The sequence below is a fragment of the Pseudopipra pipra genome, chromosome 22, assembly GCF_036250125.1.
Source record: "Pseudopipra pipra isolate bDixPip1 chromosome 22, bDixPip1.hap1, whole genome shotgun sequence".
Lineage (NCBI taxonomy): Eukaryota > Metazoa > Chordata > Aves > Passeriformes > Pipridae > Pseudopipra > Pseudopipra pipra.
The window spans coordinates 7,490,782-7,560,325 of NC_087570.1; the positions used below are offsets into that span (position 1 = coordinate 7,490,782).

At 56.2% G+C, this 69,544-nt stretch overlaps 2 protein-coding genes across 3 annotated transcripts; both read left to right on the top strand.

Annotated features, from left to right (window-relative positions):
• Positions 1-3,146: 3,146 nt before the first annotated feature.
• Positions 3,147-44,137, top strand: IGSF21 (immunoglobin superfamily member 21). 2 transcript variants are annotated; one of them, XM_064678873.1, is made up of 10 exons: positions 3,147-3,391; positions 25,419-25,531; positions 33,853-33,974; positions 38,198-38,316; positions 39,104-39,219; positions 39,462-39,909; positions 42,703-42,788; positions 43,161-43,353; positions 43,444-43,482; positions 43,883-44,137. In XM_064678873.1, the coding sequence occupies exons 1-10, from the start codon at positions 3,328-3,330 to the stop codon at positions 43,954-43,956; spliced, it is 1,374 nt and encodes a 457-aa protein (XP_064534943.1). In that variant the 5' UTR covers positions 3,147-3,327; the 3' UTR covers positions 43,957-44,137. The 2 variants fall into 2 exon arrangements, with proteins under 2 accessions (XP_064534943.1, XP_064534942.1); XM_064678872.1 differs by lacking the exon at positions 43,161-43,353 and having other exon boundaries at positions 3,230-3,391.
• Positions 44,138-48,370: 4,233 nt separating this feature from the next.
• KLHDC7A (kelch domain containing 7A) lies at positions 48,371-52,263 on the top strand. Its single transcript, XM_064678874.1, has one exon. It carries the CDS (start codon positions 48,829-48,831, stop codon positions 51,592-51,594), a length of 2,766 nt encoding a protein of 921 aa, XP_064534944.1. The 5' UTR covers positions 48,371-48,828; the 3' UTR covers positions 51,595-52,263.
• Positions 52,264-69,544: the final 17,281 nt, after the last annotated feature.

The following is a 69,544-nucleotide window of genomic DNA, read 5'->3' on the forward strand; positions in this document are numbered from 1 at the left end:
GTGTGTTTGACCGGGGCAGGAGCATCGTTCCCTGCTGGCTCGGCTCATTCCCTCCCTTTCCAGGGGCCGGGAGCCCCGGGGCTGTCAGCGAGGAGCGTTACCAGCCGCTGGATTCACAGGGAATTAAAACGCAGGCGAAGCCCAAGCGAGCCCGACACCCCGCGCCAACAGCCCGGCGTTTATCCACCAATTTCCATCACTTACTGTCTCCTCCAATGTCCTGGGATGCCGCTGACGGCCCGCGAGCCTCCCCCCGCCTTTCCCCGCGCTCCCAGCCGGGATCTGGAGGCTGCCAGAGCCGCTTTGCCGCGGCACAACGAGCCCTGCTCCCAATTATTCCCGGTTTTCCGTTCGCGCCTCTCCCGCCGGGTCTCGGCTTTGTGCTGCGAGGGAAGGCTGTGCAGCCAAAAAGCTGCGCTGGAGCTGCAAAGGGCTCAAATTCGGGTTGGAGGGGTTTTTTTTTTTGTCCTTATTTATTTTGATTTTTTCAAGGAGACAGCGGGGACATTGAATCTCCTCCGCGGGGTAACAATTCCCCCTTCCCGAGCTGAAATCCTCTCCTCTTCAGGCATTTCACCCCGGGAAAGGGTGGGAAAAACAGCTCCGGAGGGCAATCTCCCAGTGCAGCTGGCCGGGGATGCTGAGTGATGGAGCTGATGGGGCTCTGGGGCTCGGCGAGGAGAGGCAGAAAATTCCCCCTCGCGGAGGCATCCGGGAGCAGCGGCTGTTCCCGGAGCTGACAGCACCATTTGGGCCCGTTAAGCTGCCACGGCGGCTTTAAAACAACAGCGGCGTGTTTAGCCTGGCTGAACTCGGGTTTACCTCCAGGTCACCTACTTAGGAGGAGGCTTTTTTTTTAGGATTTCCTGGGATACGGCCCTTCCAGGACTGGCTCTTGCTCCTCCTGTCGGTTCCCCAGGAGGGGAAAGCAAAGGTGTTTTTTCTCGGGGGGTCTCTCAAATCCACGAGCAAATAAAGGGAGATTTGATTTCCAGACGTCTCCATGCAACAACAACCCGGGGTTTTCCCAGTGGATTCAAGGCAGAGGGAGAAGGGAGAGAAAACCCAGCTCACCCCAAGGAATTCCAGCAGCTCCTGGATTGGACTGGATGTGTCTTTGCACTGATTGAAGCAGAGCCTGGTTGCTTTCAGGATTATTTAAGAAACAAACCTTAATCCCCCCGTTTTTATCAGGCTGCTGTCGCTGGTTGGGCCAAAATCTCAGCACAGGGGCTGCTCCCCATCCCCTCCCCAGGGAAAACTCTTCTCCTGATACTTTTTTTCCCAAAGATAAGCCCCAAAAGAGGATGCTGGGTTGGGTTTTTTTGGGGGGGTTGTGCCTGGTGGTAGCTTTGTGCAGCTGGAAATCAAGGGTTAAGCTGGGCTTTGGGGCCGTAAGGAAAGGCTTTGGGGAGGCAGGGACACCACACGGCACTGGGGGAAAATGGAGAGCAAAAAAAGTGGATTTTGGTCAAGAAAGAGACACAGTTCTTCAGCACTTCTGCTCTTGGCAAGCCTCAGGCCATCCCACTCCCTCCTGGGCTCTTCCTAAACAATCCTGGCACCTTCCCTGTGCCCAGGAATTGTTTAGTTCTTGGGAGCTGGAGGAGAACGAGGCTGTTTGCCAGGCAGGGCCGGGGAGGGCTTTGCATCCCTGCCAGGGTGAGATTTTGGGGGACACAGGATGGCCCCAGGGCTGGATCCTCCTGCTAGGGGCTCAGGGAGGAGGGGCGGGAGGAGGGAATTGCTGCCCCAGGGCTCCCTGGGGATCCTGTGGATCCCTGCTCCTGCCTCCTGCCCCCAGATCCCTGCCTGCATCCTGGCCCCTGCCTGCACCTCCACCCCTGCCTGCATCCCACATCCCTGACTGTATCCCTCCCTATCCCAGATCCCACATCCCTGCCTTCATCCCAACCCCTCCTGCATCCCATATTCCTGACTGTATCCCTCCTTCTCCTAAACCTCATTTTCCTGCCTGAATCCCAGCCCCCTGCCTGCACCGCTCATCCCTGCCTGCACCTACATCCTGCCTTCATCCCAACCCCTCCTGCATCTCATATTCCTGACTGTATCCCTCCCTCTCCTAAACTCCACATTCCTGCCTGAATCCCGGCCCCCTGCCTGGACCCTGCATCCCTACTTACATCCATCTGCCCTGCCTGCACCCCTCATCCCTGCCTGCATCCCACATCCCTGCCTGCATCCCACATCCCTGCCTGCATCCCTCATCCTTCCCATGCTCCCACCCACCCCCTTCCCCTGCCAGGCTGGCACATCCCCTCCTGCCCCTCCCTCCCTGTTCACCCCCTCCCTCAAACTCCCTTCCCGTCCCACCCCTCCCAAACCACCTCTCACCCCTTCCCTCACCCCCTCCCTCAACCTCCCACCTCCCCCTGCCCCCTACACCACCCCCACAGGGTCCCCCCTCCTCCCATTTCCCCTCACCCTCCAACATACCCCAACACCCCCCAATGCACCCCCTCACCCCCAATGCACCCCCTCACCCCCCAATACACCCCAACATCCCCAATACACCCCCTCACCCCCAATACCCCTCGGAGCCCAGAGCTGCCCTTTGGCCCCCGGGGTGCAGGTGGGCCCCCCATTATTTCAGCAGCTGTGAGGGGGGTTCCCTGTCCCCGCGGGGGAGAGGGGTGACCCCCCATCCATCCCTCAGCCCGTCCTGCACCCCCTGCCCGGGCCGTGCCCCTCTTTGGCCACCTCACCCCCCATACACCACCTTGACCCCCCCGACACCACCCTGTCCCCCTTCCCTGGGCCGGGCACACCCCCCATCCCCCTCATCCAGCCCCCTACATCCTCCTCATTCATCCCCCCTCATCCATCCCCCCTCATCCAGCCCCCTCATCCAGCCCCCTACATCCTCCTCATCCGTCCCCCACATCCATCCCCCACATCCATCCCCCCTCATCCCCTCTCATCCATCCCCCTCATCCCTCCCCCCAAATCCATCCCCCACATCCGTCCCCCACATCCCCCTCATCCATTCCCTACATCCCCTCACGTCCCCCGTCTGCAATCCCCCTCCCTCATCCCCCTCCCCCGCTCGCTGTCCCTCCCCCCGCAGCCCCTCCCGGGGGCGGGCCCGGGGCGGGCTCAGCGCGGGGGGGTTCGGGGGCGGCCCCGGCCCCGCTCGGCTCCCGCTGCTCTCAATCGGCTTTAGGGCGGCAGCGGCGGCGGCGCCGGCCCGGGGGGGACGCGCGGAGCCGGCCCGAGCCCCCCGCCCGCCGCGATGCCCCCCTGCCCCCCGGGCACGGGGCTGGGGCACAGCTGAGCCCCCCATGGGCTGCCCCCCCCGCGGGCACCATGCGGACCGCGAGCCCCCTGCCCCTCTCGCTGCTGCTCTGGCACCTCCTGGACCTGGCGCTGGGTGAGTGTCACCTCCCCCCGCGGGGATAACGGGGTGCCCACCCGCGTCCCGGGAGTGGAACGGGGGGGCCGGGAGCTGCACCCCCCGCCCCGGGGCTCGGGGGGGGAGACGGGGGTGGAGGAAAGAAACCCCCTTGGACCCCGGCACCCCTTGAGAGGAGCCTGGTTCGGGAGGGGGTGATGGGGCGCTAATGGGGCGCGCGGTCTGGAGCCGTTATTGGGGCACCCCCTGACAGGGCGCTGGTGGGGAGCCGTTAATGGGGCCCCATTGTCGGAGTACTGGGTTTAAACCCGTTAATAGGGCACCGATGTGGGACCCGTTAATGGGACACCCCCGACCCGGGGATTGGGTTTAACCCCACTGATGAGGCACCGGGGGGGGGGGGGTGTCATTATTGGGGGACCCCCTGAGCGGGTCCAGGTTTTAAACCATGAACAGGGCACTGCTGTGGGAGCGTTAACGGGGGGCCATTGAGGGGAGCCGTTCATAGGGCACCTGCCTTGGACCCGGTAATGGGGTGCGGGGGGACGGGGGGACACGATGGGGGGATGCTCATCCCCCACCCCCATCCGGCAGCAAGGGGGGCACCCACGGCCCCCTTCCCTGCTGCTCCACCCGGGGGCTCCGCTCTGCCGGTCCCAGCCCCGTGCTCCCCATCCGGGGGGGTCTGTGCTCTGGGGACCCCCAGGAGCTGCAGCTTTTTGGAGGCTCGCAGCACCCAGAGCCAGCCCAGCCCTCGAGCACGCGGGGGGTACCCGGCAGGGAGAAGCAGCCCCCCAAATTCCTGCCGGCCGGGGGGGTTTGCGGCTGGCTGAGCTCCCAGATGAACATCTTGACTCCCCACCTCGCTCCACGGAGGTTTTAATAAGACACCCCCACACCCCAACCCCAAAAACGGGGCTCCCGGGAGGGGAAAATGAACAGGGAAGGAAACTTTCCCCTCCTCACCTCCCGGAGGCTGAGGGGGAGTCGTGCCATTTAATTCCTTGTGTATTTGAAGGCGATTTCCCCGCTGTTTCCCCCTCTGCCCCCCCAGATCCCCCGCCGTGGGGTCTCAGGTGGCTGCTCCTCACCGAGCCCAGCGAGCCCCGGCTGCTCCCGGGGAGCCGAGAGGCTTCGCCGAGCGCCGGGAGATGGAGGGACGAGCGGAGCCTCCTCCAGAGCTCCTGTTTTTTTCCCTTTCTAATGTACTTTTTCCTCTCCGGAAAGCGCCGTCAGCTGCTGCAGGGCGCGGGGAGGGGGAGCGGCGGCTCTGCGGGGCCGAGCGGGCACAGCTCCACACAAAGGAGCTGATTCTTCCCCGGCATCGCGAGCGGCTCCAAAATCATCCCTCGGGGCTCCTGGGGCTGAGGTTACCCAGAGCCCGGCTTGGATTTGGCTGGCCCGGGGTCGGGAAGGCGCCGCGCCTTCCCCGCATCCCTTTTTGCCCCCCTCCCCCGTGGGTTTCTGTGCTGCCAAAGCTGCGGCTGCCGCTCAAATCCCCCTCCCTGCTTTTCTGCGAGCATCCCGCCGGCATCGCCGAACGCACCGGCGGCAACAAAACCCCCTCGGCGCGGGGGGAACTTGTGCCAAATCCAGCCCTATCCCCCTCCTGTCTCTCCACCTCCACCGCGCTTTTAAGGTCACGGATAGATAATTTCCAAGGAACGACGCATCCCCCCGGCTTTTCCTCAGCACAAGCTGCCTGTCACTGGCTCGTGGATCATTTTTCCTCCCTCCCTCCTGTTTTTGTCACTGCAAATTGGGCGACTGCTCTCCTGCTGTCGGTTTGGGAGAGCGGCCGTGGGTCAGTCTGTGTGTGTGATGGGGATTTTTGCATGGAAAAAGAGATAAAAGTTGTTTTGTGGTGGGTCTGGAGGAGTCTGGGGATCCGGGGGGTCTGTGGGTTCCAAAGTGATGTGGGAGGAGGTGTCAGGAAGCGCTTGGGTTTGGACACCCACGAGCCGGGTTTGGGCTCTTAAAACCACACTGGAACTTTGCTGCTTCCCTGGATCCCGAGGATCGGCTCCGTTAAGTGTCTCCCACCTCCTTCCCCAGCGGAAAATGTCGCTGCCCACGGCAGGGCTTGGAATGAGATGATCTTTAAGGTCCCTTCCACCCAAACCGTTCTGGGATTCTGTGATTCTATCCCTCAGCAGAGAGATGCTTTTCCCAAAAAACCCCGGTTTGAGCTCTGTTTTTCCATGGAACACCTAAAAATCCAGGCTTTGGGGGTGGGTTCCCCCATCCCGAGCCCTCCCCACGCTCTGGGCAGCAGGAGCTGCGGAGGCTGCTCCCGAAATTCGGTGTGCAGATGGCTTTGCCGTGGCTGACGGAATCCTTGGCTGGGGTTGCCGGCGCTGTGGTGGTGGGGGAGGACGTGCCCGCAGAGGTCCTTCCCCTCCCCATCCCGGCGCTTTCCTAATCAGGGATCCAACAGGATCCAGACGCGTCACCTGGGAAGGTTCAGGGGGGCAGATGCCCAACACGCCAGTCCCACTGTTCATCCCTACAAGTGCATTTGCACGTCTCCAAAGCCCTTTTTTGGGGGAATTTTGCCCAGTTTTGTCATCATCTGATTTCTGACCCGGCGCTGGTGGGCAGCTGCCCTCCCCATGCTGCATCCAGGAGGATCACCAGGATCCCAGTGCCGGCGGGAAGGAGAGCACCAGGGATCCACTGGAAGCACTTCCCATCCAGCAGAGCATCTCTGCCTCCGTGCAGGCCTTTTGGGGTTTCCAGCCGTGGTTTCCATCCATCACCTTGTAATGAAAAGCCCTTTTATTAACCCAAGCGCAGCAGCGGCTGGATCCTTCCCGACGTGTTATCCGTCCCTCTGGGGAGCATCACTCCTTGTAATCCAGCTTTCCTCCTTTATAACAAGCTCAGTCTCTCCCCTTGGCCAAAAGAAAAGCTTCTGAGGACAAGGCTAAGTGGGTTAAGGAGCCGTCAGGATGAACAAACGAGGACGTGCGGAGGAGGAGGCGAGCGGCTGGACCGAGGGAGGACGATGGAGCCGCAGCCCCGGGGTCCCTGCCGGGTTTGGAAAAGCCCCATCTGGATTCCTGGCATGGCTGGAATCAGGGCTGGCTCATTAGGCAGCGCTCAGCTCGTCCCCTGAAATACGGCCCCCATCAACTGCTCCCCCATCAGCAGCTCGTCGGGGGTTGTTTTACGAGCTGTAAAACCTGAGCTGTGTTTGCAAACACGGGAGGGAGGGAGGACCGGCGAGGTTCGAGCTCAGCGAGGTGTTTCTCTGCTCTTTATCCGAGTGAGTGGTTTTAGCTTTTGTTCCCCATCCCCCAGCACCTCCTTCCATGGGGAAAAAAGGGGAAAATTCCAGTGTAGCTCCTTGTCTGGAGCTGTTTCTGGAGTTTCTGGGCTTTGAAGGGACCTGCCCTCAGAGATATCCCTGAGCTGCTTCTCCAAGCTAAAAAAAAAAAAAAAAACAGCCTGGAAAAAGCACTTTACACTTATGATTTTTATCAGCAAACTGAATTTCTCTCCCCTCTCCATTCCCAGGAACCCCCTAAGGCTTTTCCTCACAAGGATTTTCCCAGTTTACAGTAACCCCTGGGATGGCTCCTCTTTGCAACCTGGAAAAGCTCATTTTTCACCTTTTCTTTGAGGCAAATGTGGCTTTTACCAGGGAGACGGAACCACCTGCTTGTGTCTCTTCTTTAAAGCCAAGAGGGGTTTGGTGGGAGTCGTTTTGTGGGGGATGAGGGCAAAGGAGGAGCAGCCTCTGTGCCACGTGGGACCTTTAATTCACCTTTAATTCACCTGCACAACACTGATCCAGAAATCCATCCCAAACTCCCACCATCCTTCCCCACTGATGCTGTTCCCCATCAAATCTCGCTTTCAGCTTAAGGTCACCTTTCTTTTTGAGCCTTTCCCACCATTTCCATGGAAGGTGTGTTTCCATGAGGCCCCTGTGCTGCTCTCCGGGTAAATCCGGGCCAGGCAGCCCCTTCCAGAGCTGCTCCTTGCTGTGCTAATTGCCCTGCCCCAATTAGCCCAATTTTCCTCTTCCCACCAGCTGCATTTTGGAGCCGTTCAGAGCTGCCAGTTTGAATCCAGAGCTCTGTGAAAAGCTTTAACACCAGCAAGGATCTTCCCCCTCCTTGTACCTTTCCAGGCTAATAAGCATCTTTGGGATATGGAGATATTCTGGATTTCATTCCTTCCTGGAAAACCTCGTGTGTTAAACTGTGGCTGGGTCTTCAGTGTTTCCAAAGCTCCCCCAGGTTTGGGGATATTTACCCCCCAAGTTCCCAAACCAGGGCCAGGGATGCTGTAGGGTTTGGATTGGGGATGTTGGTCCCTGTGGTGTGGGATAAGGGGTCGTGGTTCAGATCCTGGATGTGCTCCTGGGAGCCCTGCTCTGTGTGCTCTGTGCTGGATCATGGAATGGTTTGGGTTGGAAGGGACCTCAAAGCCCATCCCATTCCACCTCCTGCCATAGGCAGGGACACCTCCCACTATCCCAGATTGCTCCGAGCCCCATCCAACCTGGCCTTGGACACTTCCAGGGATGGGGCAGCCACAGCTTTTCTGAGCACCCTGTGCCAGGGCCTGCCCACCCTCCAGGGAAGGATTTCTCCCCAATAACCAACCTAAATTTCCCCTCTGTCAGTTTGAAGCCATTCCCCCTTGTCCTGGCACTCCAGGCCCTTGTAAAAAGTCTCTCTCCACCTTTCTTGTCACCTCCCTTCAGGTCCTGGGAGGCCACAGTCAGGTCTCCCTGGAGCCTTCTCTTCTCCAGGCTGAACAATCCCAGCTCTCCCAGCCTTTCCCCGTCTCAGAGCTGCTCCATCCCTCTGATCCTCTTGGTGCCTCCTCTGGACTGGCTCCAGCAGCTCCACGTCCTCCCTGTGCTGTTCCCAGGGCTGGAGCAGCTCTGCAGGGGGGTCCCACCCGAGGGGGCAGAGGGGCAGAATCCCCCCCTGCCCTCTGCCCACACTGGGGATCAGCCCTGGGCACAGAAGGGGCTCCTGGGCTGCCCGAGCACAGGGACAGGGAATGTCCCTGTCCAGCCTCTCCCTCTCCAGCACCCCCAGGTCCTTCTCCCGGGGCTGCTCCTGGTGTTCATCCCCTGGATGGATCCCGGGGATCCCTGACCCAGGAGCGGCACCTTGAGCTTGGTCTTGTTAAACCTCCTGAGGTTCCCAGGGGCTGTTCCTCGAGCCTCTCCAGGTCCAGGCTTCCCTGATGCCTCCGAGCAATTCCAGGCAGGGTCTGCCCTGGCACTGCACCCAGGCTCGGGCACCAGGGCAGGGAATGCTGCTGCCTCCAGGACACGACATTAAACAGGTTCCCACCAGCCCCCCCTTCCTGTGGGGATGTTCCAGGGCTTCACGTGCCCCACAGGGCTGGTTTTTTCTGGCTGTCGTTGCAGAAATGGTCTTTTCTCTCAGAAAATCCTCAGCTGGGAATGTCTGACCGGCTCTCCCCATGTGCTTTGGGATCTGCCGATGGAAAGCTCTCTATGCTCTCGGGATAAGAGCATGTTTTATTGAATCCAGACATGCTAATGGCTTGGGAATTAGGCTGAGATGGAGCCAAGGATCTTGCAAAGGCTCCCACAGCACTTGCAGACGTGAGGATGGAGCTGAAACGTCCCTCTGGATGGCCAGGACCCGCCTGGGACCAGGAACAGGGGGATGAAACATCACCCCCTTGAGACCCACCGGGGACGGGATTTCCTCCAGGCTTTGGGTTCTTCCCCATCTTTTAAGAGCAAACCTTGATTTCAGCAAAGAGGGAAAGCACGGGAAGGAGCCCCCAAATCCTCGGGTTTGGGAGGCAGGAGGTGCCGTGTTGCCTCGCAAACTTCCCGGCTGGTAAATCCAGAGCCGGGAGGATGCAGCTGATGTGGCTGGTTTTGTTCCCGTGCCAAGCTGCTCTCTTTGCCCTTTTGTTTGCTTTCTGCGAGGCACTCGCAGTTCTGATGGGCCTGTTTTTAACTAATGACTGGCGCTCACATTATCTCTCCCGGCATTATCTCCTTCCCACTTTTCCCCTCTTTTTCCTAAAATAAACCGTCAATCACGGGCTTGTTTTCAACGCTTTGGGGACTGGATTCACCGTGAATGCCAAGGGCGGGCGGATTCCAAAGCGCGGGGATAATAACCCACCGCTGTGCTTCCCTCGGAGCAGTCATTAGTGCTTCGAAGGACGGTCTGGGGGTCTGCAAAGCGTTTGGAGCAGGGAAGGTGCTTGTGCTGCTCGTTTGCCCTCTCAGCTGGCTGAGAAACAGGATTCACCTCCCAGGAGGTTTGGGAAACCTCCGGAAAACCCACATGTCCCAGTGGAGGGAGATGGAACTGAGTCTGTGAGGTGGAAATGTGGCACCACCGACACCCCCCCCCCCCCCGGCCTCCAGGCCACACGTGTGGTCTCTCCTGGTTCTCCATCCACAAAAACCTCCTTGGCTGGAAGCTGGGAGGTCTTGGAGGTGCTGCAGGAGCAGGGAAGGCAGAGATTTTGTTTAGCTCTAAATGATTTTCCTTTTATATAATTCCTTCAACAATACACTTGGGAAGGGAAGGGGATTAAAGGCCCCGCTCCACCTCCCTGTGCCTGGAGATAAACCCTGGGGCCGTATCCTATCGGAGCAGGACAGGAAAATGGGAGCTGGAGAAGCCTCCCTTGGGATGCATCTCATGTATTTAGACCCCTTTGTTTCTTTTCCAAGGGGTCTGCGAGGGCAGGGATGGGCTGGAGCCACGTGGAGGGGGTTTGGTTCTCCCCAAGGGGGTGATTTGGGGTGATGGGGGTGTTTGGATCTGCTCCTGGGTGGACTCCCATCCATGGAAATACTTTTTTTGGGATGGGTTTCACGGATAACCCTGGATTTCCTGGTAGGAATGTTGCCTTCCATGGTGCTGTGTTGGGGTGGGCACCCAGCTGGTCCCCAGGGTGGGGTTTGTTCTTGGTGCTGGGAAGGTGAAAAGAGGGAGCTGATGAGAAGGACAGTTTGAGCTGGTGACTGTCACTGTCACGGGTGCCAAGAGGTGGCTTTGGGAGCCACTGGATCCTCACGGGGGGCTGAGCTGGACCAGGACAGCAGGAGGGGGAGGAAAAGGCTCCAGCTCAACAGATCCCACCAAACCCATCAGGATCCCCCAGTCCTGAGGTGGGGGGAGGGGGGTGAGCTGAGATCCCTGTGCCTGGGGGGTGTCTGGGAGAGATGATCACCTTCTTCATCCCAGCTTGGCTGGTGGCTGCATCTGCCACCAAAAACCCATCATGTTTGCTTGGAAATGCTCTGGAAGTGGATTTTGATGGCCAAGGGATTTAGATTTCCAGCCCAGCTTTGCACCTCTGGAGAGCGTGTTCCAAAGCCTGGCCTGAAGGCGTGCTTAGGAAGATTTCCAGCTTGAATTCCCCTAATCCCTCCATCCAGCACCTTGCTTCTGATTTTCAAGCCCAGAAAACCCCATTCACTGCAGTGAGAAGAGGGGAACCACAGGCACGGGCTTTGCCATCCCATCCCATCCCATCCCATCCCATCCCATCCCATCCCATCCCATCCCATCCCATCCCATCCCATCCCATTCCCTGTTTGCAGCATCCCAAGAGCCCGTGGTTGAACTTGGCTGATTTTCTTGCTCTTCTCCTGAAAATAAAACCCAGCAAGTTGGGTTGCATGTGGTGACTCAGGGCAGGGTGGGAGGATTTGGGCAACTTCACCTTGCCCAGCATCCCAAAATATGTACAAGGAGCTGCTGGGGAGCAGGATTGTCCATGCAGGATTTTCCACGTGGGATAACGGATGACCTGCTGATGGATAAGCACCGTGCAACGGGGAGATGCTGCTCCAGGAAGGATTCAAAAGGTGTGGCACCACCAGAAACAAGACTGGTCTGGCTTCCAGACGGACCATTGTGCCTGGAAAGACCCTCCAGCGCTTCATCTCCGCTCGCTCGGAGCTTCTTCCCCTCGGAAGTTGCTAATGAGACGTTTTCCATGAGCGCTGGCTCTGGTGGCTCGTTTGGGGCTGTGTTTGTGTCCTGTCGCATTATTCTTTGTTCCCCGAGGAAGCCCTTTGTGAGCAGTCGAGGGAGTCTCATGGAATGGTCGGGATTCCTCCCGGCGGAGGGAATTCAGGAATTCACGCCTGTAATTACGGCGGCGGCGGGAGCCGAGCGCGGCTCGAGGAAGCGCGGGTGGACCCGCTTCCCGAATTAAACCCTTCTGTTCCTGGAAACGCGGCTTCTTTTATTTTTGTAGAGCAAGAAAATATCTCTGGGCGGCTTCGCGGGGGGAAACGATTGGGAGAGGGCCGGATTTGGGCCCTGGGATGTTCGGGACGCTCCGGTTTGTTTGCACGGCCCACCCTCCTCTGTTTCCTGAGCTGCTCCGAGCTTCCCGCCGGGAGACAACAACCCGAGCCTTTCAAACGGAAAGGGCTTATTTAAACAATGTTATCTCTGGCGGAGGGAGAGAGCGCGTATTGAAGGGTTATATTTAGTGCCGGGTGCAGGACAAAGCAGATGCTGAGAGATTCTTTAACGCTGGGAATGTTAATCACTGCAGCCACATCGCCTCGGAGATGTGTGAGTGTATATATTATATATCTATATATATCTCTGTATATCTATCTGTATTTATATAGACTCAACGTGCACGTGCTCGGACAGCCGCGTGCTCGCCGAGGATGAGGATGGGAGCTGACCGGCCCTCCCTCATTTGCTTTTTGACCTTTTTGCCCCCTGGAAAGCCCATCCTGACGGGACAAAGCCCCGCGGTTCTCCAGGGTGAGACACAGAGGGAGGGATGTGCCGCGCTGAGCCCCCCCCGCCGCCCGTCAGCCCCCCGAAACGGGGTGGGGGTGGGAAGGGAGAGCACTGCCGGCCTCGCAAATGAGCTGTTTAACAACCTCGGCAGTGCTCTCCCCCCCGGCGAGCGGCGAGGAAAACCTACCGCATTTGCCAGCCTCTCTTCCCCGCCCTCGTGGGAGCACTGAATTAAAGGAAATATTTTATGATCCTATGCTTCGTTATGTTTTATTAAAAGCAGAGCATCGGCCTCCCCTGCCACACTCGGCAGATCAGAGGCTCTGCTGGTTTCTTTCCCCTCCCTTCCGAGCTCTGCTCTTGTTCCCGCAGCATCCGACTCCTCGGCTCGGCTGGAGGGTCAGTCCAGGGGCTCCTGGTGCAGGAGGAAAACAGGCAGTGGGGTGAAAAATGTGGGTATTTGGTTTATCTCAGGCTGTTCTGTATCCAGAGCAGCCTGGGGATGGGAAGTCATGCGGCAGGAATAGCTGATGGAGGCAGGAATAGGGATGGATGCGGGAAAGGGAAGTCCTGGAAGGTGATGCCCCATGGAGATGTTGGAGTCGTGGAGGGAGCCTTGGAAAGGTGCTCAGAAAAGTCTCCCCACTGTTTTCCAGCTTTGCTTCATCTCTGGGCAATCCAGCCCGGGGCGGGAGAACCTCTGGGATGTCGTTTTGAGGGAAAAGACCCCCCCAACCCCCAACATCCCAATTTATCCCATTGGCAGGGAAAGCAACTGGCAGGGCTGGGCCTGGGCTCCTCCAGCCTTGGAGAGCAGCAAAAAGCCACCCAGGGATAACTGGGCAGGGCTGGGAGCAGCTGGGAAAGGTGTTAATTAGCAGCTATTCCTCAACGTGGGGATTAAGGGAACAGCCACGTGCATCCTCCCCACGGGAGCGGAGCGGGATCGGGAAATCAGGGCTACGGATCGGGGCTGGGAAAGGGAGATATGTTCCAATCTTATTAGTGGAGCAGCACTGCTGGGAGAGCAGAGGGATTATCAATCACAGAGTGTGAACTGGGGGGAAGAGGGGAGATTCCAATTAGCAATCCTGCTCTGTCCAGGGAGGAGGGAAGGTGGAGGCTGAGTCAGGAGCAGCTCCTGAGGGATGGGGTGCAGAGGCTGGGCCAGGAGATGGGAGAGTTTGGGATGCAGGAGATAGGAGAGTTTGGGATGCAGCCATTCCCCCCCCTCGGCCAGACCAGTGCCTAGGAGAGGCTGGGCGAGTGCTGGAGCCCAGAGCTGGGATTCCCAGTGGGATGTGTCTGTTGGAATGGAGGCTGTGCAGGTGTCTGTCCCATCAACCCACCTGTCTGTCTGTCCCTCCATCCCTTCTTTCATTCCTCCATCCTTTCCTCCACTCGGGCCTCAGTTTCTCCTCCATCCCTTTCTCCCTCCTCCCATCCCTCCCTTCCTCCCCCCCTCCCTCCCCCATCCTTCTGTTGCTCTCTCCTTCATCCCTCCCTCTATCCCTTCCTCCATCCCTCCCTTCATTCATCTTTCCATCTCTTCCTTCATCCCTTCCTTCCTTCCTCCCTCCATCCCTCCATTCATCCTTCCTTCCTTCAACCCTCCATCCCATCCTTCCTCCTCCCATCCCATCCTTCATCCCTCCATCCCTCCCTCCACCCATCCTTCTGTTGCTCCTTCCCTTCCTTCATCCCTCCCTCCCTTCCTCACCCTTTCCTTCCTCTGTCCCTCCCTCCCTCCCCTACCCCCACATAAAGCCAGTAGGAGACTCCAGCTGCCCCTGGAATGCCCCTCCTGGGAGCACAGAGGATTCTGCAGGGACGGAGGAAAGGAGCAGGGGGGCTTTGCCTGCTGTGATGGGACTGCTCTGACTTTCCCAGGCTCTCCCGAGGCCATTTTTGGGGTAAAAAGCTGCACATCCCACTCGAAACTGTGAAAACAAAGTGGATTTTGTAGCCCTTGGGAGTTCTGTCCAGCACCAGGTTTTATTTCCCCCCTTCCTCTGCCCGAGGTTGTGCCTTTGGAGAAGCAGCTCAGAAGGAAAATGGGAAAAAATCCCCCAAATATTACTGATAATGATTCCTCCGCAGTTCCCGGGGTGGGAATCGATGGGGTGGGCAGGGATCCCTCTCAGCTGGAAGGGGGGATCGATGGCTGCCTCGTTTGTCACCAATCAAAAATATGGGCTAATTGGATTTCCTGCAAATAGAGAAAGAAATCAGCAAATCCATCAGCTGGGTCACGGGCACAGCTTCTCCGGGGTCACCCGGGCACGGCCAAGCCTTGGGGTGTCCCACAGGACTCCACCCCCTGGGAAACCCAACGGTGGCATCGAAACCCAAATCCTCCCAAATTCCCTGAAATTCATTGTTTTTCCCCCTGCTGCCCCTTCCAGCCCGGTGTGTCTCCCAAGGAATGTGGAAGAAGAGGGGGTCTGGGGAGGACTGTGGGGGTCCAGGTGGGAACATTCATCCCTGGGGTCGGTTTTGGAGGAGCAGCTCCTCCAACAACCCCTGGCTGTAGATGGGCTCTGAAAGGTTTTGCCCCTTGCAAGTGGGGAAACAGGCACAGAGCTCCAAAGGACATGGAACCATGGAATGGTTGGGGCTGGAAGGAACCTCAAAGCCCATCCCATCCCACCCCCTGCCGTGGGCAGGGACACCTCCCAGGGACACCAGCCCAGGTTGCTCCAAGCCCCGTCCAGCCTGGCCTTGGACACTTCCCGCGGGGGCTGGGGAGCAGTTCCCTGCTGCCTTCAGCTCTGCTAATTCCTCCTGGCTGGGATCAGGCTCCAGCCCAGATTAACTCCATGAGCTCTGGCTTCAAATAATTGGCTGCTGGTGTCATAATCCTCATCCCGACAAAAGGGAAAACAGCAGCAGAACCATTGGCTGCTTCCAGCAGGTCCCTCCTAAATTCACCCAAGAAGTGGTTTAAGCTCTGCCAGGTGTTTGGAATCTTTTTTTCCCGAGTTTCCACACCCATATCCAATCCATCAGCGTTGCTTTAGGGCTCTAACAAGCCATGCCGGGGACAATAATTTGCTTTTTTACTCCCAAATGGCACATCCGGGCTGGTTTTTGCTCAACTTTGCTTTTGGCTCTGCCTGGAGACAAGATCTCTAATCCCAGGTGAGGTTTTCCATAATCCCCTGTGCTCAGGGGCAGCATCCAGATGTTGCATCTCCCTGATGTCAACACAGGGCGGATTCGTGCCAGGAGGATCCATCTCCTCCGTGTCAGGGTGGGAAGCTGAGCCTGCTGATGGAAAGGGGGGTCTGGGAATTTGCTGGTGTGGGGAAGAAACCCATTTCCAATCCTTTTCAGCCCAGGATTATGATCCAGCCTCTCTTTCTCCTGCCACACTAAATCTGGATTAACCCCGCATGTGCCTGGAGGGGCTCAGCAGATCCCCCCTGTTCCCCATCCCTCCTGGGATGCTGCTGGATTAAAACAGGGAAAAAGCAGAGGAGGGGGAATTGTAGCTTTCCCCCAGCCTGGAGAGGCTGCTGAGCTTGTAGGACACCTGGATATCCCAGCTCAGAGCACTATCCCATGTTGTGTCCAGGTGTGGAGGAGGCACCAGGCTCTGCCAGATGGATTTTGGGGAATGCTGCACTATCCCATGTTGTGTCCAGGTGTGGAGGAGGCACCAGGCTCTGCCAGATGGATTTTGGGGAATGCTGCCCCGCTCCGGAGGCCAGAATTGGATTGGGCGGCTGGGGATCACTCCTGCTCTGCAAGAGTGGGATTGTAAGAAAATTCCTGCTGTGGTGAGCTTGGGATCTGTTGGAGAAAGACGAGAACCCATGGAAATAGCTATGTGCCATGGCTGTGCTTGGAGAGTGACCCACGGTAGGAGACGGGTAAAGCAACAATGGGATAAAAGAAGAGGAAATTGGGATTTTTGGAACAGTTCTCAAGATTAATTGGGATATGCAAGGAGGTAGAAAAAGGAGAAGGGAATTCTCACTGGGGAATTCTCAGCAGGGTGGCACATGGGAGGGATTCAATGCTCCGCAGTTGAGGCTGGGGAGTGGCAGCATTTTTGGGTGGAAAACTGTAAGGAAAATCCAACTGATGTGGAGAAACCCCCAGGAGAGTGAGAAATCCTACAGGAACCGGGTCTGCTTAGCTGGAAAGTTTGGGATGAGAGGAGAGGGATGTCCTGGTAGAGCTGGTGCACGGGGGGAGTGGGGGGTGGCACCTCCCACCTTTTGTGCCTCACTTGGCCAAACCCCCTTGGCTTTAGGTCATGGAATGGGAACAAAATTGGGGCACAACTGGTTGGGAGGGCTCTGCCCTAAACGGCTGCTGGGGGAGGTTCCCATTGGCAGCCTGTGCTGCAGGCAATCAGCCCTCATTTGCATATATGCAGAGATGCAAATGAAGAGCACAGTCTCCATTTAGAAACCCCGCTGACCCCGACTCATCCCGGGCTCTGCTTTGGCTCCAGCAGCTGCTCTGCCAGCTGGGAAGAGGTGCCAGCAAAGCCATTGCTCCAAACCACTGATGCCACAGGGTTTTTGAGGGAATTTGGCTCTGCTGGACTCTCTTTCCCACCTCTCCGGGAAGGAGACGACGTTGAGGGCTCTGAAAACACCGAAAACGATCGAACTCCAACAAAAATGTTGGCGAATTCCTTAAATAACCTGGAAATGGGGTTAAACAAACAAGACAAACGAGCAAGGCAGTGATGACAAACATCCTCCTCTTCCCCAAACCCAGGCTCGGTGACCCATCACTGGTGGCAGCCACCAATTCTGGCAGCTGTGAAGCCCCGTCAGGTGCGTCGGCGGCGCGTTGAACATTATGTTTTAATGGCAACATCAGTAGGGTGAAGATGGGGGAATAAAATATTACCTCCCCCCCGCCAGCATCGTTAGAAGATGGAGTTGCACATCCTAATGCTGAGTTGAGGGGGGAGAGAAATTATAAATAAAACTTTACTGCGCTCCAGTAAATGCTGCTAAACATCCTCCCCGCCCGCAGGACGGCGGGAGATAAATGTTCCAGCTCTAATTTATGGCTGTGGCTTCCCAGCCTGTGCAGGGGGGGTCTGGTGGCAGCTAATAAAATTCAATATATCACCAAGACTTATCAATGCAGCGAGCACAGCCCCGCTGATAATCGGGGTGGGGTGGGAGATCCATCTTCCTCCCGCTCCCGGCTCTTCCAGGGGCCTCATTTAAGGAGTTGGAGGGCTGGGTGGGTGGTTCCCAAATGACCCTTGGTCCTGGTTGGGTCTCTGGTCCTTCTTCATGTGTTTTCCCTGAGATAAATCCCATTCTAGGGGTCAGTCTTCAGCCTTGGGGGGGGTTGAAATATTACCCAACTGCTCTTTTCCCAGGTTGATGTAATGAGTTTTGGGACTGGGTGGGTGGTTCACACCTGGCTTCTGTCCCTGGTTGGCTCTCTGGTCCTTCTTCCTGTGTTTGCACTGAGATAAATCCCATTTTAGGGGTCAGTCTGCAGCACTGAGGGGTTGAAATATTACCCAAATGGAAGCTACTTCCCATCCATCCCAGCAAGGCACCTCCGAAATCCTGCTGCTCCCAGTTCTCCCGTGGCTGTTGCTTCCCTCCAGACCTCCTTTCTCTTGCATGCCCCCCCAAACCATCCCTTCCCCCATGTCTCTCGTTTTGCAGTCACCGGGTTTGGGTTCCCAGCAGCTCTCAGGGGGGGCAGGATGTGACCCTGGGCTTCCCCATGTCAGGATTTACACCTCCAACGTGGCGTCGCCGAGTTACTCTCAGGGAAATCCAAAAATAGGGAAAACTCCCTGATTTTTGGGTTGAGGGACTCGTTGAGCCTCCAAATGATAACTCCAAGGTCACCCCAGGTGTTTGCCACAGGACATTGGCTTCCTCCAGCCCAATGCTCGGGCTGTTTCACCTCAGAACATCCATCTTTTTATGGGAACGAGCAGTTTCCCGGGATCTGGGGCTGGAGCTGTAGTACAAGCACTGACTCGACGCTGGGAGCGAAAGAGGCCGAGGCAGGAACGGGCTCCTCATCTCGTGCTCCGGTGAGCTGGAACAGGGAGAGCGATGAAGACGCTCCAAAGGGTTTGTTTCGGTCCCTGCCCGAGCCACGGGGCTGCTGCGGGTGGATCCTTCCCACGTGGAACTGTTTGTCGGGAGACACGCTCTGAAGGCGGCGGTGAGCTCGGGAAAAGTGGTGTTTGCACAGGATTTATGGGCCGGCGCTCAGTGATGGAGAGAGCTGGTGCTCGGGGAGTTGGGAGCAGGAAACCGGAGAGGGGAAGGTAGAAATGTGGGAAGGAACAGATGGAGCAGAGGCAGGAGACGGGTGTTGGAGAGAGGGGAGGACACTGCAGCATCCTGAGGCTCCCACTGGTCTCTGTGGGGAGCAGGGACAGCACCCAGGGAATGGCTGGAGCTGTGTCAGGGCAGGGTCAGGTTGGATCTCAGCCAAAGGTTCTTCCCCCAGAGGCTGGTTGGGCACTGAACAGGCTCCCCAGGGCAGTGGGCACAGCCCCAAGGCTGCCAGAGCTCCAGGAGGGTTGGATGATCCTCTGGGGCACAGGGGGTGACTCTGGGGATGGTCCCATGCAGGGCTGAGGGTTGGACTGGATGATCCTTGTGGGGCCCTTCCAGCTCAGCACATTCTGGGATTCTGTGACCCAAATCCTGATATTTACACACCCAAAGTGGCCCAAACTGTCCCTTTCTGTGTCTGAGGGCATTTATCATGCCAAGGCTGTGCTGATGTGGATGAAAACCCCACTGAGCCACAGCATTTGAACGTGTTTCAGCCCAGCATGACCCATTTTGAGCTCTCTCTTTTGTTTCTCTGCTGCCTTCGGTGTCGCTGCCCCGTTCCCTGGCTGAGCTCTCGGTGCTGGGAAGAGCCAACCTCAGCCCTGAGGGACAAAAAAATGACTGTGGTGCTCATAATGAGGAGAAAACTCCTCTGAAAATTGATTTTTCCTTAAGATCTATGGACACGACCCTTTGGGAAGCCCTTCTGTGGTTGCTCGGCGTTGAAGACGCTCTCCATGCACACAAGTGACCTTGGGCTCGACACCAAATGGGGCGTCAGTTCTTTTCCTTTTTGAATGGGATATTTGTCCTGGGAGGAATCCAGGATTTCAGGGAAGAAGGAAAGTGTGGACCGTGTTCAGAAGTCCCATCTCAGGCGGGTTTTGGCAGCAGCTCTGGGAGCTGGGTTTGGTTTTCTGGGTTACACATTATAGAGGTCACAGAGTCATGGGATGGTTGGGAAGGGATGTCAAAGACCATCTCCTTCCACCTCCTGCCAGGGGCAGGGACACCTCCCACTAGAGCAGGCTCAGAACCACATCCAGCCTGGCCTGGGACACTTCCAGGGATGGGGCAGCCTTGGCTTCCCTGGGAAAAAAACCCCACCTTTGGATGGTGATAAAATGTGATGTGCCAGTCCTGACCCATTTGGAGGTGACGTGTGAACTGACCCCCCCCCCGGGGGCCTGGCTGTCCCCAGCACCCTAATGGAGTGCTCTGCTCACTTAATCTTCATTTAAAAGGGGTGAAAGGCCAACCCGGCCCCGCTCAATCGATGCATTGATCCAGATTATTGATTTACATTCCAAAGAGCTAACGAGACACGAGATCCATCCACAGGATCTGGCAGGTTCAGGGCTCCCGTTGCATCCGATTAGGTGGAGAAAAACAGGCCTGAGCATGTTCTGCCCCCTCCCTGTACATCCCACACGTCCTCCCCCCGGCTCTGCCATCCAGCAGGATTTAGGGGCTGCTTCAGTCCAGCAGCTCCCCCATAAAGGATGATTAGAGATCCAGCTGCAAATTGTTTCCTCCCACTTATGCAAATGAATGAGGTAAGAGGCATCTAATTAAATGTTTGTACTTTAATACGCCACGGTGTGAAGGAAGATGAATTTTAATTACGGGCTCTTAATTGTTTGGTCGGCCTGTTAATATCCTATTTACACAGCATTAATACAATTTGCTCTCTGCCAGCAGGGCTCTTCCTCGCGGTGGGGGATGACCAATTTCATGGGTTTATTGTATGAAATAAACCCATTTTGCCAAAGCCAACGCGATTTTTGGGAGGGCAGTGGTGAGTTTGGGGATGTTTAGCCCTGCTGATGCTCAGCTTTCGGGGTTTTTTGGAGGAAAAACTCAATATTCAAGGAAAACTCAAGCAGTTCATGGATTTATAAACTCCCATAGGATCCTCCAACCCTTCATTTTTTCCCCTCCCAAAAGGACCATCTCCTTTGGAAGTGCGATGCCGAGCCCACGTGTCACATCCTATTCCACTTCGGTTGTTAGACCTGTGTTAAAACACCTATTCCTCTGTTTAAATAAAAAATAAACTCCCCTGTACAGCAGCTTTCGAGGAGAAGCTCAAGATTCAGCAAAATTTGGCCACTCTGGACGGGGCCAGATGTGACTCCTTCGCCGGTTCTCGTCTCTCGGAGCCCTCCCGGGTTAACGAGGAGAGGCAGCAACGTATTATAATTGTAAATGGTCCTGGAATGTCATAAATAAAGCATCAGCCGAGCTGGGGAGGGAGAGGGAAGGTATTTGCTGCGCTCCCAGGAACGGGAACAACTGCTGGTGTTTAATCTTTAATGAACAAGATGTTGCAAAGTGCCGCCAGTCAGAGCGTGTTTGGGTAACGCTGCTCAGCCCGCGGGGGGGTGACAGCCCCGACCCTGCCGTGCCACCGCTCGCCCCTCGTGCCAACCGTCATTCCTCGGTCGGGAATGCGGAGCAGGATCGCTCCCAGCCTTTCGCGGGTGTTCCCCGCCCTTTCTATCCCATCTGGCGCTTCTGCAAGTGGCGAAACGTCTCCTCCTCTCCTCAAATCCTGGGAAAGGATGAAGATCAGTCCTGTGTCTATTGAGAGATCCTAGTCCCTGCTTTCCCATTCCCTCCTTGTATCCGCCTCCCGCGCTGGCCCCGGTCGGTGTGAATTATGGATAAGCCCCGCTAATCACCGGCTGATTAAAATGATGAGCTGTTAATATTCCCTCGCCTGTCGCCTCCGCCGAGGGGGCGCGGCGGTACCTGAAGGCTGGCGGGGACGGGTGGGGCTGGATGGGGCAGCTCCGTCCCCTCCTCCGGCTCCATCCCGAGGCACCGCCCCATGGAAATGCTCCAAAGGCCATCCCGGAATACAGCAATGGGGACAGGGGGAACCTTGGGGTCGTGTCCCAGAGGGGTGAAGTCCATCAGCAGCCGGGGCTGCCCCAGCCCTGGAAGTGTCCAAGGCCAGGTTGGACGGGGCTTGGAGCAGCCCGGGCCAGTGGAAGGTGTCCCTGCCCATGGAAGGAGGTGGCACTGAATAGGCTTTAAGGTGCCTTCCAACCCAAACCATCCCATGATTCTATGATCAGTTTGAAGTCAGCTTTTTGGGAAGCGCTGGGAAATGAGAAATAGCTTTTGGGGAAGGACTGGGAGGTGAGAAATAGGTTTTTTGGGAAGCGCTGGGAGGGTAGAAATCAGGGAACGGAAGCACCAATCGATAATAACAAACAAATCTTCAATTTTGATGAATGTTAGAGGATTTCAAGGGCGTGGGAAGATGGAGAGGAGTTGTTTTGTGGTGCTGGGATGCACTGAAAGGTTCCATCATCCTGAGGCGTCCTGGGGCGCCCAGGGGGTGCTGTGTGGGCTGGGCTCGGGGGGCTCCCAGCACCCCCCACCCCCTCCTCAGCAGGACAGGGACCTCAGCCAGGGGGGTTCAGCCACGGGTGCTCCATCCCTCGAGATTCCCATGGGGTGCCTGGCTGCTGCTGTGTGCCAAAATCTCTGATGGGAGGCTGACACTGGGCAGAAGTGGGGCTGGAAGCATCCGGCCTCATCCTCCCCTTCCCGGCCGGAGTGAAACCTGCCTCTTCCCTCGGAGCTATTTTGTAATTGAAAGCACTGAGCATGTTACAATGTGCTCCTTTTATTAATGTGTCACTCCTGATTTAAAAGGACATTTCATTTATCTCTCCCTTCCCCCTCTCCCCCCCTCCCTTTTTTTTTTTATCCCCCTTAAACTGGATGTCGCAAGAATTCCCACAGCTCCCGAGCAAAAATACTCTTTTCTCCCCAGGGATGCGATCTAATCAGAGGGATGAATTTCCATAGGTCTGAATCTAATCAGAGGGTGGCCCGGCACAGCTTTCACTATAAAATATGTCTTATTTAAAAGAGCAAAGGGGAAGGAGAGGAGCCTCGGGGTTCAGAGCTGCCTTTGGGATGCTGATAACGCAAAGGATGACGGAGAATTTGGGACGGGCTCCTCCTTTGGAGCAAATCTGGTGCTCAGCCCTTTTTAAATAGTTCTTAAAATTCAGCAAGACCTGTCACTGCTGGTTTCTTCTCCCCAGTAAATCCAAAGAAAGGGCCCAAAGTGTGGATTTTGAGGAGCGGTGACACTTGGCAGTTGTGTGCTGTCGGGAAGCAAAGGGAAGGGGAGGATGAGGGATGAGATTTGTGCATCAGCCACAGCAAAACAGCAGGTTCTGGACGGCTCCATCTGGATTCCTGCTTTATTTTCCAGTGCCTGACTTTGTTTTCCCTGCTTTTCGCCCTCCCCTCCACACATCCTTAGCATTTTGGGGGCTGGTTCCTGTGGGGATCATGCATCTGTTTCTCTCTGCTCTCCCTCCCGCTCTTGCCTCCTTCGTTTCCGTGTCTTCTGAGGTTATTTTGCTCTGAATTTGAGCAGTGATACTCTTTGAGCATTTGGATTTTCACCTTCCCTCCCCCTCCAGGCACAGCTGGGGCTCCACCATCAGCCCTCCGTGGGATCCCCATCCCCTGGCACCGGCACAATAAATCACAGAGTTCCAGAGCTTTGTCCTTTCCACTCAGGATCTCCTCAGGAGAAGTGCAGGAGCATCCTGTGGTTACACCCTCATATTTTTAAGGACCAAATGTCCAAATTTAAGGACCAGCCAGGCCTGGATTACCAGGAGTAGAGGCAGAAGCTGCTGCCATTGGCATCTCAAAGTGGTTTTGCAACACCTGGAGGGAGCAGGGCCGGCGGGAAGCCCATTTTGGGTATTTTTAGCCATTCAGAAGTTGCAGGTTGGAAATGTGTTTCCAGGGGGATTTCCTTGGATAAATGCTTGGGCTGATGCATTTGGGTGAGTGGCTGGGGCCACCCCAAGCTTGATTAGTTTTGACTTAAAAAAGCCACCAACCCTCAGAAGACATTCTAAGCACCCCTCAAACCCTTGGCTGGGCTGGGACTGGGGATGCTTCCCCTTCCCATTGCAGGGCACGGGAATGCAAGGCAGCACCATGGGAAGAGGGCTGGAAAACCATCTGGAGATGCTGCACTTATAAGCCAAGAACTCCTGTGTTTCAATATCTCCTGGGCACGAGGGAAAACTCGATCTTAGCTCCGGCTTTGTCACCGTCGGTTCTGCCGCGGGCTTTGTGTAATCGTGCTGATCCGCGCCGGGGGCAGAAGGGGATGGAATCCCGCCCGAGGCTCCAGCGCTGCCTCATGGAGAGCCTGAGCTCTTCCACATGCGGGGAGGCTCCGTCCCCGGCACGAATCCACCCCCCATTTCCTTCGGGCAGATGCCACCGAGCTGCCAAACGTTCGCTCATCCCCCTCCCTTCCCTTCGTGCCTGTTGCTCCTCTCGCTCCTGGAAATGTCAAAAGTGAAGCAAGGGGAAGCGGGGCAGTCGCTGCGAGACCTCGACTGACCTTCCTCACATCCTTCCTCCTCCTCCTCCTCCTGCTGCCTCTCCCATCACTGCCTCTTTCTATCTGCAAAGCCCCGAATTCGAGGGGACCTTGTGCTGTGTTGGCAATCGCAAGGAATTAATCCCTGCTTTAGCAAGCTAAAATAAACCCTGTCCAGGCGAAGGGAGAGGCTGGAAAGATGCTGGCCCTGGATGAACAGGGATGCTGGCGAGGATTTGGGTCACTCTCAGCAAGGAGGTTGGGATTCCAGGCTGAAACATTAAACTCCATCTTCCTGTGCATCGATTCAGGGCTGCAAAGAGCCCTTGATTTACCCCTCATGGCTGCACCTGCTGTGCAATGCTCCAAAACCCCTCCAAAAACATACAGAAATCCACTTTTTATCTAAATTTCCTCTCTTCCAGTTGACTGCAGCAGCAAGGCTGCTGCTATAACCCCCCAAAAAGCAGCACAAAAAGGGTTTCTTCACCCTGAGAGCCCCGTGCTCAGTATGCCAGGCCACGCTGCCGTGCTGGTGCAGCAGGCACGTGGGAGTGGAGCGTGTTCTCCCGCAGGTCGTGGCTGGGATTTATAGCAAAAACAGCGACAAGTTGTTTTACAAGTGATGCTGAGCCCGGAAACACCGGCTGGAGGACACAGACAATCACCTTCACCTCCTCCAGGGCATCTCCTTCCAAGGAGTCTCTGGTTCTGCAGCCCTGCTTCTAAAACTGCTCCTGTTTTCCAGACTTTCTGTCAGGTTTTTTCACCCAGTGCAAGCAATAACTAAAACCCCTGGATTCTGGCAGGGGGTGAGGGGTTCTTTTGGGGTGTCCTGGTTGCTGATGGGGTTAAACGGGTGTGATCAGGGTGAGGATGCTGAAGAAAGGCTCTGCTCTGCCGGGCTCTCAATCTGTCATCTCCCAACAGCCGGAGGAAAGAGAGGAAAATAAAATAGGAGTGCAATTGCCTGCCCTCCTGACCCTGGCTGCTCTGTGCTCCTGCAATAGTTTTGCAACAAATCGAGGGGAAAGAGGGAGAAAAGTGCCAGACGGAGCCGCCCGTGCTCTCATTTTCCAAGGACGGATCCGGCATCCAGGCGGGGGGGACGCGGGGAAGGAGCAGGCTCCTGGCCAAGGCCGGGCTGTAAAAACACAGGTTGGGCTTTGTGCATGCTCTGATTAATCTGTTGGATCCATTCCCATAAGGAATGAGTAATTTAGAGATTTTAAAGCAAGCCTAGGGCAGGGGAACCTGGTCTGGAATGGGGGGAGAACCAACGTGGGGCAGAGGACGGTGAAGGCCAAGTCAAAGCCAATAAATTCACAGGAAGGATGGGCTGCAGTCTGCAGGGTGGGAGGGGGTTTGGTGGGATTTTCCTAAATTCCGGAAGGGTTTTCTTCAATTTAGACTTTTTTGCTGCATTGGGAGCAGCCAAAATTCTCCACTGGGAGGGGCCAAGTACCACCCAGGTGGGCTCGTCCAGGCATCCTCCCTCCCTCCATGGGACGCAGCATTTGCTCCCCGTGGCCATTAACCAGTGAAACCATCCAGGGACAGCGTTTTAACCCCTGCTCCAAACTTCCCCAGAGCTCAACTCTCCTTTCCTCCCTCTCTCCTCCCTCTCCCAGCCTACCTGACCGTGAGCATTGAGCCGCTGCCGCCCGTGGTGGTGGGAGACGCCGTGACCCTGAAATGCAACTTCAAGACGGACGGGAAGATGCGGGAGATCGTCTGGTACCGGGTGAGTGGCACCAGAGCCTCTGCCCTGCCCCTGGGGATGGGAGCAGGAGGACACGAGGCTGCTCTGCTCCTGTGGAACAGAAGGTCAAGGCCGGATGGTGGAGGGAAAGGCAGAGCTCTGGCTGATGGGAATCGATTCCGGGAAGGAGCCAGGCAGGCTGGCCTTTCAAAACCTGGGAGGGGAGAGATGTCAAATGGCTTTGTGATCACCCTGAGAGCTCCGGGAGGCATTTCCCAGGCGTTTCGTTATGTTTTCCAGGTGGATTTGGGGTTGGCAGGCTCGGTTTGGTGCTGGGGGTTGTACTGAGGGTTGGAGCTGGTCAGGATTTGGGGTCAAGGTCGGCCCCGCTCTGCAAAGAGGATTTTCGTGTTGGGTGTGAAATGATGCAAAAAAGAGGGGGGAAATTTGGCAAAATTGGGGATGTCGGGAGCTCAGGGAGCAGTGCTGGGCTCGTCATGTTGGGCTCTCACAAAACCTTTCCCTGTCCCCAGAATATTTGCAGATTTGGGCTGTTGATCTGGAGGGAAACAAGACTTAGAGCCTCTGGTTTCTTCTGAGGAGGAGGGATTTGGGGCTGTGGCTTTCCCCCCTTCCAGCTTCACTCCCATCTGCACCAAGCCCTGATCCAACCTCAAATGTAGCAATCCAGAGCAACATTTTTGGCTTTCTCCAGGAAATTTCAGCATAAGCTGCCAAACACAAATAAAACCCCTGCGGTGGTTTGATCAGAGCAAACCTGAAGTTTTCCAGGATGGAAACAGAGCTCTTTGCTCATGGAGGAAGCAAAGAAAGGGCAAATGGTGCCGGTGGCATCGCATGGAGTAACTGCCTTTCACCTGGGAACATTTTTTCTTGGATTTACCCTCACGTTTCTGCTCCCTGAACAAGGAGCATCTCTGTCTTAAAGCTCCTCTTCACATCCAGGCAGGTTTATAAATAGGAGAAGGTGCTCTCTGGACTGAAATATATTCACTTGCTGGAGTGTGATGTGTGCACAGGAATATTCCATCAAACCCTGGATGCTTTTTGCTATAAATAAATGTGTGTAGACATGTATAACATTTAGGGGTACACCTAAACAGGGTACAGGGGATTCAAGCAGACAAATTTAACAATCTAACCCAAACCCTGCCCCAGCCCCTCAATTGCAGGGTAGAATTGGCTTTGTCTCCCGGTGCTTTGGGGAGGAGGTTTTTTCTGCTGGCTCTGCCATCTCCACCAGGTTTTTCCTTCCCTTTTCCACTCAGTAATATTGGATTAACCCACTTTCCGGGAGCTGGGGCTGGATTTGCATAATCCCCCCTGTGAGGAGGGATGCTGGAGCCCTCAGCGAGAGGATGATGCACTGGGGTGGCCGAGCAAATTATGCTCTGAGAAACCACGGAGAGAATGGAGAGGGAAAAAATAACCCAGCTTTTATTTTTATCACCACAAATCCCCCTCTCTTCCAGTTTTTTTACCCCCCTCCCCCATTCCCTTTGTCTCCTTTCCTGGGGAGCTTCCTGCGTTTGAAAGTTGGGTTTTTCATGGAGCATCTCAGGATTTGCCAAATTCCTTCCCGATTTTAAGCTTTTTTTCCCCCTTTTCCCCACATTTTGTCCCACTCCTGGACTGTTACAGCTGCCCAGACCCCCCGTGTCCGCTCCCTTGGGCGAGGGGTTGGGTGAGCCGGGCTGGACCTGCTGGGGCTGCACAGTTGTGTTTATACCACTTGGAAATCCTGAGGACGTGGCCCCAGAGCAGTGGAAGGGGGATGTGGGGCCTCCAGGGGCTCCTCTGTCCCTTGGTTTGCTGGACAGGGAGCAGAGCGAGCTCCTTGGGTTTAAGGACACGGAGCTGCCCCAGGGGCGACGACGGGTGTGGAGGGGAAAGGGGGAGAGTGGAGGAGCAAAGTCAATGGAAGCGGTTTGGGGGGACAGAGGGGGGGGCATATCCCATGGGATGGATCCATAACCTATGGAGTGCATCCATAACCCATGGGATGGATCCATAACCCAGAGGATTTATCCATAACCCATGGAGTGCATCCATAACCATGGGATGGATCCATAACAATGGGATGGATCCATAACTCAGGGGATGAATCCATAACCAGTGGGATGGATCCATTACCCATGGGATGGATCCATAGCCCATGGAGTGCATCCATAACCCATGGGATGGATCCATAACCATGGGATGGATCCATAACCTATGGAGTGCATCCATAACCCATGGGATGGATCCATAACCATGGGATGGATCCATAACCCAGGGGATGGATCCATAACCATGGGATGGATCCATAACCCAGGGGATGGATCCATAACCCATGGGATGGATCCATAACCCAGGGGATGGATCCATAACCCATGGGATGGATCCATAGCCCATGGAGTGCATCCATAACCCATGGGATGGATCCATAACCCAGAGGATGCATCCATAGCCCATGGAGTGCATCCATAACCTGTGGGACGGATCCATAACCAAGGGATGGATCCATAACCAACCAGATGGATCCGTAACCCATGGAGTGCATCCATAGCCACGGGATGGATCCATAACCCATGGTGTGGGTGTATAACCCAGGGGATGGATCCATAACCCATCAGTGGATCCATAAACCATCAGTGGATCCATAACCCATGGGATGGATCCCTAACCCATGGGATGCATCCATACCCCCCCTGGGTGGGTGCAGAACCCCCCAGGGTGGGCACACCAAGGCCCGGGAGGGGCAGTTTACCACGGGCAACCCCCCCCCAAGAAGCACCAAACTGCAAACCAACCCCTCCAGACCCCCTTTCCATCAGTTCCCCGGGAAGCCCATGGCTGAGGGCTGGGCAGGGCCGGCAGCCAGGGAAACCTTTTCCTGAGGTCAGAAACTCCTCAGCGGGAGCCACAAACCCACGGCAGAGCCAAGGAGAGCTGGGCTGAGCAAAAGGGCTTTTGGCAGCCTGAACAGGAACCGCACCTCTGCAGAGGTGTTAATTAATATCCAACCCCTCAACACCATCACAGCACCTCCGGAAGGTGCGATGTGCCCGAGAACGTGTGCGAACACGGGGCTGCAGCTCCTGCACATCAGGCAAGTGCCCAAAAACCCTTCGCGGGAGGCGAGGGCGGTGCCGGCCGCGCAAATGAGCTCGTAATGAGGCCGCGGGGCCCCGGAGCTGCCGAGCTGCTGGTTGGAGTCTCGGAGGTCGCACTCGAGACCTGATTAGTATGGTCACTGCCACGCCGCGCAGGGCCGGGGAGGGACAGGAGGACTCTTTGCAGCAGTGCAGAGCTCTGAAAAAAAAATAATACATAAGCAGGAGAGAGAGGGGAAATCCTGCGAGTCCCCGCCGCGGCTCTGCGCAGACATCTGGCAGGGCAGGGAGCGGAGCCGGCGGCAGCCGGGCTGTGCTCACAGCCGAGGCTCGGGGAGCCTGGGAATTCCAGGGAATGCGGAGCCGGCAGCAGCCGGTCTGTGCTCACAGCCGGGGGTTCGGGGAGCCCGGGAACTGCAGGGAACGCAGGGTTTGGTGTCAGACGAGGGCCAGGAGCGGTCCCCGGCGGGGCGCGGGGCTCCCACCGGCTCGGGGAGTGTGACAGGGACAGCGGGCATGGAGGGGGCCCCGCGGGGCTGGGGGCAGACACTCTGCCTCCGTTATTTAGAGTTTGGTGCTCAGTTTAATTAGCAAGAAGAAAAGTAACTGGGCGCGGGAGCTGGCGGTGCTGTCCGCGGTGCTGCCCGCGGTACCCGGCACGGGCGCTGCTCCCTGGAGCACCCGCGCTGCACTTGCTGCTGGTGGTATCCGCGGTGTCCGGGTGTTCCCGGGGTACCTGTGCTGTACGGACGTTGCTCATTGTAGTATCCATGGTGTACAGGCACTGCTCTCCAGAGCATCCCTGGTGTGTGGGCACTGCTTCATGGAGTAGCCATGGTGTGTGGGCATTGCTCCTTGGAGTAGCCATGGTGTGTGGGCACTGCTCCGTGTAGCAGCCATGGTGTGGGAGCGTTTCCACAGCACTCATGGGGTACATGCCGTGCTCTCTGTGGCACCCATGATGCACAGGCATTACTCCTTGGAGTACCTATAGTGTAAGGTCACTGCTCTCTGTAGTATCCCTGGTGTAAGGTCACTGCTCTCTGTAGCCTGCCCTCGGTGCACAGGAATTACAAATCCTTTACTCCATCCGAGATCTCCAGGCCGGTCCCTGCCTGGCAAAGCCCGCGGAGGCTCCAGGTGCTCCCCCCGGCCGGTGGCTCCCAGCGCATCCCGAGGTCGGTGGCACCGCTCGGAGCCGCCTGATCGACGGTGACAAAGCCCGTCCCCGCGGGGGCCTCCCCTGCCAGTGCCCATTAGGAGAAGGGAGACATTCCAGCCCCCCTCCCCTGCCAGTGCCCATTAGGAGAAGGGAGACATTCCAGCCCCCCTCCCCTGCCAGTGCCCATTAGGAGAAGGGAGACATTCCAGCCCGGCCGGCACCTCCCGCGGGGCTCGAGCGGGAGTTGTTGCTGGTGACAAAGTCCCCGCTGGCAGCAGCAGCGGCTCCAGGGGAGGGGGCACACGGGGTGCAGGGGCCAACTGAAGGGCACACGATGTGCTGAGGCTGTTCCAAACCCTTCCTGTGCCGTTCGGTGCTGCTGGGAAAACCCAGAGCCTCGGCAAATTCGGGAATGCTCGGGAAGAGGCACTGGGACGCTGCTTTTCACCCCTCGCTCCTGGAAAACATCTCCCTGAAATTCGCGTCCCCCTCCAGATTGTCCAGTGGTTGTGCCTCTGATTTCCACACTTGCTTCCCGTTGGGAGAAAACTCAAGTTTTATGGATGTGGAGAAATTCCCTAAAAGCTGAGCAAAGCTGCTGATGGAGAGATTTTGGGGCCTGCAGCTGCGAGAGGTCTGACTCGTGCCATTCATCTCGCCCGGCTGGGTTGTCTCCGTGCCTCGAGATGATAATTTAAGTGTCAGGATGGGGAACTCCTTTAATTCCTCATGTTCAGGCAGGGAGAGAAGGTCACGAGCAGCAGCAGTTTATTGAGCTCTCTATTACCAGGGCATCGTTCCTGCTCCAGGAAGGCTGGGATGTGCCTCCCAAAATTGAACAATCCACTTGTCATTTGGTCATTCCTGTGGTTTAGGGATGTTGGAGAAGGGGGTACCAGCCTAAGTGATGCCTTTTGGGGGATGGAGAAGGGTCATGGTGTGCATTTTGGGGTCAAACCACCTGAGTTTGGGCAAGTAAATCAAATAATCTGGGGGTTTGGATGGTGAATTTGATGCTGGTGGCTCTGGGCAAGGTGGTCCAGCAAGCTCGGGATGGGAGGGTGGATTCCAGCCAGCTGAGCTAAATGTGGATTCTCAAGGGAATGGGCAAGGGAGTCAGAAAAAAGCTAAAAAAGGAGTTTTGCAGCAGGATGAGTTTCTCCCAGTGCTGTGACAAGGACTTGGACACTGCAGACCCCGGTGCTGCTCCCCCTGAACAACCCGGGCATTGCAGTCACCCCTCGCAGCCCCTCCAGGGGATTTTCCCTCTTTCCATGGCAAGTGCTTGTCCATTTGCTTGGAGAGGGTGTGTCAATGCAGCCCCCAGGACACCGAGCCTGGACCAGAGCCCGGTGATGTCATTTCACAACCCACTTTGCCCTCCAAAATCGCTCCCCCCATCCGCCCTGATCCTGCATCCATCGCCTGCCGATGCCTATTGAACCCACTGGGCATCCCAGCGAGAGGCTCCAGGGATATTAATGGGGCCACTGTATTTTGGGGGCAGCGAACGGCAGGGTCACCAGCGAGGTGAGGGCGGCAGGAGGGAGCTGCCTCTGCGACAGCAGGAAGGAGCAGGAGGTTAATGCCTCCCTGTGCTGTGGCAGTCGCCGGGTTTTTGTCAGGAATAAGATTTTTCTTGGGATTTATAAATAATGCAGGAGGCAGCCTCGGGCTGTCTGAGCTCGGCTCCGGTGCTTTAAATGTGCATTTCCTCTCCTCGTGCCCCTTTTCCTCACACTCCTTGATGTGGAGATGTAATCTGGGGCAGTCGCCATCCGATGCTGCCCAATTATCATCCTTTCTTGTTCCCAGCGGGAAGCATCGGGTTTGGCTTGGCCGCTCCCACTCCCCTGGGGGTTTAGCAGCAACTTTATATGGAGCTCCTCTCCAAAAAAATGACCCCAGGGCACAGATAAAAGGCTGAAAGTAGGTCTAATCCCCGGAGAGAGACTATTTTCCGTGCGCCTTTTCCTGGGAGTTTATTAACTGCCTGTAATCCCCCCGCGACTGGGCTCCGCATCTTCCCTTGCTGTGCATCCTCAGGGAATGCCGGGGGTCCCCGGGAGGGGGGTTGAGCAGTGGCACGAACGACTTCCAGCTGCATTTCCCACTCCTGTCCTTGGACGGAGCTTGGTGGTTTGTCCACATCTGTCCAGACGTGCCGGGGAACTCCCGTGACTGATCCGGGGGTGTCACATCCACCTCCCCCCATTTCCAGAGCTTCCTTCCCGACAACTTCGTTGCATCCCTAAAATAACCCCTAAAAATCCTTGGAGATGATGCACAAAGAACCTCTCCATCCAGGAGCGGCTCCTTAAACTCAACCCGGGGTGTAAATACGAGTCAGGGGAAATCAGACGTGTCCTTGAAAACTTCCCCTGATTCCCAAGGCCGGAGATTTACAGCTCTGATAATTCCTCCCGCACTTCTTTATCCCACGCCCGTGTGTTTTCTTTGCAATAAAAGCCTCAGCCTGGGCGAATAAATCTGAAGAGATGGTTTTAGTGACAGATTTTTTTCTTCTCTTTTACCATTAAAAAAGGTGGAAAAGAGGAAATCTGGAATCAAAGTGTTTTGCCCAAGCGAGAGAGATGCATTGGGTGGGGTCAGTGGGGTCTTGTCCCCAGGAGATGCTGGGTTTGGGGGGTTGAACCCCAAAATCTTCTGCACCTGGTTTGCTTTAAAACATGACTATTTTAACCCTCTGAGGGACTGAACTGGGCTGTTTTAGCCCCAAAATGCACATTTCCTCCTACATTGCTTTCCTCTGCCTTTTCCTTCTTAATTTTCTGCTAAAATTCCTCCTCAGAAGAAGGGCAGATAAATCTGAAGGCACTGGGGGACACAGGGGAGGAATGAGTCCTCCCCAGACCTAAAAAGAGCCTTTTTCCACTTAAAAATCCCAACCCCAGTGAGCAGCTGGACACAGGAGTCGGTGATGCCATAACTGGGTGGAAATGTGTGGATTTTGCTTTTAATGATAAATAAAAAATATTTAATGTTATTAATCAATAAACGTATTGAGGGCACCCTCGGGAAGTTCACGGCCAACCCCTATCCAGGAATGTGGACGTGCCGGAGGGCAGGAGCTCTGCAGAGGGGTCGGGACAGGCTGGATCCAGGGACAAGGGGGAGCGTCAACAGGGCCAAGTGCCGGGTCCTGAACCTGGGTCAGGACAAAGCCCTGGAACGCTCCGGGCTGGAAAGCCGGGAAAGCCCCGGGGGTGCCGGTGGCAGCGCTGGACACGAGCCGGGTGTGCCCGGGGGGGCGAGAGGCCGATGGCCCCGGGCTGGGCCCGGCCCAGGGGGGGCACAGGAACAGGGCAGGGCCCGTCCCTGTGCTGGGCACGGCCGGGGCACCTCCAGCCCCGGGGGCACCGCTGGGACCCTCCGGACAAGGAGGACCCGGAGGGGCTGGAGCGTGTGCAGGGAAGGGAAGGGAGCTGGGAAGGGGCTGGAGCAGCAGGAGCAGCTGAGGGAGCTGGGGGGCTCAGCCTGGAGAAAAGGAGGCTCAGGGGGGACCTTCTGGCTCTGCAACCCCCTGACAGGAGGGGGGAGCCGGGGGGGGTCGGGCTCTGCTCCCAGGGAACAAGGGACAGGAGGAGAGGGAACGGCCTCCAGCTGTGCCAGGGGAGGCTCAGGTTGGACATCAGGAGGAATTTCTCCCTGGAAAGGGTGGTCAGGCACTGGAAGGGGCTGCCCAGGGAGGTTTGGAGTGCCCACCCCTGGAGGTGCCCAAGGAGGGCCTGGCCTTGGCATTCAGTGCTCTGGGCTGGGGACAAGGTGGGCATCGAGCACGGGGGGGGGATCCGTGGGCTGGGAGGGCTTTTCCAACCCAAATGATTCTGGGATTCTCTCTATAAAAATTAAAACAATTCTATTATAAATATTAAAATGCGTTTAGTAAACATTTTAAAATACATTTGCAGTGTTTATCATAATTATATTTAAATGTAAATAAAAAATATTAAAATATTAAGAATAAAAACCTTACAAATATTAAAAAGTGATCACAAAGCTGCTTGGAATTGCCAAAATTGACCCATGGGCATCTCATAAATGGGGTTGATTGTTTTATGCAGGTAACTGATGGTGGCACCATCAAGCAGAAGATCTTCACCTTCGATGCCATGTTCTCCACCAACTTCTCCCAGATGGAGAATTATCGGAAGAGGGAGGACCTGGTTTACCAGTCCACCGTGCGGTGAGTCCCTCATGTCTATTTTAATGCCTATTTTTAGGAATTTTTCCCCATTTTGGGGCAGTTGAGAGAATTATGGCAACGGCCACAGTGTGTCTCCATGGTGGAAATGGGCAAAGAAATACAAGGCTTGGGAAAATTGGGAAAAAAAGAGTCTGTGTTTATATATAAACCAGGCACAGAAGCTTCTCTTTGCTTTTATTCCAAGTGTGAAATCACTTGCAGGAGTGTCAGTTTTATTACTAATTACACACTTGCTTTATTGCCAGTGTTATAAAAACAAAACTGGAGCTTGGAAAAAAGGTCAGGGGAGGTTTAATTCAAGGTAAAGAACCCAGGATGAAGTATTTATCCTTCCCCGTTTATTTTTCCCCCCTTGTTTCCTTTTTAAATTAGATTTTTCTAATCGGATTTCAAAGCTCGTTTTTTCCCAGCGTGGGGTAATAAAAATTCCGTGTGTGGTGGGGAAAATAGTAATTTCCTCAAGTGAGGTGATGGTTTGCACCTGCAAATGTCCGTGGAAGGGTTGGAAAAGGGCTTGGCACAGCTCATCCCACGGGATGAGCAGGTGTGAAGTGGGAAATCCTTTCTAATTCTTTGGAATTCGATTTTTTGGGGGGAGTTTTTCACTGTTTTTTTCTACTACACTCGGAGTTATTTTTCATTATAAGCCAGTGTGTGAGACGGCTGTGGGAATTAATGTGGATTTAGAGTGGAGAAAGGGCAGGAAAACAGGGTTGGAAATACTGTGGGGTTGCTCAGGAGATGCTCAGAGGATGCTCAGGTTGCTTAAGGGTTGCTCAGGAGGATCCTCAGGCCCCACTCAGGGGAGGCCGAGGAGAAGTTCAGGATGCAAAGGTGCTGCTCAGGAGGGTCCGGAGTTCCTCAGGGGATGCTCAGCTGAGGAGCAGCAAGGTCAGGAGATGCTCTGAGGTTGCTCAGGGTTTGCTCAGAGGATGCTCTGGAGAAGCTCAGGAAGGTCAGGAGAGGCTCAGGATTCTCAGGGGTTGCTCAGAAGTGTCAGGAATTGGTCAAATGTTGCTCAGAGGATGCTCAAGAAGGTCAGGAGAAGAGCAGGATCCTCAGAGCTTGCACAGAGGATGCTCAGGAGAGTCAGAGGGTTCTCGGGATGCTCATGAGGATGTTCAGGAGGGTCAGGATGCTCAGGGGTTGCACAGAGGACGCTCAGGAGGGTCAGAGGGTGCTCGGGATGCTCATGAGGATGTTCAGGAGGGTCAGGATGCTCAGGGGTTGCACAGAGGATGCTCAGGAGGGTCAGAGGATGCTCAGGACATTCTCAGGGGATGAGCAGAGGCTGCTCCGTGGGTGCTGCTCTCCCTCGTTTTGTCTCCCCATGTCCCCGCAGCTCCGCTCAGCCACTCGCTCACATGTTGTACAAATTCCTGACACGACTAATTACTGTTTGGAGAACGTTTTGGCAGCTCCACGGAGGGATTACACATTCCCTGACTCCGCTGCCGTGGTTCCTGCCGTAAAGCCGGCGGATTCGCTCAGCGCCGGGTTTGGCCGTTGCTCTCCTCCAGCCGGGAGCGCCAGGAAAACTGGAGAATTAAACCGGATTAAAACGTTCCCCGTGCACAGCAAGGGATCACGAGCACCCCTGGAGCGAGGGACGGGGAATGAAACATTCCCTGTGCACGGAGCGAGCCGGAGCATCCCTTGAGCGAGGGACAAGGACGGGCCCCGCTCACCCGGTCACGGCGCATCGCGCCCACCCGGCGCCGAAAAGCAGCTGCTTTTTTTGGCTCCAAACCCTCCGTTTTTCTCCCTTTCACTGAGTATTGTAGAACTAATAGAATTTGTGAGCAGAAAATTTCACCGCCCTAGGACCAGGCACTTAAAAGGCTCGGTAATCGTCGGCACGGTGCTGGCAAATCGTCCGTGGAGTCGGGGATGTTGGCGCTGAAATCTTTTCATGGAGTTGCCTTTTGTTTCAGAGGAAAACAGCAACTTGCCTGGGGAGAAGGAGATATTTCTCAGAGGGTATGAAAAGAGCTTGTTTTCCAAATCATTGGCTTTTTTGGGCGGGGGGAGGGGGCCCTGCCTTATTTTGGGGCTCTACTGAAGAAGAGGAGCAATATCAGGAAGGGTTTGGTGACAAGTCAATTGTTTCCTGGCTGTATCCACTCATTCCCTGTTATTCTGTATTTTCACCAATTTATTAATTATTTTCCGGGGAATCTTTGTCACGGCACGGTCACGTCGGAGCTGTCCCACGGAGCGTTATCCCGGGTGGCACAGCCCTTATCTGCACAGCACAGAGGGCTGGCGGAGCTGCCTCTTTTCATCCCGGCTTTGAACGCCGCCCGCTCAGATGTGAAGAGCAAAGCCAGGAGATATCCAATATCCAATCCTGCAGTTTGGGGTTTTTTTCCCTTCCTCTGATTAAAATCCCACCCTCGTCGCAGCAGACGTTCTTCATGAATATCTATATAATTTTCTTTCCTTCTTTCCAGCGTGCTTAGAGGACGCAGAGGACACGCCAGGCAGCGTTTTGCCTTTGCAGGGCTGTTGGTTTCCTCTCTGCTGTCCCCAGGAACATCAGACCGACCCAGTTAGGGCTGTTTTACACCCAAATCCAAAGGGCTCCTTCACGGGGAGGAGCAGCCACTAGTCTGGAGCCGGTCCCCAGCTTGGTGGGGCCCAAACCTGCTCCTTGTGCTGCTGATGGAGGGGGTGGGTGGGTGATTTCCCGCTCCGAACACGGATAATTAGAGGCTGGAACAGATGGTGGAGGCTCAGTTGAAAGCGTTGTGACCATTAAAAGGAGCTGCCAAGTGACTGTTCACTTCAACAGGGGCTTGTTTGTGCTAGCGGGGGCTCGGGTGTGAGGAGGAGGTGTGGGAAGGCAGCCAAGGGCTGATGGGAAGGAGCTGGGAAAGGAGTGCCAGATTTGCCCCTGGATGGGGAGGCCCGGTGAGGTGCCCACCAAGTGGGATCCTTCAGCTGGGAGTGGCTTGCTGGGTGCTCCAGGTGGGAATTGCTCCCACCCTTGACACCGTGGCGGGATCCTGCCGGGTGGTGAGGTGGGATGATGCTGCCAGTGAGGAGGGATGGTGACATTGACTGGAAAAGGGGGAATGCTGCCAGCTGGCAGGGTGGGATCCTGCTGGCTGGTGAGGTGGGATACTGGTCACCAGTAAGATGGGATGCTGGTCACTGGGAAGGCAGGACAACATTCCCAGCCACTGAGGTGGAATGCTGCTTGCTGGGAAGGCAGGATGATGTTCCTGCACGGGGAGGTGGGATGGTGCTTCTGGCCAACAAGGTGGGATGGTGCAGACAGCAGGGTGGGATGTGCCAGCTGGGGGGGTGGGGTGATGCTGCCGACTGGCAAGGTCAGAAGCTGCCAGCTGGTGAGGCAGGATGGTGCTGCCAGATGGCAAAGCGGGATCCTGCCAACCAGAAAGGTGGGATACTGAGGACCAGAAGGGTGGGATCCTGCCAACCAGAAAGGTGGGATGCTGAGGACCAGAAGGGTGGGATCCTGCCAACCAGAAAGGTGGCAGCCAGTGAAGTGGGATGATGGTCCCAACTGGCACAGAGGGATCCTGCCAATTTGGCGAGGTGGGATGCTGAGGACCAGCAGGGTGGGATGCAGCTGTCCAGTGAGGTGGGAAGATGCTGCCCACTGGGGAGGCGGATGCTGCCAGTCAGCAAAGTGGCTCCTTTGCAGCCAGCAGAGCATTTCCACCTCCAGTAGCAGCGATCCTTTCCACAACTCCTCCTCTCCTGTTTTTCCCAGATCCACAGAAAGTCTCTAGATAAAAGATTGATCGATGGGTGCTCTGGGTTTGCTCTGAGTTTGGGCTTTTGATGCTTTTATTTGCCCGCATTACTGTGGTGGGGTGGCCTGGAAGGTGCGGGGCTGAGCTGGTTCCGTCGGCATTCCACAGGCATTCCACAGGCGTTCGATGGCTGCGGTCACGGGTTTCTGCTCCCGGCAGTGCTTTCCCTCCCATCCACGTCTCCTTTCAATAATGCAATTACTTCCCCTCGGAGGAGCTGTCAGGGCCAGTAAACTCCAGCTGCTAAACTGCATTACAGGGCTCCCTCCCGCAGCCTGGGCACTTACTAATAGTTTATTGATCCCCGTTGCCGGGGAGGAGCAGCCCCGTCCGAGGCCTGGATATCCAGGTGCTGACCGCTCCATCCCCGGGAAAACGAGGCCAGGGTGGAGGGTGAGTGCTGTGTGTCCTCCTCAGCCTGCCCGAGGTTCGCATCTCGGACAACGGGCCCTACGAGTGTCACGTGGGGATCTACGACCGAGCCACGCGGGAGAAGGTGGTCCTGGCCTCCGGGAACGTGTTCCTCAACGTCATGGGTGAGAGGGGAAACACTGCGGGGCCTCAGGGCCAAGGGACAGCAGGGATTGGGCTCCTTTTCCCATCCTCAGGGCTGGGGAGGGGGATGGGGATGAGGGTGAGGATGAGAACAGGAATGGGGATGAGCAAGGGGACGGGATGGGGAAAGGGATGAGGGCGCACATGGGGATGAGAATGGGTATGAAGATGGGGATGAGAAGGAAGATGGGGAATGGCATAAACACAGGGACAAGGACGGGAATGGGCACAGGGATTAGAACGGGGATGGGCATGGGGAGAGGGAGGAGGATGCACATGGGGATGAGGAGAGGGATGAAGATAAAGGTTTGGGGATGGGGATGAGGAGAGGATGGGGAGAGGGATGAGGATGCCCATGGGGATGAGGATGTGTTGGAAGATGGGGATGGGCCAAGGATGGGGAGGGGAAGGAGGATGGGAATGGGATGAATGTGGGGAGGAGGATGGCCATGGGAATGGGCACAGGGATTAGAATGAGGATGGGGATGAGGGGGAGGGTGGGGAGAGGGACGAGGATGCTCATGGGGATGAGGATGGGTATGAAGTTGGGGATGGGACACATTGGGGTGAGGATGGGACAAAGATGAGGACAGGGAAGGGGATGCAGATGGAGGTGGATATGGGAGCGAGGATGAATATGAGAATGGGGACAGGGATGAGGATGGAGATGGGGATGGGACAGGGAGGGAGATGAGGATGAGGATGGGGATGTAGGTAGATGAGTGGGTGCTGAGGACACCGTGCCAACACCCCGCTGTGCTCCGGCAGCCCCCCCGACGTCCATCTCGGTGCTCGCCGCCGACACGCCCGCGCCGTTCAGCCGCTACCAGGCCCAGAACTTCACCCTGGTGTGTGTGGTGTCCGGAGGGAAACCTGCCCCCCTGGTGAGCTGAGCCCCCTGGGGGGGCTAACCCTCCTGGGGATACCTGAAATCATCATAAAGCCAGGAATACCTAAAATATATCCTATATACGTGCTGCTTTTATAGGGCAAATGTAACATAAGGGCTATTTCCTAAGGCTGCTGCTCCCCAAATCTCACCCTGGGAAGGGGCTCCCTCCAAAGCCACCTGAGGGAATGCCGGCGATGTCCCCATCAGGATCACCACCCTTTTGTCCCCACACAGGTGTACTTCAAGCGGGATGGGGAGCCCATCGAGGCCACCCCTCTGCCGGAGCCGCCGGCCGGCGCCGGGAGCTGGGCCCCCCGCAACCTCCTGCACCGCGACCTGGATGACACCAAGGTGCCCAAATCGCTGGCGGCCGAGGGCGAGCCGGGAGTCGGGCGAGCCTTGGGCACGGTGGAGCCGCCGCAGGGTCTGGCGGCCGAGCGGGACGCGGTGACGGAGCCCATCCCCGAGACCGTGGTGAGCCGCGAGTTCCCGCGCTGGGTGCACGTGGCTGAGCCCATCTACTACTTCCGGCACACGCACGCGCCCGTCAGCGACGGCACCGTGGAGGCCAGAGCCACCCTCACCTGGACCCTGAACCCCCAGATCGACAACGAGGCCCTGTTCAGCTGCGAGGTGAAGCACCCGGCGCTCTCCATGCCCATGCAGTCCGAGGTGACCCTCGGTAAGTGGCCAGGCTGGGGGGGTTTCTTGGCTTTTTTACACTTTTTTTTTTTTTTCAAATTTTTCATTTTTTTGCTTTTATTCTTTTTTCTTTTTTTTTCTTTTTTCTTCTTTTTTCCTTTTTTCTTCTTTTTTTTCTTTTTTCTTATTTTTTCCCTTTTTTGTTTTGTTTATCTTGCCTTTTTTTTTCCTTTCTGTTGTATTTTTGCTCTTCTCTCGGGGGTCTTGAGGTGCCTGTGAGCCAAAGAGAGGTGCCACATAGGGTTGCAAGATGATAGGATAGGAGATGGTGATGCCAGGGCTCCACAAAACAAGGGGTGAGGGAAGGGAGTTTTGGAGGGGTCCAACAAGGGCTCCACAAAAGAAGGGATGAGGGGAGGGGGCTTTGGGGGCATCCAACAGGCAGGAGAAGGGGTTTGCTGTGTACTGAGGGCCTCCCATCCGAGGGTTTGTTGGGTTGACACAGGGTTGAGGTTGGGAGGGGACATAGGATCAGGATCGGGGGAAAAAGGGGCTGGTTTGGGGGAGTCAAGGCTGTTCTGGATGTTGGGATGAGCAGGAAGGAGGTGTTAGAGCTGGGGGGGAAGGGCTGTGTTGGGGACCTGGTGCTTGGTGGAGGGGAGTTGGTGTCACCCCTTGGTGTTACCTCTGGGATGTAACTGTGGAAGGGAAGGGATGGGATGGAGGAGCCCCTCTGGGGGCTTCACCCCAGAGTGGTGTCACCTCCATCCACCTCTACCCAGTTCCAGCAGATCCAAGGACACGCCATGGTTCTTGTTGGCCATCACCACACAACTCATCCCAGGGGGAATTTTGGGGGGGCCCAGTTGGCTCCTGCACAGAGGCATCCTGTGGGGCTGGTGAGGCCCCAGCTGTGATTGGGTGATGGGATTGAAGCCAGGGAATCCCCGCTGGCTCCCCAAATTCCCAGGGCCACAGAAGAGCAGCAGCTGCTCAGGTGATCATGGGAGCTGGTGAACAGGTCGGTGGAGCTCCCTCCCAGTCTCTCACCCCAGCTGGGGCTTCCCCAGCTCCTCCTGGCTCCCTGTCAGAAGAGTCTGAGCTCTCCACTGGGGTTTCCCAGCTTCAGGGAAGCCTTCTGGGCAGGCTGCTCCAGCCTCCCTCCCTTCGAGCCAGGTGGAGGAGCCCGGGCTTTGCTCCTGGCCAAGTGGAGCACTCACTTGGCTGCCGTGGCCTCTCCTGGAGAGCTTTGCCTCGCTGGCACCGGCTGCAGCCAGCACAGACCTCCCAGTGCTGGGGCTGCGTCTCCTCAGCTCATCAAACACCTCAATTAGCGTGAGGTTGTCGGCAGTGGGGAGGTTGGGGGAGGTTGGCGCTCCACAAGGGGGGCAGCAGCTCCCTTGCCAAGACAGGGCCCTGTGTTCCCTGTTCCTGCATCCAACCAGCCAAAAAACAACCTCCATCCTGCATTTTCACACCCTCTGCAGCTCACCAGGCTGAGGTGTCCCCTCGCTGGGGCTCCCATGAGGCCAAGGCCTCACAGTTTGCTGCTCTTCCCCAGGACTGCAATACCTGCATTGGCAAAGCTCACCCCACACTGCCCCCCCAAACCCACATCCTTCCTCAGCCCTAAGGTGCCCCCAGCCTCTGCACCTCACTGGGTGCCCAGCCAGCACCAGCCACACCCGTTTTTGGGCACCATCGTAGCACTATCCCCTGTTAACCCCGCTTATATATTCATAGTGTATATATATATGTGTGTATATATATGTATATATGTGTATATATATATACATTCTCCATAAAAGCTGCATTGAAACCAAGACAAACCACTTGCTTTGGTCCATAAAACTGCCTTCTGGTGCCAACCATGGCATGGTGTGATCACCTGCAGCCCATCACCCCTGGTCCAGCACCAGAGGGCCAGATCCTGCACAGCCAGTGCAGCCCATGGTCTGTGGTGCGTGTCCCTGCAGAGCATCCCGGGGCACGGATGCCCTGTCCAGGACCAGTGTCCACCCCCATATACTGACGTGCTTCCTGCTGGCTGTTTGTCCCTCTGTGTTGTGCCGGGTGACGTCCAGGCTCAGCCTGTCCCACCCCTGGCAGCCTGAGTGTACCAGGGGTGACACCCACACTTTGGGCAAGGCACAACCTCCCTCTTGCCCATTTTCCCCCTGGAGCCTGCCAAAGGCTCCTTCCACGCAGAGACCAGGGGCTGTCCCATCCCACCCATGGGCAGGAGGGACATCCCCACTCCCCACTGTGGTGGAGGCCGGGGGCACACCATGGTGGTGTCACGCCAGCAGGGCTGGTGGCATCGCTGCCTCTCCTCCCAATGCACCAGATGAACACCCCAAGTCTGCCATGGAAAAAGGAATTCCCTCTTTTGTACACACTGTGCCTGGAATTTTGTGCCAGCAAAGCTTTGTGACTGTCTCCTGTGTTACCACCACCTGTGTGTGACTCGCTGAAGTCACCTTGTCCTGGGGATGCTTCTCTGAGGTGCTTCAAACCAGCCTGACCCCTCTCGCCACCTGTTTCTGAGCAGAGAAGGGCTTGACTGGGAAATCCATCGTTCACCATCAGTGTATCCCATCACAGTCATCCATCAGTCTCACACTCTTCCCGTTCTTCCACCTGCGGGGTCCTTTCCTACCTGTCCATCAGTCACTCAGACATCACTCAGTCTGTTCATCACTCACGGGGCCACCAGCCCCCCGAGCTGGATCCACCCCCTCACCATGGTTATCCATCAAAGCCTCGTTAGCTCCAGCCAAGGGCCCCAGGAATGTTGTGCTCTGTTGATGTCCCTTGTCCCCTTCCCTCGCAGTTGCTCCCAAGGGCCCGAAGATCACGATGACCCCGACGAGAGCTCGCGTCGGAGACACCGTGCGGATCCTGGTGCAGGGATTCCAGGTCAGCACCCGCTGCAGAGGTGGTGCCATGCCAAGGGACAGCCTTGCATCCCCACCAGTACTTTGTGGGGTTGGCTTGGTGGCCTTGGGTTGCATCATGGTCCCTATGTTGGAACAGGTTGCTCAGGGAAGTTGTTGATGCCCCATTCCTGGAAGTGTCCAAGGCCAGGTTGGATGGGGCTCGGAGCAACCTGGGCTAGTGGAAGGTGTCCCTGCCCATGGCAGGGGGTGGGAGGAGACGGGCCTTATGGTCCTTCCCAACCCAAACCATTCCAGGACTCCAGGCTTTCAGCTGCACCCCATCCTTGCTCCAGGCACAAGACGGGGTTTGCTCGCTCTCTGTCCCGTCTCACCCCCCACCATCTCCCTGCAGAACGAAGTCTTCCCAGAGCCCCTCTTCACCTGGACACGAGTGGGGAGCCGGCTCCTCGACGGCAGCGCCGAGCATGACGGGAAGGAGCTGGTGCTGGAGCGGGTGCCGGCCGAGCTCAACGGCTCCATGTACCGCTGCACCGCCCAGAACCCGCTGGGCTCCACCGACACCCACACCCGCCTCATTGTCTTCGGTGCGCTCACCACGGGCTCACCCCCCTCCACATGCCCTCACTCGTCTCCTCCCCACTAAAACTGTCTCTCTGCTCTTTCTTTCCCCTTAGAAAATCCAAATATTCCCAGAGGACCAGAAGACTCCAACGGTGAGTGGTGGTGGCACCGGTGCTTCAACACAGACCACCCGGGGAGGGAAGGACCGTGTAGAGAGGATCTCTCCTTGCCTTGTCCCAAGCCCGTGGCCATCTCCCCTTGCCTTGTCCCAAGCCCGTGGCCATCTCTCCTCGCCTTGTCCCAAGCCCGTGGCCATCTCTCCTCGCCTTATCCCGAGCCCTCCCCCTTGGCATCAGGGATGTACCTGGACCAAAAGGGTCCCTGCAGATGCTCTCCACAACATCCTTGACCTGCTTCCCACCCCACACAACCTCCATAGCAAGTTTAGAAGGGGGAATCTCCCCCAAAAAAGCAGTGACCCCCATCCTGCTTTGAGCCCAAGCAGCGAGACGCAGCTCCATGACCTGCCCATCCTTTTCTCCTCCTCTCCAGGTTCACTTACTGGCCACTGCGGCTTCAGGTTAGTTTTGGCGCTCACCCTGACAGTGATCCTGGAGCTCACGTGAAGCTTCACCTGCCTCTTCCTCCTCTTCTTCCTCCTCCATACGGCTCCACCCGGCATCTCCACCTCCGTCCATCGGTTCTCTCGTTCTTTTTTTTTTCTAATCTATTTACAGTCTCGATCTCTTCCCGTTCTGTGTCTTGGCTTCCTCAGACAATTTAATTAAAGGGAAAAAGAAAAACCTCCCCTGGTAGAAGGTTGTAATTAATGTTTTACCTTGTGCTGGGGTTCCCAGCGCTGTCTCAGGGTACCCGCAGGCTTTGCGAGGTCTTGGAGGGGGATGGGGGATGTCTATGATTCAAGGACCAAATTTCCCCTGGAAAAATCCGGTTACACTGTTCCCACTGCACCAAGATACTCCAGATCCGCAGGGGAAGGCCCTGCACGTGTCCCCAGCGTGAGGGAGATTGGGGACAAGCCCACAAACATGTGAGTGGCAGCGCTGGGAGCCCAAAAGCTGCGGATCACTGGCCTTCTCCGAGGCTGGGCTGGGGAAGCGGCTTTGCTGGGAGCCAGGGCCGTGCACAGCACTCGTCCCGGGCTGGTGGCGAATCACAAGTGACAGGCAGCTCCCGACCCAAAATGTCAGCGCTCACACATGAGCGGGCAGCGGGTCCCATCAGGCACCAGCCTGCACCCACCCCTGCTCCGTGCCACCCTCCCCGTCCCTCCTGGCTAATCATCTCCATGGAAACGGATAACGGTCCAGCACAGACAGATCCCCAATATTCCCGTGGCCCCCAGTCCCGGCAGGGCGTTAGTCCTGCTGCAGGATGGCAAAACCCAGGTGGGTTCGTCCCAGTCCTGCCCAGCGCTGGAGGATGCCTACGGAGGATACCCAGAGTTTTCCCTCTTTTCTTGCCCCGTGGTACCCTGAGAGCATCCGGGATCCCTGGAGAGCAGATGCAGGGGGGAAAGGATCCCAAGGACGGGGTGCTCCCCTGCCTTTTCCTCTGGGAACTCCTAATCCTAGAGGATTATCCAGCAGCTGTGTGGTGCTTCATCTTCCCAAAGCCCCGGACGAGTGCTAAGCATCATTATTACTATTATGATTAATTATTATTAAGCAGATTCCATCCCTTCCCTGCTCTGTTGCCAACCTTGCTGTGAGCGATTTCCCAGCCCCAAAGGAGCCCAACAACCACTCGGCAGCTCAGGAGCTTCTTCCCGGCCACAAAAGCCCACAGTTTATAATTTGGACTGGAAGCAACACAGGGATGGATTGGGACTGGCTGGGATGTGGGAGGATCAGCAGCTCCACTTTCATCCCGAAGGAACAGCATCTGAGTATCCAGATCCCTACAGACCTGCTTCTTCTCCAGCTGCTTCCACTGTTTCTCCCTGGATGAGAGGAAAATCTTCATTTTTTTAGAGGAACCTTCATTTTTTGGGGAACTCTCCGTGACTCAACTTACACCCCTGGGACGGAGCGGGCAGGAGGGCCCCCCCACCACACCGTGGATGCTTCTCGCCCTGCTCGCTGGATTGGAGATGCTCCAGGGGCCTCATCCTGACGTGATTAAACAACCATTAGGCCTCCTCGCTCCAAACAATGAGGATTTACAGGCGCCCAAACCTCCATTTAAATGCAAATGCGGCGGGTTTAGCCCGGCACCGTGGAAATGAGGAGCTTTGCAGCGGCGGTGCCACCACGGCCAGCTCTGCTAAGCTCCTCATTTCCACGGTGCCGGGCTAAACCCGCCGCATTTGCATTTAAATGGAGGTCTTGGGCGCCTGTCAATCCCTCCATTGTTCTGGAGCGAGGAGCTCAGCTCCTTCCCCGGGGATGGGCCCATCTATGGGTTGGGATCTCCTCCCCATCAGCACAGGGGACTTGGGAGCCCCTCCTCATCCCGGGGAGACGTCCCGCCTGCTTTCCCAAATCCCCCCCAAGGCAAGGGGCCCAAAGAGATGCCAGCCCACCGAAGGAACCCATCCACGCCCTGCTGGACCCTGCCTTCACCTCCTTCCCACCCCTTCTCATCCTCCACCCACCACCCGCCAGCCCTGCCTCCCCCACCCCCAGCCACCTTCCTCCAGGTAATTACAAAGGACAACAATTAAATCCCCGGTTCCCCCTACCCACATCCCGTTGTCTGAGGCCCTGGCAGTGAATAATGCAGGAGGCTGGAGGGGAAAAGAGCTGCTCAGGTTGTTTCATTATTGATGAGAGATGACAGATCTGCGGCTGACAACCTACCGAAGAGATATGATTAGCTTGTAAAAAATTAAGCGCCTTTCTGAGGGCTGACGAGAGCTGAAAACCCCAAGGAGCGGCGTTATCGATGTTCCCTCATTTCAGGGGACTTTGAAAAGGTTTTAGCAAAATTTGGAAGAGGTAATTACATTCAATTAGAGTCACAAGTGCCGAGACGTCACCGCTGCTTCTCCTGCTCCCCGACACCACCGATCATCCTTCCCACAGGCAGAGATAAATAGGGGTTTATGTGTTGGACCTGAATTTCTGCCATGAGTTCTTTGGGATACGAGGGTGTGGGACACAAAACCAGGGATTCTCTGGCTTAGTAGGGTTGGGAAAGGCAGTGGGAGCTTTGCTTGGTGCTTCCCCTGCCTCCCCCACCTCATTACCTGGCCGGGGTTCACGGGGCTGCCAAGCACATGCATAATTCATACTTCCCAACTCTCAAATGCCAGGATCTTTGTAGATCTTCCTGCAGAATAAAAACCACGGCAGGAGAGACAAAGAAACCGGGGGTCAGGGGGGTGGCCAGACCCTTTGCCAATTAGCCAAGCCCTGAAACACGTGCCCAGACTCAATACATGTCCCCATTATCCTCAGCTTCGGGACCTTCTGGGTTTACAGGTAGGAGGGACACCCCTTTTTCCAAGGTTTTGGCCAGACCAAGCCCCCAGTAATAGATTTTTGGGCCCTGTGCCAAATAGGATGGAGGAGAGTGGCTGGGTGGGTTTGGCTGGTGCTGGTTTGGCCTCTGGTGCGAGCTCCAGATGCATCCAAGGGATACATCACACCATCCCTGCTCCAAAGACCAACTTTTAGTCTAAATATCCTCCTACCCTCAATCTCTTCATTGCTGCATTTCCCCACACGAGGTGACAACATCCCAAACATTCCCCCAGAAGCCGCTGGTGGGCTCTCCCTGCTGCCAGCAGGGATGTGCACAGGGGTCCCCGAGTGCCAATCCAGCACTGGGAGGTTACACCAAGGCTTCTTTTCCATCCTCTTTATATAGATCTATAAATATTTTGCTATTTAGAACACGATCCCCACCCAAGGAGCATCCCTGGCAGGTTTGGAGTCAGATACACATCCAGCCCCTCTGGCAGCACCATGGGCCTTGTCCAAACCCATCCCGGGAAGTTCAGCCCCTCAGCAGGGGCAGGGGACCCTCCCAACCCTTGCAGGTGCTGGGGGGGGACATGTGCCCCGGGGGGGTTCAGCTGCTCCTCCCCACCCCAAAGGGCAGTGCCCGGGCTCTGAGGGGCTGCTGGGGATCAGCTGCTCCGGGGCGGGGGGAGGGCACTGCCAGTGAGCTCCTGAGCACCCACCACCCATGGAAGACCCGTGGCAAGACCTCCTCCCACCACACCTACCCACGACCTGTGCAGCTGGGACACATCACACCCGGCCTGTCATAACGTCACCTGGGTTCATTTTGCAGGAAAATCCCACCGGATCGGGACCGAGCGAGCAGGGAGTGAGTCCCTGCATAGAAACAGGAGCTTCCACCCACCCCCACCCACATTTTGGCTGTTTCTTTGCTCCCTCGTTTCTTTCTGGATCTCTCAGCATGTGAGATGTTCCCCTCAGGGAAAGGAAATTCAGTTTATCCCTTTGAATTCCGCTCACTAAGGGATCTCCTCGGCAGCAGCACAGCACATGTGGTGGGGAGCAAAGCCATTCCCCAAGTTCCCTCCTTTTCTCCCCTGCCACAGTCCAAGCACTGGGTCCCGGTTGCCCTGGGGACAATTCCCTAAATCTTTGGAATTCAGACCATGCTCATTGTCAACATCTTCCCAGGGGGAGGAGGAAGCAAGTGTGGCACAGCCTGGCATCCTCCTGCCTCAGTTTCCCCACAGTGACTCCAGTCCCCATGGATACCCTACACACACCTCTCCCATCCCTTCCCATCCCTTATCTCTTCCTGATCCTAATGCTTGCGTTTCCTTTCCTTGGTCCATCCCCCTCCTCCTGCCCACGGATGCAGGTCGCTGATCTCGGCAGCCACCAGCAGTTTAACTCCTGCCTTTATTTTCTCCTCAGTGCCAGGCTTTTATCCCTCTCAAAGCCCCCAGATCCTTTTCCACCAGCTCTTAATTCCCCTGCCACTTCCAAGCTGGCCTCCAAGAGACCCCGGGAGCTTCCGGGCTATTTCCCGTCACCCTTCGTTAACTTCGTGCCGCGAACGGAGGCCCCGGATCCGCCACCCGGCCCCCGCGGAGCAGCCGCTCAGACCAAAGGTCTCCCGGCTCCAGCCGCTCTCCCTCCCTTCCCTGTGTCTGCACTGAGGGATGAGAAGCATTTTCAACAAAACAACTTTTCTCCGCAGCAACAGTTTCCCCCTCCCGTTACGTGATCCTTTTCAAACAGCGGCAGAAATGAGGAGGCGGCACCTCGGGCTGCTCCGAGGAGATACTTTTCCTCCCTTTGTGCTTCCTGTTGCTTTTCCCTGAGCCTCTCTGTTTCCCAGGCTCATAAAGCCGGCTCTGTGCCACCTGCTCTGGGCTGCACCTTTCCCTGGAGCCCAGCCCAGCCCAGCCCAGACACGCAAAGCTGGTCCAGAAACCTCCTCCGGCTTTGCCCACTCAAAGTCACCTTGTCCCAAACCTTCGGCTCCACACTTCGGCCTCGCCCGGCAATCATTAATCGGCCGCTCCGCATTCCTGGGACGGAAAAATGCCCCAGCGGGCAGCCGTGCCCTGGCAGTCCGACATGCCGCTGGCCGGGAAGCTGCTCCTGTCCGCTGCCGCGCTGCTCCTCCTCACCCTGGCCTTCAGGTTCTACAGGAGCCGCTCGCTCGCCGGGGGCAAAACCCCGCTGGCTGACGAGGGACAGCCCGGGGAAAACCTTCCCCGGGCCGGGGATGGGGATGGGGATAGGGATGGGGATAAGGATGGGGATGGGGATAAGGATGGGGATGGGGCAGTGGGTCCGCGGCGGAGGAGGGTGTGGGGTGAGGAGGTGAGGAGGGGTGGTGGGGACGCCCCAGGGAGCATCCCTAGGACGCGGCTCCCGCCCCTCCGGGGGGATCCAAGGGCACCGAGCGGGGAGGAGGAGGGAGAGGAGATGGTTCCTGAACAGGGACTGACCCGCGGGACAGCCCGGCTCGGTCCCGCCGGGAGGGAAAGGGAGCTGGGGAGGGAGCTGGGAAGCAGGCTGGGATGTGAGCTGGGAAGTAAGTCAGAAGGCAAGCCAGGAATTGAGCAGGGAAGTTATCCAAGTATTGAGCCAGGAAGCAAGTTGGGAAATGAGTTGCAAAATGAGTTGGGAAGTGAGTTGGGAAGTGAGTCGGGAATCAAGCTGGGAAATAATCCAGGAAGCATGTTGGTATACAAGCTAGGAAATGAGTCAGGAAATGAGCTGGGAATCGAGCTGGGAAGTAAGTCAGGAACTAAGTCAGGAAGCAAACTAGGAAATGAGGCAGGAAATAAGCTGGCAAGCAAGCCAGGAAGCAAGGTGGGAAGTAAGTCGGGAACTAAGCCAGGAATTGAGCAGGGAAGTGATCTGGAAAGCAAGTTGGGAAGCAAGCTAGGAAATGAGGCAGGAAGTGAGTGGGCAAGTGAGCCGGGAAGCAAGCTGGGAAATGATCTGGGAATGGAGCTGGGAACTGAGCCGAGCTCTCACGACCCTGGGAACGTGGCTGAAACACTGAGCAGCCATTCCGAGAAGGAAACACTTGCCCCAAGCACTGAGGTCTCCCCAGGGATTTCCAATGCCCAGATGGCAGATGATGGATGTTCCCAGAGCACGGAGAAGGATTTGGCTGGTGGAAGCATGAGCAGGGAGACCAAGGGGAACAGGGAATCCATCCGGACCCTCAGTGTCACCTCGAACCTGGGGCTGCTGATGACAGCAAGTGATGCAGAGTCCGACACCTCCTACTCCTTCTCCTCGGTCGCAAAGATCCAGGTGGAGGAGAACTACATCCTCGAGAGGCAGGGGAAGGACAGGGACAACCGGATGGTCCCTGGGCTCAGAGGCAAAGTCTACGACTACTACGTGCAGTCCATCTCCGAGTCGGTGCTGAAGAAGAAGTGTCTCCCCTACATCCCTCCGGGAATGTCCCAGTGTCGCAGCTCTGAGCGGGTCAATGAAGAGCTGCAGAGCTTTGCAACCCAGAAGCAGGACCCAGCTTTGGCAGCACGTGATCCCACCACCTCCTCCACAGTCCCACCACCCACGAGGAGCTCAGAGGCCTCTCCTGAGCCACTGTCTCCCGGCCGTAGGAAGAGCATCCTCCAGATTGCCGACAGCCCCCACCTCCAGCTGCCCATGGAGGGGTTTGGAGTCACAGCTCCAGCTGGAACACCACCACCTGGAAGCCCCCAGCCAGGACTGGTGGCGAGTCCTGACCCCACCCAGCTGCCACCAGACACCCCCCTGGACCTGGGGAACTGCTACGAGGTGCTCAGCACAGCCAAGGCGCAGGGGCTCAGAGCCCTCCAGGAGGCTGCCTACAGGGTGATGAGTAACAACTACCTGCAGGTGCTGAGGACACCCTCCATCTACGGCCGCCTCAATGCCAGCGAGCGGGAGCTGATCCTGCGGCGGAGGATGGAGGGGAAGATGTTCGTGGTGGTGGCAGATGTCAGCGGGCAGGAGCCCGACCTCCGCCCCGGCCGCCTCTGCTACTACGACGAGGGAGGGGACTGCTGGCACCACCTCTGCCACGTGCCACCCGAGGTGCTGTCCCGGGGCTGCGCCATGTGCAGCATGTTCAACTACCTCTTCGTGGTGTCCGGCTGCGAGGGCGTGGGCCGGGCACAGAGACCCTCCAACCGCGTCTTCTGCTACGACCCCCTGACCGACATCTGGAGGGAGATCTGCCCCCTGAACCAGGCGCGGCCCCGCTGCAAACTCGTCGCCCTGGACGGGCACCTGTATGCCATCGGCGGCGAGTGCCTGTGCACGGTGGAGTGCTACGACCCCCGGCGCGACCGCTGGGCCTTCGCGGCGCCGCTGCCCCACGACACGTTTGCGGTGGCCCACACGGCCGTGGCGTGCCACGGGGAGATCTACGTCACCGGGGGCACCCTGCGCTACGTCCTGCTGCGCTACGACCCCCGCCGGGACAGCTGGAGGGCCGGCCCGGCCGTGGGCGGCAGGGACGGGACGGCCGAGATGGTGAGCGCCGACGGCTTCATCTACCGCTTCGAGCGGCAGCGCGGCAGCGGCGTCAGCGTCCACCGCTGCGGCGCCGGGGCCAGGCTGTGGTACCGGTGTGCCAACTACGCCCTGCCCGACCCGCCCGGCTTCCAGTGCACCACTCTGGGCAGCCTGGTCCACTGCCTCGGCCCCCGCCTCCACCTCCGCTTCCTGGCCGACCACGTCTCACCGCGCTTCGGGGCCAAGGAGCTGCGGCCCTTCCCCGCGCCCCACGGCAGCCTCCTCCCGGCCGTGCTGGTGCTGCCGCGGGGAGGGACGGCACAGACTCGGGTCTGAGCGGCCGTGGTTTGGTCCCGTGAGATGACCAGTGGTGGCTCAGGTGTGACATGATGGTCAGAGCCGGGAGGAGAAGCCACCGGCCCACTTTGCACCGTGTCACCCCCACCCTCCATCAAACAGGGACTGAGCAGGGAAATGAACTGCCCTTGGTCACTGCCAGGAATCCCAGCCTTGAGGACACAAGGAAGAGCAAAGCAGGAGCTGGGCGGGCTCATTGGTGAGAGGTGTTTAAACACAGGTGTGTTTGCTTGGATGCAAATAAACGCGGATCCCTGCAGGCTCCCAGCTGCTCACTGCCCCCGGAGTGGCTGCTCAGGCACCAGGTGTTCAATATTGACATGGACACGCAGCACATGGTGGATTTTAGGGTGGAGGAACATGGCAGGGAGGTTGGATCTCAAGGGAGGTACCACCCAAAGGTCAGCCCTGTCAGCACTGAGTCTTCAGGTTTGATCTCCCACATCCCCTGGGGTTGGAGCTTGGGAGCTGGGGGTGCCCTGCTCCTACCAGTGCCTTGTTATCCCTTACCTTCTCCTCAGAATGGAACTATATATATATATATTTATATCTGTCTATGTATTTATACGCACGTGATGTAAATAGGCACTATGGATTTCTAGACAGCTGGTTTTAAATGAAATTAAAGAGAACATTTGGTAAAATTAACCACGGGCTACTGCTGCGCCTCATTTCCAACCGTAGCCAAGTCTAATGGGAACAAAGCGCCCGATGCATGTTTTACATCACTAATTACTGCATGAACAGCAGCTCTGTGGAGGCAACCAAAAGCAAACAAGGGCCCTGGATGTGAGCAGACGGTCCTTCATCACCTTTTTCCCAGGTCTCCTCGACTTCACTCCATCGTCTCCACGTCCTGCCAAAAGCCTACTTCGGGTAATTGCATTTTCTTCCCCTCAAACAGCTCGTCATCAGTCATCTGTCAGCCCCACACGGACCAAAGCAGCTCCAGACAGACAAGCCCCTCCCATACCTGCCTCCTCAGTGGCTGCAGGCCACGAGCATGAGCATGAAGTCATGGACGTGTGTAAAGTGCTTGTACATAAAGAGACGGTGCTGGAGCAGCCCCTGGTATCACCATTTATCAGAGAATCCCAGGGTGCTTCGGGTTGGAAGGGACCTTAAAGCTCATCCCATTCCACCCCCTGCCATGGGCAGGGACACCTTCCACTAGCCCAGGTTGCTCCAAGCCCCATCCAACCTGGCCATGGACACTTCCAGGGATGGGGCAGCCACAGCTCCCCTGGATAATTTGTGCCCCAGCTCCCCTGGGTGATTTCTGCCCCAGCTCCCCTGGGTAATTCCCTCCCTGCTGCTCGGGTGCTTTAGGAAAGCTCGGGTTAATGTTCTCTTAAAGGGCTCCCAAAGGATTTATTACTTCATTTGGTCACTGCCTGGAGACCTCGTGTTCCCGCCTTCAAGGGCTTTGTGTGAAGGTCAGTGGTACCCACCCAGCGTTAGGAAACCTTGTGTTAATTAACCCTGCCTGAGCTTTGCTCCTCAGCTGGAGCTGCTGCTGCTGGAGGGTGGGTGATGCTCCCTCTCCCTGGGCTAAAAGATTCCTCAGTCCAGCTTCTTCCTCCCACCCTGGAGCCACCTCTTCCAACCCCAGGAGGACCATCCCAGCACTGCTGTGCCAGGACTGCAGCCTCCTGCATCCCAGGGTGGCTCTGTTTTACCAGCTTGGGCTGATAAACGAGTCAAAAAAACCTCCTTATTTTTATTGTTATTATGTAACTCCTTGTTCTTCAGTTCCCTCTCAAGCAGTCCTACTTCTCCCATGGCAAAATCCAGATGCCAGCTGCTGCCCTGGCACAGCCCAGCCCTTTGCAATCTGCAGAACTCTCCTGTCCCCATCGGCACCCCAGATTTTGGCATCCCCGTCCCCGTCGGTTGGGTGCAGGGGAGCAGAGAATTCCCGGGCTGGGTGGGAGCTGGAGCCCTTCCAGGTGACAGCTTATTTTTTTCATCCCCACAAAAGCTTTCCCAGGATCCTGCCTTTCTCACGGGGCCTCTGTTTAATGTTTCACCTTCCCTTTAACTCCTTTGCTGCCAGGCTGAAAGCTCAGATCCAGCAGCTTTTCCTCGTTCCCATTCCGATGGTAAGTGATGAACACCAAGGACGGAGGGGGGCAGCTCTCCCCCCGCTCCTGCACTCTCCAATATTAACAGGATTCGCCTGGGGAGGCATTTTGGAGATTAAAGATGCCTGGGGACATCCCGTGCTTGTTCTGCAGGGAAGGACAAGTGGGTTTGGAGCAAGAACACCTGCGGGAATGCTGTGGCTGAGGGGGACAGGACTCGTGGCTGACAGGGAAATGACTTCTGGCTGAGGCTGAGGGAAAGCAGAGGGGAAGGACAAATGCAAACCAATACTCAGGCCTGGGTGGTTTGTTTTCTGCTCCCAAATACCAGCGCAGGGGAGGAGTCTTGGGAGGGCTGGCAGGTGTGGTGGCATCACCAGGCAACTCCTGTCACCACCACCGGGTGCCAGATGTTGATTCCCAGCTGTGCTGACATACAGCTCCGTGTTTCTGCTGGAACAGCTTCCAACCATGGACTTCCCACAGTTCCATGGAGCAGTTTCAGTGCACCTTAGACATCAGATATTCTTTATTTTCATTGATCGGGCAAAGCTGCCACAATTTACAGGGAAAAGGGGTGGGAGGCACATGGTGCATCCTGATGAACTCCACAGCCCCCCATGGAGATACAAACCACCCCGAGTGAGTCCAGGCAAGGATAAATACTTAGAGGTCACAATAGATCCAGCTGGGGTGGGGCTTTACCTGGGAGATCCTGCTCTTGGGAGCCTCTTCCCTTGCTGCAAGAGCAGCCTCTGCAAGCCAGGCCCCCACTGCATCCAGGACCACCAGGAAGAGCCAACACTCCCAGGCCTGGGCTCGTGAGAGCTGGGAAAACCGAATTCCACCATCCACTAACAACCTTGGATCCTTGTAATTCCCTTAAGACAGTCCCAAGAATGCTTTGCAGCAAAGAGCTCCTTCATCACCAGAGCCTGGACCCATCACTGCCCTCCAGCCCTCTCTGCTTGGTTCATCTCCCCCCGAAAAATGATGCAACCACCAAACTGTGCTGCTCTGCAACCAAATATAACCTCGGCATGAAATTCAGTATTTTTCTTCTAATCAGGAAGGCCCATTATCTGCCCCCACCATGTTTATTTAGCCAATTACACGGTTTCATGTACATTGATTCAAATTCTCAATTTTTACATTTTTGATTATGATAAAAACCCGGCGAGTGACACGTTCCTTGTTTGCTCGTCGCTCTCTCTGCCTTCACCCCGTGAATGGCAATTGGGAGGCAATTAAAGAAGTGCAAACCCAGCATTTTAAAATCTTTTTCTTTTTATTAGTTAAACACAACTACCTTCAATGCTTTGGCTACAGCAGGGTGAGAAAAAAAAAGACCCAAAAAGCGAAAAACGAGCTTATCCAGACACGTTCTGCATTGAAAATCGACACCACACATGAAAGAAATATTAAGCGTAGCCAACTGACAAATTAAGTGTCTCGTTTCTGACAAGCAGGAGCAAAGCTGTGTCAGTGCTTGAGGAGCCGGGTGGGAATTTAAAGCCAGGGGAAGGGAAAGAAAGTCCCGTGGCAGCGGCTTTGGGTGCTGGAAGGGAGGTGACACCTCCCAGCCCCTGGTCCTTGTTTCTCCCAGACCCTCTGGAGAGTTGTCTACAAACATATCTACACTGCCAGGGATTGTGCTGCCATCAGAAAGGTTCCATGAGATGTTTAAAGTCAAGGAATCAGAGAGTCATTGAGGCTGGAAAAGATCTCCAAGGTCATCAACCTTTGAGCGAACACCCCGTGCCCACCAAACCAGGTCACCCAGTGCAACATCCACGTGTTTTCTGAGTGCTGCCAGGGATGGTGACTCCACCACTTCCCTGGGAAGGCTATTCCAGCGCTTCACCACTCTTTCAGTGAAGAAATCTTTCCTAATATCCAACCTGAACCTTCCCTGGTACAGCCTGAGGCCGTTTCCCCATGTCCTGTCGTGTGAGAGAGGCCGACTCCCACCCAGCCACGAGGAGGACAGATTTCCCGTCCTCTCCCACTCCTTTCTTCACTCTCCTGCACCTAATCCAGTGACCCCTGGAGGCACCAACCTCAGCCCTTCTCCAGAGTTCACACCAGGAGCAGCCCCGCTGTGCAGACAGAGCCGCTCCCTCCTTCCCAAGCCGACCCTGACAAACCAGGGCTCAGCACAAGGCCCGGACCTGCTGCCCGGTGCCAGGGGGCCGCTTCCTGGCAGCAGGCAGAGGGAAGCGCTCCGGGAAGGGCAGCCAGCTCCTCGGAGCGCGGGGAGGTCAGCGCTAATGAAAGATGCTATCGCAGCGCCGGCGTCCCGCCAGCCCCGAATTAGCGGCGTTTGCAAAGACAAACTTTGCCGAGGACGGGGGGAGGGGAGCACATCCCCCTGCGATCGTTTTGGGGAAAAAACACGGCCGTTTGGAGGCTTTCCAAGCTGGAATAACAGCCTGGCCAATGAGTGTTTAATTAAAACCCCGCCGGCGTTCGGAGGGAGAAGGGCTGCGAGTGAATAAGCACCGTGATAAAATAAGCACCGACTCCGGCGTTAAGTTCTCCCTCCCTGGCACAAGGCTCGGCTTAAACCCTTGATGGTTTTTGATTCACAAGCTCCAGCGAGAAGGGAACATTTGCCAGGCACTATTTCAATCCCGGTGGGAGTTTTTTCCGGGGGTTATGGCCACGCTGTAGTTTAGGATGTGTCAGCACTGGCATCATAAACACACATCAGAAGCACTATAAAAGGAGGAAAAAAGACCCAGAAACACACTCCTGGCTGGGGTTTTGCATCCTGAGAGCTCAGGCCAAAGGCAAATTATTTCTCTGTTACTGAAATAAAATCAATAAAGCTCATTTTTATTTACAGAAGAGCCAAAGGGGGAGAGCGGAAATCTCCGGGAGCTGCAGGAGGAGGAGAGGGGGGTTTATGGTTCTCAGCTGGTTTTGGACCAAAACCACAAGGCACCAGGCAGTGATTCCAAGGTGAAAAGCAGCAGTTGGGCTCTTCCCAGCTGCCTTTCATGGACCTTATTGAAATATCTCCAAGTCCCTGCAGTTCAGTCTCCTCTTGCAGCTCCTGTTCAGGTGGCGAACGGCAACACCCGCCACAGATCCCACCCAAACCCTGCCCAGGAGAGAATCCCCCAGCCCCTGAGAGCTCCTTCATCCATCCCAAGGAACAGGACACCCCACCAAACCCCCCTGAGGATGGTGGCAAGGAGGACACGAGCTGGATGTGATCCCAAGGAGACAGCAGGCACCATAGCGGGATGGGATGCCGGATTTCTCCATGGCTGAGGGATCTCCCGGTGAACAGCCCCATCCCAAGCTGAGGGGAAGCCTCTCCCTCAGGTCCTTCTAGTTCTGGATCTCACAATCTTCCTGAGTTCTAATTGTTTCATTAAATCTCTGCTTAGTTTACGGTGTCTCTAAGCAGTGGACATGCCGGGAACATCCTTGCCTGGATAAGAGGAGATGGAACAGAGCAGACCAGGAGTGGGGGGGACCGGGAAGAGCATCCACCCTCATGGGCTGTCACCCATCAGAGCCAAACACAGGGACCACCCACTCCCTGAGCAGCCCAGGACACATGGGAGGAGTGAAGAGTGAGATGTGCAGGGATGGGGTGGCCAAGAGAATCCATGGAAGGGGCTGTGTCCCTCAAACACAGCTCAGGAAAGCAGCTGGGTTCATGCTGCAGGGATGCTGCAATCCCAAGTTATTGCTGCAGGAATGCTGCGATCCCAAGTTATTGCTGCAGGAATGCTGTGATCCCCACTTATTGGTGCAGGAATGCTGTGATCCCCACTTATTGGTGCAGGAATGCTGTAATGCCCAGACAATGTGGGGATGCTCTGGTCCCCCATTAACACTGTGGAGGTGCCATGGTCCCTGGTTAGTGCTGTGATCCAGAGTTAATCCCGTGGGAATGCTGCAATCCCTGATCAACACTGCAATCCACAATTAAAGCTGCTGGGATGTTGTGGCCCCTGGTTGATGCTCTGGGAATGCTGTGATCCCTGGTTGATGCCCTGGGAATTCTGCAGTCCCTTCCTCACCTCTCTGAGCCTGCAAAGCTCACTGGGGCTGCCCAGGGCCATACCTGGCCCCAAATCCAGGACAAAGCAGCCTGGACACAAGACCAGAGAGGTCTCAGGGACTCACACACCTGCTCTGAGCTGCATCCCCCACCCTCATGGCTGATCCAGAGCCACCAACCCCTCCATGGCCACAAGTGCTGGATTTAGTCCACCCCAGTTTCCTGAGGGATTTTGGAGACCTCGTCACTGTTTAGGAGGCACCAGTGGTACGAAATGCCGGAGAGTTGCTGTCGTGCAGGGAGAGCTGCTTCCTCCTGGTTCCAGGTGCCAAAACTGGGAGGAACGGGCGGGATAATCCCCTGGGAATGGTGCCCAGCAGCCCCTGTCCAGCTCCCAGCACAAACGCAGCCACGGAAATCTCCTGCCAGGCCAATGTGGGGCTCGTGGCAGAAAAACCCCCAGCCCCACCCACCCTTCTAGTGCTGCTCAGACCCCGCTCACAGCCCAGCGATCACATTCCATAGGTCCATCACCTCCAACCCCTCCAGCTTCCACAGGAATTGTGCATCCCCACCGGGGGTCCTTCCACACTGCCTCCCCACATCTGCTTGTTAAACCTCCAGCTCCGGGCGCAGGAAGATTTTCTGCCCCCTCCATCCCACTTTTCCTGCCTTACGTGCGGACAGGAGGCGAGACACGGGCTCAGCCCCGGCCGCTGACTCAGCCCTGCCTGAGGACACCGTGGGCACGGCTGATAAAGGGCTTAGGGCCGGTGCCAGGAGCCAGCACCGGGAAGGATCCCAGCAGGGGAATGCTGGCTCCGTCCCAGCCATCCCATGGACAACCTGAGCAGCTCGGCACACACCGAGGGAGCTCTGCTCCTCTTCCTCTCCCGCGAGGAGGAAGAAGGTGCTGGAGGACGTGACAGGGCGCTGTGGTCCCTGAGAGCTGCTGAGAAAGCAGCAGGAAGGCCAAAAGAAGAGACAAAACTGCTATAATTATGAATCGATAGAGATGCTTTTGGTGCGGGGAAGGAGCTGAGCCGGGAGTAACTCAGGGTGGGAGTGAAGTGCCCTGGGAGGAGGAGGCGGGAGCGCTCCAGCCCGGCAGGGAGCGGGTTAACTCCCCGCGCTGACGGCGGTCGATGAACAGGGTAGGAATTATGTTGCATTTCTCTGATGGCTGCGAATCTTTAGAAAAATCCACACAATAGCGGTTCAGCGAGTCTCGGTGACACGCAAATTCGATCCGTCAGAAGCTCAGGCTGAGCTTTCCGAGCCCCGCCGCTGCTCTCGGGGTGGGTTTGTTTTGCCCTAAATCTCCCACAACAAGGTTTCCATCGGCCCCGTGTTCCCGTCACCCCCTCGCGTTCAGCGGGAGGCTCCCACGGATCCGCCTCCCTCGCCAAGAGCGGGATGAAATGCCAGCAAAGGGCTCCTTTTTCCTGTATACGGCAGAAAAACAGTCAAAATAGTCACAGAGAGAATTTAAACCCTCAGGCTGGAAACAGGTTTGCACTTGCACTTTCCTTTTTTTTTTTTCCTCACCCAAAAAAGGAAGAAAGTTTACCAAAATACCATTTCCATCCCAAAGCAGCATTGTTTTCACCACCAAAGAGCACTGATCCCGCTGCAAACAGTCCTAAAATATCCAAATCCATCCTACCACGGGGCAAACTTTGCATCAACCAGGTGGAAAAACAATGAATTCTCCCTTTTATCCTGTTTCTCAATTCCTGGCCAGCAAATCAACACGGAATTCCCAAGGCCAGTGAGGTTAAAGGGAAGCCCTCCTGATTTTCCATCGACTGAATTTGCAGTGAATGAATCCCATCCCATTTGAGGCTGGAACTTTCTGCCATTCCCAGAGTGTGCTGTCGACTCCCAGCTGCAAAGCCTCTGGTGCAGCCTTTCCAGTCGCTCTGCTCGGATGTGGAGCATCCTGGAGGATTTATTATCCATGGATTTCACCCCAGACACTCCACCATTAAGGATGGTGGAACACATCAACCCGGCCACATCCAGCCTCGTTATTGGGGTCCCTGCTATTTGGGTTCCCTGCTATTGGGGTTCCCTGCTCCCTCCTTGCTCTGTTTCACGTGGATATGGACACAAGGCTCCAGCATTCCCACCGGTGATCCCTTTGCTCCAGCCTGGAAATGTCACTTCTGAGCCATGAACCCACCAACCAGCAGCTCCCTGTTAAAAGGAATTCCAGGCACTGGAGAGAAGCTCCCGGGGAGAGAATCCCAGACATCCCAAACACCAACCAGTGCTCTCAGCTCCATCCGGAATCCAGATCCCTGAAAATAACACTGCAGTTTAATGGGATTGGACTCCACACTGCTGGACGTTGAAGTGATTCTTGGGGGCTCTGAACCCCAGGCTTGCCCAGATCAGCTCTGCCCTGGGAACACGATGCCTTGCAGACACAGACACCTTTCCCAGGGGATCCTCCTGCCTGCTCCACCCAGCTTTGGCTCCTTCCCAAGGGATCCTCCTGCCTGCTCCACCCCGCTTTGGCACCTGGAGCCGGGAGGGTGCAGCTCTCCAGGGACACACACTTCATTTCCATCACAGGCTGCACTCCCACCGTCCTGCCAGGGGTTCATCCCCAGGAACAAGGGGTGGGATGCTCAAATTCCCATTCCCAAACATCACGTTTGTCCCCTTCAATCTGCACCCCCAGCCTGGGGTTCTCTGAGCTCCCGACGAGAATTTGATGGGATTTGATTCCACATTATTCCAGGCTGGAATAATTTCTGTGGGCTCTGAAGCCCAGGCTTGCCTAAATTAGCTCTGCCTTTGGAAAACGATGCCCTACAGACACAAGCACCATTCCCGGGGGATCATCGTGCCTGTTCCACCCAATTTTGTTACCTGGAGCCGGGAGCTCTCCCAGCACGGCAGGAGATCTCCAGCAAAACTCACCCACTTCATTTTCACCCCAGGATCCAATCCCACCCTCCTGCCAGGGATTTGCCCCCAGGAAGAGGGGACTGGGTGCTCAAATTCCCACTCCCCACGTCACCTCTCTCCCCCTCCACGTGCAGCCCCCCCGGAGCTCTCCGGGCTCGGCCGAGGGGAGGGTTCAGCCGCACCGCCCCCGATGTGCCACGGGGAGACCTCCCGGGTGGCTCCACAGCTGCTCTCCTGCTTTTCTTTGCATCCCAATAAACAGAGACGAAGCCATAACAGCCATTTGCACACAGAAAAGCATCTGCAACAAGCCAAGCATCCCAATTTTTTTATTTCTGCATGATGGGCCTATTTGGAGCTTTTTGTTTGTAATTAAAATGCAGCCGTTAGGAGGGGTTCATTTCCAGCTAATTGTTTTTTTTCTTTGGAGGGGGGTTGTTTTCCTCCCTTCCTCGTTTGGGGTGATAAACGAGGGCTGAAATAGCGGGTCGGGATGGCTGGGAAAAGCAGCCACACTAAAACGAGCCCTTCGTAAAAGGGAACCATGTCTGGATGATGCACGGTTGTACTTTCTGACTTTCTCCTATTTTTTTCCCTCCTTTCCCAAGTCTGTAAACACGAGCTCGTTAGGGCAGGGTGGCTCATTAGCAGGGACCTGTCTGCCTTGATGTTTCCATCAGGAACACGAGGGCACTGGGATGTTGCAGCCAGTCTATCATCACCCGGAGCTGCAAATACCTTAATCCGCATCAGGCAAGAGAAGGAACTCTCTGGAGCGTTGGCTTTAAAGATAATAAACAGCAATAATGTGCAAACAGCTGCCTGACAGCCCTTCTCCCTGGGAGCTCAGGTGTTTCCAACCAGCCCAAGTCCTCCAACACAGCAGCCTTCTGGTTCCTTATGGATCAGGGGATGTTTTCCATGTTCCCACCTTTTTCCCAGAGCATCCAGCTTGAAGAAAGGGTCAGTGAGCTAAAAAAGTGACACGTTGCAGCATCCAGCTGCTGGCCAGGGTGAGTTGGGAGGGTGAGGGATGGCAGGAGGTGGGTGATTCCCAGCAGGATGGGCAGGCAGAGGCCTGCAGCAGGTTCCACAAACATGAACTTTGGGCACGGGGTGGAGTGAACACACACAGGGAAGGAAGATCTGAGATGAGTCAGAGGATCCAGGTGAATGGCAAAGAGCAATGGGCTGTGTTTGCTTCCAGCATCCTCATTAAGTCCCAGCACTTCGCTGGGATTCAGCAGGGAGGGAGCAGAGCCCAGACTGGGAGCAGAGCCCAGACTGGGATCAGGAGAGCGGAGCCACGAGGTTACTGCCTTTTTTTGGTTAAATACATCACTTTAGGCCATTGCTGCAGACTCCTCATCCTGGCCCCAGCACTGACTGGATTAACTGAGGGTGTAAATGCACGGGCTGATGGGATATTCCTTGGTTTTGTGGCTCCAGAACTAAGCAACTGGTATGGGGAGAGAAAAGGGACTTGACACATTCCTGGTCTGCTCCTGCCCCCCGCAAAAGCCCAGGCAAATTCAGGACACCAAATTCCAAGGGAAAGGCCAGAAACAGCCAGTGAGAGGCAGGAGAGCGATGGGTACAAGGCTTGGAACCCTGAAAGATGGAGAGTCCCCCACTTGGTGCAGTAAATGGGATCTGGAAAACTCACCTCATCCCTTAGGACCTCACCTGCTGGGCTGGGGGAGCTGCCAGGACTTCCAAAAAGCTGGGAACACCTGGAATTGCCTGGCCTCTCCAATAAGACCGAGAGCAGTTAATTTTGGGTGGAACAGAGCTGGAGGAGGGGCCCCCAGAGCCAGCAGCAGCATTCCCAGCCCTGTCCAAACACATCAGGCACTTCTGTCCCTTCAGTGGCAGCACAAGTCCCCTCAGCTCTCCAGTCACTTTTGCTCTCAGCCTTTGTGCCCATTTTGCTTTCTCAGCACCAGCCCTTCCGCTGGATTGTCCCTGTGTCTGCTCCAGGGAAGGTGCAAAGCTGCCTCCTGGGGCCCGTCAGCATCAAAACCCGAGGAGCGGAAGAAAAGCTGAGCTGGCTCCAGGTTAACCTGGAAAGCTCCACAGGGCAAGGACAGGGCTCCACAGCCCCATGGAAAAGGGGAAAACCACGTATGGAAAAGGGCTGAGTGGATGCTCAGAGGGTGTTGGGGTACCCAGGTACTGCTTCATCCCTCCCTCACCATCCCGGAGTGCCCGGAGCAGGGCCTTGGAGCAGGAACCTGCCTTGGAGCAAGAACCAGCCTTGGAGGGTCGTTATCCTTCCTTGCAGATGAGCTGCTGGAATCAGAGGGGGAAAATGAGAGAGATTTCCAAAGATGTTCATAGAACCACAGAATATCCTGAGCTGGAAGGGACCCCCAAGGATTTAGTCCAACCCCTGGCCCTGCCCAGGACACCCACAAATCCCCCTCTGTCCCTCAGAGCATTGTCCAAACACTCCTGGAGCTCTGGCAGCCTTGGTGCTGTGCTCACTGCCCTGGGGAGCCTGGTCAGTGCCAACCACCCTCTGGGGGAAGAACCTTTTCCTGAGATCCCACCTGAACCTCCCTGGCACAGCTTCATATTCCACAGCATCCAGGGAAGAGAGAAATTTCCATCTCCATCCTGACTAACGCGGATCTCACCAGCTGAGGGGAAGCTGGACATGGGCAAAACACCTCTGACACTTTCTCCTACCACTGTGCAGTGGCCCTGCCTCAACCTGAACGGCCAAATCTGGAGATATTTACCCATTTCCTGTGCCAAAACATGGCCTTCGGGGTTTCATTTCACCAAAAAGAAGGAAAACTCCTTCTGTGCTGCTGCCAATCCTCACCCACGGCTCCAGAGCGAGCCGGATGCCGTGGCAGGAGGGTGGTTGCTCCAAACCACCCCCAGGCCTTTGTCCAGGCGCTGTGGGAAGGGCTCGGGCCGCTCCTAAAAATCCCTTCCTTGGGAACCCCCGGCGGGGCCGGGAGGGGATGGAGCCGCGGATCCCGGCTCTGCTTTCCCGGCAGATGAACAGACCCCGGAGCCGCATCTTCCCGGGGGCGGCCCCCCCGCCCCAACCCGTCATCTGCCGCAGCCTCCTGCTCCCCGCACACTCCACTGATTAATTACTAATTAGCGACTGGTTCGTGTCACTCCCCTGCCCTCGGCGGCGCGGGTGTGAAGGTCTGGCGTGCCCGGCCCATCTGTTCGGGCGCTGAACTCGGCGCTGCCTCTTCCCAGGTCCCGGTTCTGCGGGGAAGGGAACCAAAAGGCCGCCTTTGTGCTTCACGCCCCGCGGGGGGACAGGCGGGACACGGCTCTCTCCCCCTCCTCTGGATGTTCCAGCGCTGGAGATTTGCATCCTTTGAAGCTTTGCTGGGGCTTGGCATCCCTCTCACCCACCTGTACAGCGCTGCTTCTACTATTAATTACCATTAATTAATTTTCTTTGCCCATCATTGACTTATTTAATCGGGGGGCTACAGGGATGTGGGAGCTCCCCCTGGAAAGCTGATAGTCCTCGTCCTAACCATCCTAGAGGTCCTGGTGTGGTTCCTAGGGCCTTCCCCGTGCTCTGCGCTACTGAGGTTGGTCCCAGCGATGCTCTGGGTGACGCTGGTGCAGAGCGGTGGCTGCTCTGTGATCTCCCTTCTCCTGGTGCCCTGCGCAGGCATTCCCTGCCCGCTCCTCTCCCAATCCTTGGGCTCTGCTGACCCCTCCTGGGCTGCACAAGCAGCCGCCTCGTCTTCCTTCCCACTATTAGAGACTGGAGAATGAGTTCCGACCTCTTCCCAAAAGTGCTTCCCCTCTCTCCAGAGGGCATCCAGGGGCTGCCTTCGGGCCAAGGCATCCGGTGCTGCTCATCTTCCCTGCTCCCTCCCTGCCGGCTGCATCCCAGGGACGGCTGCAGAGCCCGTGGCCCACCAAAAGACATCAGGAAGTCAACGGGACAGGCTGGGGTTTTTTAGCTCCCCCTTCCCAAAGCAAGAACAGAAGGAAGAACAGGAGCGTGGCGCCCACTGCTCGCAGCCCCGGATCCCATTCCGCAGGAACACCGGGGGATCCTCCAATCCAGGGGAACTGGGGGCTCTGCGGGGTGAAGCCGCCGTGCCACGAGGATGAGAAGTTCCCAGGGTCACACACAGACCTTCCACCTCCCGAGAGCCGCCCCCGCCGCCTCCCCCGGCTCCGTCCCCGCCCTGCGGGGGAAAAGGAACCCGAGCGAGAGGAGCAGCCGCTGGACCTGCCGGGGAAACCTTTAGGAGTGGGTCCTGCACTTCAGGGATCGGAGGCAGAAGGAGTCTAAATCCATACCTGCAGCCCTCCTGCACTTCCCAGGGAGCTGCTGCTGGCAGAGGTGGTTTAGGGTGAGCTGGATGCCCAGCAGAGATTCCTCGACGGAAAAGCGCCCAAGGGCAGACAGACCCACGTGTGGCACTGTGAGGGCCAGGTTGCTCCCCAGGGGCACCACAACCCCCTCTCAGCCTTAGAGTCCCCAAAACGTGGCTGCTTTGCTTCCCTCCCCCCAGCCCTGGTGCTCCAGGAGCTCTGCACTGCCCTTGTGTCCCTCTCCCGCAGCCACACTGGGGATGACAAAGCACTCCAGCCATGCAGACCTTCATCCCTGCCATGCCCAGCATCCCATTCCCTCCTCCAGGCACTCCCAGTTCAGGTCCAGACCCTCAGAAGTGACTCCCAGTTGCTGTTGATTCACATTTGGCCAAAGTCACAGTCACGGAGCCACAGAACTCTCGGAGCTGGAAGGGTCCCACAAGGATCATCGAGTGGCTTTAAGCCAACACCTGCATTCCCAGTCCCTAGAGATGCATAAAAGGACAAAAAACTGGAGAGAAACGTGGTGCTTTAAGGGCTGTAAAAGGAGCAGCCACCTGTCAGCTCGAGGTGCAATAAACTGGTGCAGCAGTGGGGATTTATGGGCAATGAAAAGCTCCGAGCACTGATCAGAGACGTCTTCAGCAGTTTATAAACACATAAAGCTGCAGCATTCCCTGCCACACACCAGCACCTGCCCCCATGGAAAACGAATGTGCCTTCAGCGGGAAATGTTGGAAATTCAGTTGTTCTTGCTGGTCCTGGAAAGAAACTCAAAGCCTGAGCAGGCCTGTGTTCCCAGGGATGTGGGGCTGGGCAGAGATCAGCCCAGCCTGGGGAGCACTCTCAGGGGAACCTTTTGGAATTCATTTCTCTTGGGAGGAAAAATGAAGGCACGAGTCTCCTTTGCAGAGGGAAAGCAGGTCCCAGCTGTGTCTCCCTGCACACAGAAGGGCACCCAGAGTAACACAGGTCCTACAGAAAAAATTACCAAGGTCAAGGGGTCTTTTAACCAAACTCCAGGTATTTTTGTGCCACTCAGCCCTGGAAATTTTGGATCCAAAGGCAAGGTTGGAAGATCTGGGCTGATGTTCTTTTCCTCTCTCAGGGGAACTAAACTTGATAAACAGGGTGTATAAGTGGCTAAAGCCACCCAGGACAGTCAGGAGGTCTCCTGGAGATGGTCAGGACCCTAAAGCACAGCTGGGAGCCCCCCTGACCTGCATCTTGTTCCAGATGCAATTTTGAGATTTAAATGGAGGATCTTCCCTGAGACAGAAAAAAACAGTGAAAGGAAGAAAGAAGAAACAATCAGGCAGCCCATGAATGAGCAGGAAGAGGTTTTGAACTTGCTGAGACCACTGCCCAAGTCGGGGGCCATCTCCCACTTCACTGGTGACACAAAGCCTGCAGGACGGCAGCAAACTGCCTTTTCTGTCCGTGGCTGTGACAAAGCAGCATCACAGGCAGGTTTCTCCCAGCCCAGGTGAGCGTTTGAGCAGAGAAGTCAAAGCCCTGCTTTGCTCCAGCTCTGCCAAGCGAAGATGATAAAAACGCACCAGCCCTGAGCCAAACGTCACAGCGATGAGCTGGGTGCGCTCAGAGACGGGGCTGGGGGGGAAGAGACGTCCAGACATCAACCGTGGCTCAGGATCTCCCCAGAGTTCCCCATTCCGAGCATCGCTGCGGTGCAGCCCCGCTGCCGACAGCATGTTCTTGCCATCTAGTGGCTCCTCGCTTGAGTGCAAACACTAAAAATAGGGACTTTTCCCCCCTCCTTTCCCTCCACTATTCCCATCTCTGAGCAGCACGAGACCAGAGGACACGTTGCAATTATTTTTGCACTTCCATCCATATTTTCTCCTACTTTATCTGCAGCTTGGATCCTCCAGAAGTTCTTCTTTCTGCCTTACTGCAGTCAGTGCTTTTCTGTGATTTATAATCTTTGCAAAGACTAAGATAAGATTTATAATCTCATAAATCACAGCAAAGGATCGAATGTTTCTGCAGGAAAAACTTGAAAGTACAAAACGACCCCCTCGAGGCTCAGGCTGGGCCATAAAATTGCCAGAAATCTCAGGGCCACAGTAATTTGTGTCCCCCCACGGCTCCCCAGGCCCTGGCACAGTGAGACCCTCGGCCATGGAGAAGGACACTCGTTTCTGCCCATTATTCACCACATATTCCAGGGCAAGGGCAGGGAACAGCTGTGAAAACCCATCATTTCAGAGGATTTGAGCCCATTTATGCTCTGCCCCTCAGCTCTGGAGGGGCAAGGCTGATTTAGGGGACCATGAGCCCCCATGAACAGCACGTTCCGTGATTTCATCCCTCCCAAGAGCTCTGATCAGCCCAGAAGTTGTCAGAACAAGCCCTTCCTGGCATTCTAATCAGCCTTTTCACAGGCAATAGCTCTGCCTTAGTCTGCCATCGTGTAGATTGTATTGAAAATCACTATTTGACAAGGCTCAGTGCTCACTCAGTGCCATATTCTTCCTATCAACCCACTCAAAAGCACGTTTAGGAACAAGATAACACTTGCTGCTCTGAAGTGAGCGTGCAGGAATACTCCTCCTCTCCACCCTGCTGCTGTTTGCTCTTAATATTCTCATTTTCAGGCAGCCAGAATACAGTTAACCCCTTGTGCTCATCATCCAAAGGTGTTGGAAGGGGGGGAAATCAGGCACAGTTTTGCTGCAGACGTTCTCTAGAAGAGAAATTTTAATCAGCTCAAAATCAAATTAAACCCAAGAAGTTTAGAGGAAAATGCAGCTCAGCAAATTGATGAGGCACAACCACACAGGTGAGAATCAAAGGGCACCTCTGCAGCTTGAAAGGAGGGATGGGATTCCCTGGGATGGTCAGAAGGGTGAGAGAACGCCCATAACCTCCTGGGGAAGGCAAGAGGGGTAAAAACTTCCAGCCAGTTTTGCCTGGGAATTTTAAAACCCCATCTCTCCCCACACCCTTTCCCTTCTTAACAGCCAGGGCTGGGAATGGGCCCAAGTGTCTAATTAATGGTCATCTGGAAAGCAGTGGCCACGTTGGCTCCTCTTTGCTGCCATGCTGGAAATCTCCAGTGGGAACCAAGCCTTGAAGCCACCTCTGGCAGAGCAGCAGGGCAGGGAGGTGGCATTTGGTGGCATTTCCCTGTCCCCAGTGCAGGAGGTCACTGGGGAGAGAAGCAGAAGGTTCTCCAGGGCAGCCTAGAGAAGACACCTCAGCCAGGATCACCCCTGGGCCAAGGCCAGGCAGACATGAGCCCAGCCAGGGGCACTGCTGGGAAGATCCATCTTCCATGCTGGGAGAACTGCTCTGCTCCAGCAATCCCGGGGAACAGGGACTGCAGCCCAGAGAGGACCAGGAGAGAGAAGTTCCTGCAACCCCCTTTTGCACTCCCTTAAGTGTGTGTGCAACAGGCTTCGGGCTTTCCTCTGAAATTAGAGGTGAAGAAGAATCTCCAGAGCTGGATCTGGACACCCTGACCTCTGAACCCCCATCCTCAGGAGAGCTTAAACCAACATCCATCTTTGTTACCATCCTAAAGCTTTTAAGACACAAGTTTCTCTTCCTGAGGATTGTGGAGACCCATCTGGACATCCAGAAGGGCTTGGGGCCAACAGCTCCTACTGAACACCCCCTTCCAGGTGAGGGGGCAGATGTGGAGAACCACAGCTGGACACAGTCCAGCACTGTGGGTGTCCAGGGTGTGTTCCAGGAGGATCCAAAACATCCATTTATAGGCTTCTAACACTGGCACCTGAGAGAGCTCCCAGAACTTCCCAGGGGGGCTGAATGTCCCCAGGGGTGCCTTCAGCGGGGGATTGTTGGAAGAGATGAAAAAACACATTAGAAGCTGGGAAAGTGCTGCTGGAAGGATCAGATTTAACTAAGCTCCACGTTCCAAAGGTGAGGAAGTTTCATCCATATGGAAACCAGCAGCTGTGTTGCCTCCCCATTCCTGTCTGCCAGGGATAACTCACCTGAAGCACATCCTATCCAGCTTATTGAGCTCTTCCCAAGTTATCTACCACGTCTTTACCGAGGTTTTCCCTCCAAGAACGGAGCTCCCCAGTGCTTACCCAGGAGCAGAGCACAAAACCACCAGGATTTAAAGGCCTGTAGGAATTGATACATTTCCTCCACCTTTTTTCCTATAAAATAAAGCAACTCTGCCCCTGCCCAAAGGAAAGCATCTCCTCCATGAGGATGACTATGCCAATGGAAAAGGAATCCCACAGTGTTCAGTTTGGGGGTCCTTGGGACAAGGAGGACCCGGAGGGGCTGGAGCGTGTGCAGGGAAGGGAAGGGAGCTGGGAAGGGGCTGGAGCAGCAGGAGTGGCTGAGGGAGCTGGGGGGGCTCAGCCTGGAGAAAAGGAGGCTCAGGGGGGACCTTCTGGCTCTGCAACTCCCTGACAGGAGGGGGGAGCCAGGGGGGTCGGGCTCTGCTCCAAGGGAATGAGGGACAGGAGGAGAGGGAATGGCCTCCAGCTGTGCCAGGGGAGGTTTACTTTAGAGAGCAGGAAAAATCTGTTCCTGGAAAGGGTTGTAAAGCACAGGAAGGGGCTGCCCAGGGAGGGGGTGGAGT

Coding starts and splice junctions, on each gene's coding strand:
- IGSF21 (XM_064678873.1), top strand. CDS start 3,328: ATGCGGACCGCGAGCCCCCTGCCCCTCTCGCTGCTGCTCTGGCACCTC. Junction 43,354..43,443: donor CACCCGCCTCATTGTCTTCG/GTGCGCTCACCA, acceptor CTTTCCCCTTAG/AAAATCCAAATATTCCCAGA. Junction 43,483..43,882: donor AGGACCAGAAGACTCCAACG/GTGAGTGGTGGT, acceptor CCTCCTCTCCAG/GTTCACTTACTGGCCACTGC.
- KLHDC7A (XM_064678874.1), top strand. CDS start 48,829: ATGCCCCAGCGGGCAGCCGTGCCCTGGCAGTCCGACATGCCGCTGGCC.